General features: G+C 37.5%; 5 protein-coding genes and 2 pseudogenes across 5 annotated transcripts; all 7 read right to left on the bottom strand.

Annotated features, from left to right (window-relative positions):
- Window positions 1-14,261: 14,261 nt before the first annotated feature.
- On the bottom strand, window positions 14,262-16,360 carry LOC130242450 (C3a anaphylatoxin chemotactic receptor-like). The gene is made up of 3 exons (XM_056474565.1): window positions 16,287-16,360; window positions 15,689-15,960; window positions 14,262-15,326 (listed from the first exon to the last, which is right to left on the bottom strand). Exons 2-3 carry the CDS (start codon window positions 15,690-15,692, stop codon window positions 14,371-14,373), a joined length of 960 nt encoding a protein of 319 aa, XP_056330540.1. The 5' UTR covers window positions 15,693-15,960; window positions 16,287-16,360; the 3' UTR covers window positions 14,262-14,370.
- Window positions 16,361-24,823: 8,463 nt separating this feature from the next.
- On the bottom strand, window positions 24,824-27,879 carry LOC130242452 (chemerin-like receptor 1). Its single transcript, XM_056474568.1, has 2 exons — window positions 26,826-27,879; window positions 24,824-25,841 (listed from the first exon to the last, which is right to left on the bottom strand). The coding sequence occupies exons 1-2, from the start codon at window positions 26,827-26,829 to the stop codon at window positions 25,504-25,506; spliced, it is 342 nt and encodes a 113-aa protein (XP_056330543.1). The 5' UTR covers window positions 26,830-27,879; the 3' UTR covers window positions 24,824-25,503.
- A 1,777-nt stretch (window positions 27,880-29,656) lies between these two features.
- On the bottom strand, window positions 29,657-32,124 carry LOC130242451 (C3a anaphylatoxin chemotactic receptor-like). Its single transcript, XM_056474567.1, has 3 exons — window positions 31,997-32,124; window positions 31,284-31,563; window positions 29,657-30,928 (listed from the first exon to the last, which is right to left on the bottom strand). Exons 2-3 carry the CDS (start codon window positions 31,285-31,287, stop codon window positions 29,973-29,975), a joined length of 960 nt encoding a protein of 319 aa, XP_056330542.1. The 5' UTR covers window positions 31,288-31,563; window positions 31,997-32,124; the 3' UTR covers window positions 29,657-29,972.
- A 6,485-nt stretch (window positions 32,125-38,609) lies between these two features.
- Window positions 38,610-42,623, bottom strand: LOC130242073 (C3a anaphylatoxin chemotactic receptor-like; annotated as a pseudogene).
- Window positions 42,624-42,945: 322 nt separating this feature from the next.
- On the bottom strand, window positions 42,946-48,857 carry LOC130241701 (chemerin-like receptor 1). The gene is made up of 3 exons (XM_056473616.1): window positions 48,726-48,857; window positions 48,012-48,291; window positions 42,946-44,220 (listed from the first exon to the last, which is right to left on the bottom strand). The coding sequence occupies exons 2-3, from the start codon at window positions 48,013-48,015 to the stop codon at window positions 43,262-43,264; spliced, it is 963 nt and encodes a 320-aa protein (XP_056329591.1). The 5' UTR covers window positions 48,016-48,291; window positions 48,726-48,857; the 3' UTR covers window positions 42,946-43,261.
- A 13,499-nt stretch (window positions 48,858-62,356) lies between these two features.
- LOC130242072 (prostaglandin D2 receptor 2-like) lies at window positions 62,357-65,999 on the bottom strand (annotated as a pseudogene).
- Window positions 66,000-66,959: 960 nt separating this feature from the next.
- LOC130242107 (chemerin-like receptor 1) lies at window positions 66,960-68,472 on the bottom strand. Its single transcript, XM_056474119.1, has 2 exons — window positions 68,263-68,472; window positions 66,960-67,906 (listed from the first exon to the last, which is right to left on the bottom strand). Exons 1-2 carry the CDS (start codon window positions 68,264-68,266, stop codon window positions 67,008-67,010), a joined length of 903 nt encoding a protein of 300 aa, XP_056330094.1. The 5' UTR covers window positions 68,267-68,472; the 3' UTR covers window positions 66,960-67,007.
- Between the last annotated feature and the right edge of the window lie 3,617 nt (window positions 68,473-72,089).

The raw sequence follows: 72,089 nt of genomic DNA, 5'->3' as shown, positions 1-72,089 counted from the left end.
GGCCATGAAGTCATTCGAAAGACTGGTGCTAGCATATCTGAAGGACATCACTGGACCCCTGCTGGACCCCCTGCAGTTCGCCTATAGAGCAAACCGGTCTGTGGATGATGCAGTCAACATGGGACTGCATTATACCCTACAACATCTGGACAAACCAGGGAACTACGCAAGGATTCTGTTTGTGGACTTCAGTTCTGCCTTTAACACCATCGTCCCATCACTGCTTGAGTACAAACTGGCCCAGCTCTCTGTTCCTAGCTCTGTCTGTCAATGGATCACCAGCTTTCTGACAGATAGACAGCAGCTAGTCAGAATGGGCAAAATCACATCCGACAGCCGCACCATCAGCACTGGTGCCCCCCAGGGATGTGTTCTTTCTCCACTGCTCTTCTCCCTGTACACCAACGACTGCACTGCAAAAGACCCCTCCATCAAACTCATTAAGTTTGCAGACGACACTACTGTTATCGGCCTCATCCAGAACGGTGACGAGTCTGCATACAGACAGGAGGTGGAGCGGCTGGCGTTATGGTGCAGATACAACAACCTGGAGCTGAACACGCTCAAAACAGTGGAGATGATAGTGGACTTCAGGAGAAACCCCCCTGCACTCCCCCCACTCACCATCATGAACAGCACTGTGGCTGCAGTAGAGTCATTCAGGTTCCTGGGCACCACCATCTCTCAGGATCTGAAGTGGGACACTCATATAGACTCTATTGTGAAGAAAGCCCAGCAGAGACTGTACTTCCTTCGTCAGCTGAGGAAGTTCAACCTGCCACAGGAGCTGCTCGTACAGTTCTACTCAGCTGTCATCCAATCCATCCTCTGCACTTCAATCACCGTCTGGTTCGGCTCAGCTGCCAAAACTGACCTCCGTAGACTACAGCGAATAGTCCGGACTGCTGAACGAATCACTGGCACTACCCTTCCTACACTTCAAGAACTGTACTCTTCCAGAGTGAGTAAAAGGGCTCGCAAAATCACTCTGGACGCCTCACACCCAGCACACTACCTGTTCGAACTGTTACCGTCTGGTCGGCGCTTCAGAGCACCGAGCACAAAAACAGCCAGACACAGGAAAAGTTTCTTTCCTCAGGCTGTCTACCTTATGAACAGTTAAATATTGCCCTACTGTGCAATAAATATGTGCAATACTTTCTCATACGCACTTGTACACAGCACCTTATATCAATATACAATGCAAAACTTTCTACATCCGCACTTGTACACAGCACCTTATAACCTGTATATTTATAACATTCTGTACATACAACTCAACATCCAGGTTTCTTCACTAACCGCATCTGTTTAATGTTCATCATTTTTTATCATTTTTTATTATTATTATCTTATTTTTTCAGATTTATTTTGTGTTGTCACTTGTCACTTTATGTACACTGGAAGCTTCTGTAGCCAAAACAAATTCCTTGTGTGTGTGAAGCACACTTGGCAATAAAACCGATTCTGATTCTGATTCTGATTCTGATTCTATAGAGAATGAGAGAGCTCTCAGATTTCACCTGAAGTATCTTCATTTGTACTTCGAAGACAAATCAATGTTTGGTAGGACATAAATAATTAAAAGTTTTCATTTCTGGTTAAACAAACCCTTTAAGTGCACATGAACCCATAAAGTCCATCCAATCCATATGTGACACTCAGTAGGTTCTGCAGAACTTCTAAACCAACATATGTAGGTCTGTCCCCAGGACCAGCATCCTCAGCCCAAATGATAAAGATCTCCAATGTTGTGTGTGCATTTTGAGATTCAGCCACTGCACTTTCAGTCCTGGAGAAGAAGGATGAAAAATACTGAGACGTGTTCTAAACTCTGTTCAAACAGTCATGTGATTGTGAGTTTTACAAATACATTTATGAAAGGAGATGGGCTGACACACTTCACACATACTCTTTTACAAGTCTTCATTGAGGTAGGTCTTCAGTACACAATCACGCTTGATGGTTACGTACTAAAACTAGGGGAAAAAAACATAACATTAGCCACAGGTTTACAGCTTATGGCTGATTAATCATTTTAATTCAATTATTTATTCACTTTTAACTATTTTAGTATCAATGTGCTATATTTAATGTTTGCTTATGTCAACCGGAGTTATATGGATAAATAATGTTTAAAATTGTCATTCTGTGTGTTTGATGTGACTCGAAAGCTTCATCCAGCTTGTGAATTTTCATGGGCAATCTGCAACTGGACAGGCATACCAGCAAATGTGGTCATAGTGTAAATGTTTTAATCTAAAATGCTTAAGCAATTCATACCTGCTAGACTGCTCATTTCACATAGCCACACTCAAATATCTGTGGAGAAAAACAAATAGTTACAAATATTAGAGGAGCATAATAATAATAACAATAATAAAAACTATCAGCTTACTTTATATTTTATTTTTCTGTGACAAGTCAAAATACAGTTACTCATATTACTAAATGATAGTAAAGTTTATCAAATCTAAATCAATAATCTTGTAGCAGCATACGCTGTAGAGGAGGCTGTCTTGTCAAATTATGCTTAAATTAGTTTTCTGTGAGAGACAAATTGCTCTAACTAAAAACAGAATTAACTTGGTGTTTGTTTTTTTTAAAAAAAGTAGTTTCTTTTGTTATAAAATCACAAGCAAGCAATTATTTAAAAGCTAGAACTGCAGACGTTTCATCTCATGGCTGACTTTTTATTGACTTCATGAGGCAATTTAATGAAGATGACTCACAGTGTACAGAATAAATGCTCTTAATCACCGAACTTTGCATAAGTGTTTAATTTTGCATGTTTAAAAAGTTGTAACACTCCATCAGACCGTTTTAATTTCCGTCTAAGATTTACGGAATGAAGGCTGTCTGTGCATTGATATTAGCGTTATACTATATTAAAACATGCTCATATAATAAAAAAACATTGCCAAATAACATGATATTAAAGCAGATTACACTTACCTTGCAGAGCACTCGCGCTCGCAATCCATAGCGCTAACTTCGAAATTTCGGTTTCGGCAACAGCTTTCTTCCTCTTGATTTGCTGGTCTATTTCAGCTGACTCGACAAATGTGCAATACCGCCATCTATCGTGTGGAGTACGGAGCTGCATCAATTTTGCTTAACTGATTAGATCTGGCTTGTTCTACCGTAATATATAAAATATTATAAATAAGATATATTATACCAGGTGGGTAAAGCCCATCTAATTCAAAGCTAAATTATGGCTACAAATAGAACATGTCACGAAATTACACCTTAACACTTGTGGATGTAGTACTGACAATGCGGACGTGATGCACGCGCTACACGGTCAAATACTACAGTGAATCAGTTTAGGCTATCAGTGGGCTATAAATAGCCGGCCGGATGACGATCTAATTCAAGGCTACGCTCAGGCTATGAAAATGACATATATTTTTAAGGAGCCAAATACCTTATAAATGTTATTGACTTTCCTTACTTGAAGGAATATCATACATATCACAAGGTATTTTGCCCAAAATACAGGTAAGCAAATTTAAGGTTTTTTGGGCTAGAGATGGGTTACACATAGCCAGACTAGATTGGGTCTATACTTCACCTAGCTTGAGAAATGACGGCTCTTGCTTGTTGGGTACATTTACCGATTGCGGATCAATAAGTGATGGCCCCGACATTTATGGAGCTGTGAGGCTGGTGTCTAGCTGATGAAAGAAAATCCATTTGATGGCGAGAAGGACGATTTCCTTTCTTCCTGTTTTACGGTGTTCGACAAAGTTTTTGGTGCGTTACTGCCACCTCTGGTTGGCGACGTCACCAACCGAAACTTGTTTGATGGAAAGATGAGAGGAGTTATTTCTGAAGCAGGATTCCTCATGACCCTACCTCGGGAAGTACATGTTAAGATGCAATAACTTAATTTCTCAAAAATTACTTTAGTATATATATATAGCTGCGTGCTACTAGCCCGACAGTGGAAACGCGACATGATTTCGCCCTCACTGCTCAACCTCCCGGGCAATTGATATCGAGGACGCATGGATGCAGACTTGAGCACCGATCTCGCTCTAGAAGTCCCAGAAGTCATTGCGACTGGAGGTGGGAAGCGCAGCATTTTATATAGGTTTATTATTAAAGTTCAGAGATATAACTTATTTATCTCAGGAGTTTCCCTAAATGAAACGGTAAAAGTAAACATTACCATGCATCTTAATAAAGGAATAAACACATTAAGGGTGCTTATTTGCTGAAATTAGTATTAAAACCTCTTTTATTTATATTGTGCAACATATATTTATAATGTTTTTATGTATGTAGTTTGAAAAGGGGTGTAAGACTTGAGATAGCACAAATATTTTGATGTCTTTGACAATTCAAATATGAGCTGAAAACACAGAGACAATCGACTGAACAACCCAGCAGGTGGGAATGCGGGAAAACCAGCCCTTCTCCTTTCCTTTTTCTAAGCTTTTCACTCATCACAGCACACGTGTAGCTGATGATGTGACAATAAAACTGATTTGATTTGATTTCCTTTATTTACATTTGAAGCATGCCTGCAACCCCCGTTCACACACCCTCTCTACATACTATACTCACACAGAATGGTAATTTCAAAGTCTGAATGTTCTAAATCAACCCAAGTGACTTTATCTATCATGTTTGATATCATTTGAAATGTCTCAGTGCAACTGGTACAATGGTCTCATTCCCTCAGAAGTAGACATAATCAAAACAATAGATATGTAACTTCAGGTATCTTTTGAAACACTGCGAAGGGTGTGCCTTTCTGCCTGTTGGCAGAAACTCTTCCACTATATGCAAATGCCTTTCGTTATCCGACACACCCCTTTCCTCGAGGGGATTCTTGAAAGTACTACTTAAAGGGAAGTTTCTAAATGTTCGGCGTGATCCTATAACTAGATCAGCCCATAGCGTGGAGCTCTAATGCTCCATTCTATGTATATTTTGAAGTCAGGTATGCATCTTTTAATCTCGGATTTATCTTTGAGAATTTGATGTCGTGTATTGATTGTTTATCAATTGACTGAATGAATTGGCATAATACACATTTACCTGACTAATAAATTATGTTTTGAATTATTCAAACAGAGTTTGTGTTATTTTCTCTAGCAGATTACATTAAGTCCATAACATCACAAGCGACTGTACAGGTTAGTAATGGACTAAAACACGATAGACGGAGCAGCGTGGCACGCTATACAATGTTCTTAGAGCTCCGACTAACACACTGGCATTAATTCAAGTATACTTAGACTGTAAAAGGCCAATAATGGGTTTTCTATTTAGAACAACAAAGTAATGTTGAGACCAACCTAAATGTGGGTAGACCTTCATCTCTAAACTTATAATACTGTTTAAATCATATGGGGATTATTCAAAGTTACTAATAGTTAAACTAAATTGGTCTGTTTGATTCTATTGTAATGATTATGGTATGATTAAACAGTTTTGCTTTGATTTAGTACAATAGCAGATCTATGGGGACCACACAACAAATATTCTAAACTGAGTAAGTAGAGTTCTGCCTTTTTAGAACTGACATGCGTGTGCTTAAGAGATTGTATACTCGGCCGGTACAAGACTCAGGATGTTATAGGAATCCAAATAAATGTGAATAATATAAAATAACGAATCGAAGAGAATATTCAATCATGATCTAAAGTAAGATTAAAAGAAACAAAATAATCTTATCAATGTTTTATAAATGGAGTCAGATAAAACGAGGAAAAAATATTAATATTCTAAACCACCACATACTAAAATTGGAGTCAGATATGAATTCAATTTAAAGTAAATCAACATTGTGCACTGGAAAGACTAAACATGCAGAGAACCTTCGTCCACCAGCAGACACCGTCATTGGACTAACTGGCTGCACCTTACAGGGGAAAACAATAAATCGTTATATGACTGCTGTAATGTTTAAATAGTTTTCCATTAAAAATGCATGAAAGTCATGTGAACATCAGGAAAAACGCAGCATCTCATTTCTCACAGGACGCGTTCACTGTTCTCTCGTGGTCTCCCGAGGACACCTGGCAAGACTCTTTGCGTACTTGGAATTGAGAAACAGCCATGGTCTCAAATACGCATCTTCCAGAAGTTACATCCTATATTCATAATATGAGCCCTTTACAGAGCACTCAGTAAATCGTGTTACAGCCATACTATAAAGAATTCAGACCATTGCTATCATGAGTGGGCATCAAACCCACCGCAGAACATTTCTTGCCACACTAGACGTCTCTTTTGCTCAAAGATAAAGCAAAGAACTTTAAATAAAGCATTCAGGAGTTTTAAGAAAGAATCAAGCGTATACTGTGACAGTGGAGGAAGTTCCTGATGTTCATAAAAGAAATTACTGTGACATCTCTCTGTTATGTACTAATTTCAACATCTTCAATTTCTGCAAACTGCAAATTATGTAGCCAGAGGTACGTATGGCTGCATTTCATTTTTTAAACGAATGCTATGGGGTGGTATGACCCAGCCGTTTCTTTTCACGCTTACCAGTTGACTGCTTACCTCCGTGTGAACGGCTTTCCCACTGCAACCAGTTTGTCCAGTTAGCTCGTCATGCACGTCTGAAAATCTGAAAACAGGGTAAAAAATCAGACGAGGGCTTTTCTTTTCTGGATTGCTTTTGAACATTGGGTATAGTTGGGTATAGGGAAGTGGGTGGGTCAATCGATAAAACTGGTTGGGTTTAGGAAAGGAGGAGGGTGGGTTAGTCGGTTGGTCAGCCAGTTATTCAGTTAGTTAACAACGGCCTCTGGTGGATTTTTGTGAGAACAGCAGGTGTGAATGGCACTCGCGACAGAAATTTGAGATCTCAAAAAGCATGCACAGCGACCTCTGGTGGATTTGCCTGAACAAAAACTGCAAAAAAACGTACCTCCTAGGACATATTTGGCGCTCTCCAGAAATGTATTTAGAGGTATGTTTTCAGAATGAGCCTGGGTTGACTAATTTGATTATATACTGAAGACAAGCTTGCTCTCTGCAGCTCTAACATGTTCGCCCACTGAAGGCAGCGTCTGGTTAGTACCTGGATGGGAAACCACAATGGAAAACTAGATTAAACTAGGAAAAGTAGTTAGTGAGGCAGCAGGTGGTGCTCAATCCATAGGTTCCATGTGACATCACACTGTAGTATGGCCGTCATATTTGTGACCAATCTGTACTATGCTGTCAACCTGCTGTGATGCTAAAATAGCTGAATTATGTTATGTTTCTTCAGTAGCGCCAGTAAACTGAACTATTTTTTATTACATAAATGTGTCCTGAAGTAATTGAGCATAATGTGCTTTAACAATTGGTCCGGTTACCGGGGAGTCTTATTGCCGATGGACAGGTGTCGATGTGTGACTGCAGACGACTACATTACATTAGGCTGCAGTTCTTTTTCTTTTGTCCCGCCGCATACGCATCACTTTGATTTCTTTTCTGCTCACTGCGTGCTAACCATAACCACCAACCAACGAGAGTGATTGTAAACGCGAGAAAGATGATTGGTTAAAAATATTGTTCAGGACCAATTGTTAAACGTGAATTTTGCTTTAACTAGTGCATGACCTCCGTCACGTGTGGGTGCACACATACAATTCACACAGCATTCACTGCACTCATTCATTCTCTCTCTCTCTCTTTCTCTCTCTCTCTCTCTCTCACACACATGCAGGTATTCAATGCGCACAAGTTTATGCCGAATCAATTAAAATAAATACCAGAAAGAAAAATAAAAATATATGACATTCCCCGAAACAGGATCTGGCAAGACGTAGATATCTTAATATTTTGTTTCTCAATCGTTGTAGGATTAACAAATTAAAATCAGCCATCAGCAATTTAATATTAATAACATTAATATTGTCTATCACTCACAAGTACTTTTTGAGAAATATATGTTCTACAATAATAATTATTAATAAGCATATTTTCTGTAGTGTGTGTTTTTCATCACAGTGAATGTAAATGTCTTAATATCTTGCTGTCCAATCATTGTAGGATCAAGAAATTAACATCAGACATCAGTCATAATATTATCTATCACTCACAAGTAAGTTTAGACATATATATGTTTACAATAAACGATGGTAATATTTTTAGCATAATTTGTTTGGTATGTTTTTTATATTGTAAATGTAAATGTCAATTTTTTTATGTTTATTATTGTAAGGTATTTGTAAATCACACATCTGACACAATATTGTGTATCACACACAAGTAATTGTTCTTAAATATTTGCTTTACATTAATTAATATTATATATTTATGCACATAATTTCTTTAGTGTGTGCTTTTCATTGTGAATGTAAATATCTTAATATCTTGTTTCACAATTGTTGTAGGATTAACAAATTAAAATCAGCCATCAGCAACAATATTGTCTATAACTCACAAGTACATTTTGAGAAATGCATGGTTTACATTAATTTATATTCATATTTATGTGCATAATTTCTGTAGTGTGTGTTTTTCATTGTGAGTGTAAATATCTTAATTTCCTAACGTCCAATTGTTGTAGGAGCAACAAATTAAAATCCAACATCAGTAATAATATTATCCACCACTCACAAGGACCTTTTAATAAATATAAGCTGTACATTTATTAATATGATATATTTATGCACATCATTTCTGTAGTGTGTTTTTCATTGTGAATGTAAACATCTTAATATCTTGTTTCACAATCATTGTAGGGTCAACAAATAAACATCAGACATCAGTAATAATATTGTCTATCACTCACAAGCACCATTTAATAAATATATGTTAGATATGAATTAATATTAATATTTGTGAACATAATTTCTGTAGTGTTTTTCATGAATGTAAATATCTTAATATCTTGTTGTGAAATGAATGTAGGATAAAGAAATTAAATCCAGCCAACAGCAATAACATTATCTATTACTCACAAGTAGCTTTTCATAAATATATATTGTAAATAAATTTATATGGATAATTCTAACCATATTTTCCACAGTATGTTTTTCATGGTAAATGCAGATATCTTAATATCTTGTTGTCCAATCATTGTAGGATCAATAAATTAACATCAGACATCAGTAATAATATTATTAAAAATGATATAATTCACAGTCAAATTACATTGGATACCCAGTTACAAGCAACAGCAGTTCAACTTACTCTACATAGATCAATTACATTATGCTCTATCTATCTTCCTTCCCATGAAGCTATGATACCTCAAGAACTGGATAAACTTGATTTACAGTTACCAACTCTATATATACTCATGGGTGATTTTAACAGCCACAATCCTTTATGGGGTGAAGATCGATGTGATGCCAAGGGAAGAAGAATTGAAGTTTTTATAGAAAATAATTATGTCTGTTGAATGATGGAACAAAAACACATCTTCATCCAGGCCATGGTACCTATACCGCAATTGATTTGACAACATGCAGTGCTGATCTTTTCCTTGATTGTTCATGGAGGGTCTGGGATGACCTGTGTGGGAGTGACAACTTTCCAATTATCCTCTCATTTCCACAAATGGATGTACAACTTAGACCTTCAAGGTGGCAACTCAAGAAAGCAAACTGGCTCACTTTTCAAACTATGTGTTGCGAAAAATGTATTTCAGCAGCCCAAGATAATCAGATCTCTATAGAATCCTTCACTCTGCAGTTAATTGCTATAGCAGATGAAACCATTAGACATCAACAAAACCGCAACGAAAGACTAATCCATGGTTTAATGAGCAATGTAAAAAAGCTATTGAAACACGGAAAAAGGCTGAACGTGTTTTTAATAAGCATCCATCAACTTCAAATATTATTTGTTTTAAATTATTATTTGTCCTGCTTCCTGCTTTGCTACTGTTCGGACGTCTTTGCCTACTGCTCCGCTCTCTGCTCACTTGCTTTTATATCTTAAACCCTAATTTTAACTTGAGCCTATCAGCACAGTGCTCAAACGACACAGCTTGATGATCAGCATCGATTCTACAAACTTTCTGGAATATAGCTTTACTAACAAGAGGGGAATTATCATCCAAACAATCCTCCCGCTACCAGCTATCAGCTGCTCACATTCCTGAGACGGGAAAACACGGCTGTGAAAATGCCTCTGGATCGGATTAATTCAGATTCTCACTGCTGTACAAACTGCCACAAACTTCTACAAAAGATTGCAGTTCTTGAAACAAAGTTACTTGCGATCCGACCAGAACTGCAGCGTCATTGTGGACGCTCACAGCAAATAGCCGGTGAGTCCCATAAATCTATTCCTGCCACTGTTTCGAGCACTGAAAAACAGATTAAAACTGTTGAAAATGAGTATTGGCATAAACAAGGTGCGAGACCAAAGGGTACTCGTGGGGTCAGATCATATGCTGCCGCATTAGCGTCCTCTACCCCAAATACAGCTCGGACTCAAATACAGCTTGAGAACAGATATGAAGTATTGAGTAATATGGGTGAAGAACCCCCAAATGCAGTCAGACAGAGATCGCATGACTCAGCAGCTAACTCTGCATGGAACAGAGGCTCAAGGCCGACTAGACAGCGGCATTCTGCTCCGATCGCACCTGAGATAAGAACACTAGTTGTAGGAGATTCAATAATCAGGAGTTTTAGGAGCAAATCTACAATGACATACTGCTATGAATCATAAACGAAGCAAAGAAACAAAGTTGGAAAAAATTTGTATCAAGTTTAACTTGCTATACTCCCATGAAGAGGATCTGGAACATGATTGGTAAAATGAAGGGAATGGAAAATGCATCTTGTATACAACATATTATAAAGCAAGGAATGTTTCAGACAAAGGAAATTAATATAGCAAATACACTAGCTGAATCCTTTGAAAAGAACTCCTAAATAGAGAACTGGCTCACTGAATTTCAACAAATACGAGCTCAGCAGGAATGTAAAGAACTGAATTTTTATTCTGACAACAAGGAAGTATACAACCAACTTTTTAAGATGGAAGAATTAATGAACTCTTTAAAATATTCACGATACAGCTATTGGTCCAGATAAAATTCATTACCAGTTCTTAAAGCACTTGCCTTATAGTTCAACATGTCTTCTATTGGATAATTTCAACTTTGTCTGGTCTTCTGGTAAAATACCAGCTTCCTGGAAAGAAGCAACAGTAATAGCTATACCTAAACCAGGTAAAGACCACTCTGATCCAAATACCTACATACCAATTACTCTAACCAGTTGCTTATGTAAAACTATGGAGAGAATGATTAACAACTGTCTTGTCTGGATTCTGGAACCAAATTAAAAATTACCTGAATACCAGTGTGGATTTAGATGTGGAAAGAGCACGTTGGATCAGTTAATTCGATTGGAAACCTATATCAGAGATGGGTTCATCAGGAAAGAACATGTAGTTGCTGTCTTTTTTGATTTGGAAAAAGCGTGTGATACAACATGGAGATATGGAATTTTGAAAGATCTTCACCGAATGGGATTTAGAGGAAGGCTTCCCGTCTTTATTTCAAACTTTCTCACTAGAAGAAATTTTAGAGTCCAAGTGGAAAATTCTCTATCAAATACACACAAACAAGAACTCGGAGTTCCTCAAGGAAGTATACTGTCTGTCACACTCTTCAGCATCAAGATAAATAGCATTGTGGAAATCATTGGACCAAACATGTTCTGCAGGCTTTATGTGGATGATCTTTGCATCTGTTATAGAGGGAAGAATATGAGCACAATTGAAAGGCAGCTACAGCTATGTATTCACAAAATTAACCAGTGGTCTGTTGAAAATGGTTTTAAGTCCTCTAGAACAAAAACTGTTTGTACACATTTTTGCATCCAGCGATTTCTTCATCATGATCCAGATTTTTTTATCAACGGAGATGCGATCAAAGTTGTTAAATACCAGCTTCCTGGAAATAAATCAAGTTTTTAGGTCTTAGTGCCTGAAAGCTATAAACATAATCAAAGTGTTGGCAAAAACTAAATGGGGAGCAGATTTAACTGTACTTTTGCGACTTTATAGAGTTCTCATTCGATCCCGTTTGGATTATGGGAGTATAATTTATGATTCTGCCAGGAACTCTTATAAACAGATCCTCAATCCAGTACACCATCAAGGATTACGGCTTCCTTTTGAAGCATTCAGAACATCACCCGTACAGAGTTTGTCTACTGAATGAACCTTCACTCCAAAACAGACGGCTAAAACTTTCATTACAATATGCTATTAAATTAAAAGCAAATTAGAACAACCCAGCTTATTCTGCAGTTTTTAACCCGCAGTTTGTGCAGTTGAATGAGAGTAAGCCAAAAACCATCAGACCATTTGGTTTGCGTATTAATTCACATTTACAAAGCTTAAACCTAAACCTGGACATTTTTAATCAAACACACTTCAGCTCCCTGCCTCATCGGAGTTTAAAGAAGCCCATTATCAACATGGATTTAGGACATCAGAAGAAATGAGTAACTCATCCCAATATATATAGACAACAATATCTGGATATTAGAAGCCAATATTCTCAGCACTCACCAATTTTTACAGACGGTTAAATGGGGGAAATGGCGTAGCAGCAGGAATGGTGACTGGGACAAACAAAGTTATGGAATCAGTCTGCCTAAAGAATGCTCTATATTCACAGCAGAAGCCCGTGCTTTACTTTCAGAATTGGAGTATATAGAAAATGGCCAACAAAAGAAATCAATTATTTTTACAGACTCCAAATCATGCCTCCAAGTGATGGAATCTACAAAAAAATGATCATCCTTTGATTGATAATATTTTAAGTTCACCATCTACAAAATCAGTTTCATCACATCATTTTTTGCTGGATTCCAGGACATGTCGGGCTTTCAGGAAATGAGCGAGCTGATGCAGCTGCTAAAGATGCTTTGAAGCAAGTTGTGAACAAATGCCAAATTCCTCCATCAGAGATGAGACCTTTTATCAACATTTACATTTTAAACAAGTGGCAAGAGGAGCGGAATGCATTGGAAAATAATAAATTGCATGAAATCCAACCTGAAATCTAAAACAGAATTTTAAGACATTTTAAGATCTAGATTTGATCAAGTTATTTTTACCAGATGTCGCATTGGGCATACAAGATTAACCCATGTTTTTTTGCTCAAAGGTGAAGACCTCACTTAATGTTTGTGCTGCAAAACTCATCTTACTGTAAAACACATTTTACTGGACTGTCCTGCTTTTAAAGATTCTAGAAGGCCTTTTTATGAAATTCACTCTCTTAAGGACATTTTTACCAAAGTGACACCAGAAAAGATTTTAGAATTCTTATCATATATTAACACTAAACATCTTATTTAACTTCTGTATTCATTTGTTTGTTGTTCTTAATTGTTTATTTAATATTGAAATGTTCTTGCCATGAAAATAGCCTTGGTTGCTGACATGGCTATAAATAAAAAATACATTACATTACAACAACATGTCATAAACAGAAAAACACAGAAATGACAGTGTTACAATATTAAGTTGAGACAATTATAAAATAGCTGATGTGTTACATTGATATACTTCAAAACACAAAAACAGAGGTAAGGAAAACAGCAAGACACAGGTTGCATGTTATGCAGGGTCCACAGATGTTGGTGAACTGACAACTTGTAACACGGTACCCTTGTTGTTTTTCACACGACATTGAATATTCGGTCTGATATTACTTGCATGTAAGTAACAATTTAAACAACATTGGCACTATTTCTTCGACCATGAACGATGTTGTAGTTTGATATTAGCAGTCTGCTACTATGATTTCGCTATTTGGAATTTGCAAGCGATAGTTTTCTAATATTTTATTGGGGGAGCCAAAATCCGAATGTGCGAATATAAAACCAACTTTATCTCTATCTAGGATCAGTCTGATTGGATTATTACTGATTACAGATGAGCGGCCAGTCGTGCTCAATCATATCACGTGCTCCTCTCGAAATTAGTTCATAAAACTTCACTTAAGGATTTAGCTGATATCATAAAAAATCCTTAACTGGTCAGTAATGGTCATCTGACAAATAAATAAGTGTTATTGCTGATTAAAGAGAATAAAAATAAATTTTGTACACAGCAATGCTTTTAATCTAATAAAATAGATGAAGAGGTCAACAACACAAACATCAATGAAGACAGACTGAGACTTAAATACACACACCAAACTAAACAATTAAATCAAGTGAATCAAGCCCTAAGTGAATATACAGACACTGAAAACAAGGACACATAACTAAACCAAGCACAAAACCTGGATTTATGAAACTATAACTCACAAGATATGTCTTAGACAGAAGATTATGCTGAATACAGATGACAGTTACTGTTTAACTGTATTAAATATATGCATTATTAACAGTGATTGCAAAACTTTTTTTTCCCCAAACAAGTTTTCTACATTTCTAGAAATTCAAGTGTGGTTTTCTTCTCTTGCTCATCCTTTTGTGTCTGTCTCATTTCTTTAATGTCCAGATGATCTTCAGCAAACGCCGTCTCCAGCACCAGCACCAGAGACTGTTTCAGCTTCTTCTTATAATCATCACACATGAACACATAGAGAAATGGGTTCAGACTGCTGTTGAGATTAACCAGGTAGAGAGTAAAAGTAAGTATGTTCACAAATTGATCAGTTATTATTAAGTAATTATTATTTTTTGTGCTTACTATCCAAAACCAGCAAACATGTTGTGGAAATGAACAGATGAAGAAAGTCAGGATTACAGTTATAATGAGTCTGTATGACCTGAGCTGTTTCCTCTTTTTGAGGCGTTTGATTTTTACTCCAATAGCGATGTATGAAGATGCAACGATCAGGAAGGGGAGGAGAAAGGTCACTATAAATCCATATGCGACATTTGTACCTTTAACCTCAAAAACGTTGACGTAAGGTAAAATGTAGCCGATGGATGAAACCCAGATGATGATGCAGATGATTTTGGCGCTCCTCAGAGTTCTGTTATTTTGAGCCCAAACAGGCAACCATGTGCACAGGCATCGATCCAGACTGATAACTACAAGAAACCAAATGCTAGCAAAGACATTTTGTGCTGCTGGGATGAAGAGAAAGTGGTCTATAAAGACAGTCTGCTGCTTGCTCAAGATTAAGCAAAAATTTGTGACTGAAAATAAAAGGAAGATGAAGTCTGCAATCGCCAAATTGAGAAACCAAATGGAGTTGACAGTCGTCTTCATTCTGCAGCCCGCCAGAAATATGACCAGCCCATTTCCAATTAGACCCACTATGACAGTGGAAAAGAAAACGCAGGCAGAAAAAATCTCAAATCCCTTCTCCACAGTGCTCTTGTGTGTTGAGTTTCCAGTCACATTTTTAAGCCCAAAACTGCTGTTTTCTAAACAAAGAAGCACAGAAAGGACTGTCAGTGTGTCATTGTGCTGCAAAATTCTGAACTATTAGCTATTAGAGTTTATCTGATCATGCTCCTCCCAAACATTTTAATGAAACCTCTTTAGAATAAAACCAATAATTAGTCTTTTATATTGAATAACTTTGCATTTGCAGTGTGTGGACTCATTAGAAGGACATCTTTGTATGAAGGGTCATTTGTTTGAGAAAATAAATGTGTATCCTGTGATTAATTATATGGATTTTATATTATCTATGTGCATTGTCTGTGTTATAAACAATCTTGTATTTATATTCTGAAAGGTTTTCATAAACATATAATATGCATAATAGATATTAATTTCTTACCCATGTTTTGAGATGTCAATGCAGTGGAAAGAGTCGAGTCTTGATCTTGTTCCTTCTTCTTCTTTGTGTGACCGATAGTTGGTTTTATACCAGAGCAAACCCTGGAACATCCTGATTAGACTAAATATGGTCATCAGCAAATATCTGCTGTTGGGTATTGGCCAATTAAGAATGCCAGTTCTTTAATGTTGCTGACCACTTCAGCACTCTGATTAAGGAGTAGGAGTCAGGAGATATTTTCCACCTTTTATTGTGAGCAAGGAGGTAGTTTTCTGTAATGAACAATAAGTATTAGTAAATAATAAAAATATCAAACACGCAAAATATTTATGTACTGACACAATAAATATGCTGGGTGTAAACAGACATAAATGACTAAAGCTGCATTATATAAAGTACGTGTGACATCATAAGGCATAACAAATGTGGAATATTGTACACTGAATCATAATCAAACACAAACGATGACATCGGGATTAGCTGCGACGCCGATGTTAGAAGAACTTTCACTCTTGTTTCACATGGAATGCTCAATATCAAACATTAATATCAAACATACAAGGGTAATTACAAACACGCCGTCAAGGAACAAACTTACTTGCCAATAACTTTACCCCACACTGCACAATGCCTCATGGATGGAAACCGCGTCTCACTCAGATGACTCAATACCACTTCTCATATATGGGCTGTTTCTCAATATGCCTTCTTCAGTGGTCTTGCGTCCTCATGTTCCCGTGTAATGTCATCATCAGCTGCCAAAGTTCAGTTCCAGTCAGGCCCGGCCCTGTACATTTGGGGGCCCTAAGCTGAATAATTTTGGGCCCCTACCTTGCTCTAAATAGTGGAGTTTTGCCATTGAAATCCGGCCCACAATGATTTTGTTGCTTATTAAATGCAATCAATGAAACAGAAAAGTAACGCTTGATTTCTGCTACTTAATAACTCTCTGAATGACTTAGACATTTTAAAACAGCACTGCTTTTGTCAACTAGCAGCTTAAAAAATGAAGAATTAAACCATCTTTAATAAAGGGAACAGTGATTCCTACTTTGCGATTTCCAGAAATGTAAATAGGGCTACATTTTTAGAATGAGCCTAAGTTGGATTAAAAATCCGAAACAATATTTCAGATATTGTTAGCTTAAGGATCCTCTCTATTCCTTAGTAAAAGCTTGTCTCAGCAAAAAAACTTTTACTGCTTTTTAAGAGAACTCTTAGTGGTAAAATAATAAAAGATGAAAAGATAAAGTGTTTTGTGAATACGGGCCCTGTATGCTAAACTAACACTGCATTCATAATTAATGCTAGATATATAGCATTAGTTTTCAATATCAGTTAAGGCTACCCCGATAGCAAGAACATTTGGGCCAAATGTGGGTGATAGCTGGCACATGTTGCTGAGGTATGGCATAGCTGAACAGATATGGGCCAGATTATTATCATATATGTTTTGCCATACATTCAGAAAAGGCGGAAATGTTCTTCTGGTTCACAGCTCATTTTGCAGTTTGTGGGCCATTTAACAAAAAACACATAAGAGCCTAGTAAGGCTCAGCTATGGCTGACATCGGTGAACATCGACTTTTGGCTGACTTTAGGATTGCATCTGGAAAACAAGCGAAACTGAACACAGGTGTATTGTTAGCAGACATCTGCCAGACCACACTTCAGTTGCCAAGTCTACCCTGCAAGCTTAACATTCTTCCCGCCTGTCATTTGTTTCAGGTAAGTGATAATTTGCCATTCAAAGTGTATTACTTAAATATTCATCATTATATGTAAAAGTTAGGACTCATTGAGTGATTAGTTATTCATTTAATTAAGAAATGCGTGGAGTTGAAAAGTATTTTCCTCTTTGAAAGTGGTGTTAATGTAACGTTAGCGCTCCAACAGTTGGATGTTTAAATTAACGTTAGCATTAAAGTTATTGCCAATTTCCAATGACCACAAAATACAGTTTATTTATTATAGATAAATAGCAATTTGTGAAAATGTTCAGTCACGTTTCAGTGTGGTTTAGCAAGGTTTAAAATAAAAGCGGTCCTATTAGGCCTAACATGATAGTGGAAGCCAATAGAAAAAGCCAAAACTCAACATTTATAAATTATCAAATTTTTGTTGTCTAATGGTCATTTGATATCATTAAATGTAATGTAACTGACTTCAATAACATGGTTTGACCAGCGTAGCGCTGTAACGGAGACGATTTTAGCTCTTCTGGGTTCAGTTCAAAAGAAGAAGAGGATCTTTACTCTTATGAATAACACACTGGACAACAAAAATGACAGCACTTAATCATAGCGGTGTGATAATGGCACGAGGTAATCTTTGCAATCATCACTTCAACCACAGTAATTCATTTATATTAAAGAGCCCCTATTATACATTAAATAGGGTCATATTTTGATTGTGAGGGTCTCCAACAACAGTCTAATATGCATGCAAGTCTTATAATCTGCATTTATTTTACCTAATTTTCCCAGCGACTCCCATATGAATCGTTCAGCGATTAATTTGTTCCCAAACCCCTCCTCAGCCCGAAGCTAATCTGTGCTGATTGGACCAATGACAGCCTGTTGCGATTGGTCGAAACTTACAGGCTTCAGTGTGAGACAGAGTGAAATGCCCAGCAGCTAATCAACAATATAAAAGTAGTCACAGTGCACACATGCTTCATTGTTTAAGGCGTGGATTTTGGCTGCCAGTGGGTGAATCTAAATACAGACGATGGACTGGAAAATACCGATGACCAACTATTTTATTGAGCAAAAACTCCCAGAACTGGCGAGGAGATCTCCTAGCCTGTCACAGTCTACCTGCTCTTTTCACACAGACACAGACACACACACACACACACACACACACACACGCACACACACACGCACACACACACGCACACACACACACACAGACACACACACACATTACCCTCTTCCTCAGAGGGCACAACACACACACACACATAACCTCCACAACTCCTCAGAAGACACAACACACACACACAGGGCCGGAGCAAGCTGAACTGCCGCTCTAGTCAAAGGACGATCACGCCGCCCTCAACCCGAAAGTGAAAACGAAAGTGACCCGTACGCGGATGGTGAGGAAGGTGTCACGGACGCCACCCTCTCTATTCTGCCGCCCTAGGCTCGGATATAACTGCTGAGGATGCGAGTGGTGAGGGAGGTGTCGCGGATGCCGCCGTCTCTATTCTGCCACCCTAGGCGGCTGCCTAGGTTGCCTCTATGGACGCGCCGGCCCTGCACACACATTACCCTCACCGTTCACCTAGAGCATCAGTTCAGTTTGCTGGGTGCAATTTAGACACCTCACCTTGAACCTGAGCTGAAATATTTTGAAACTTGACTGTGGCATGTGTGTAGGAACAGCTGACGATCCATAAACAAAACGGCACGCGTCGCGTTTTTTAACGTGGCTTTACATGCGATATGATAATATAAAGAGTTAACCTGATACAGTACACGCGGTTACAAGTAACAAAACACAACTAAATACATCATTTGCAAGCTAGAGTAAACGAGGCAACAATTTTAATCGCACGTACTTACACTTGTTAAATGGGGGAAGAAACTGATTCATGATGCGCTGATCCATGTTCTGACAGTCTTTACCGATCCTTCCTTTAACAAACGGCCGATGAAATCTTTTTTAAGCATGTAGTTTCCAGAAGCACTCGAACTGCTCAAGACTGGGCTATATTGCTGAGGTTTTATCTTTGGATAGACTGTCAATAATATCCATCTGCACAGCGTGACTTCATTCGACCGGTGTCTGTGTGTGTGTGTGTGTGTGTGTGTGTGTGTGTGTGTGTGGCTATTTTTCTGTGTTAGCGGGTTTGTGCGCGCAACTACTTGTGTTTTGTAGTCGCATCATCACGAAACACCTAATGACTGGTTATCAAGACGACTCGTTTGAAGTTTGAAGTCGACTCTTTTATAGATGAATCAATAGTTTTAAACACTGTACACTTACAGATTTAAGCCTTAGCTAAATATTTCACTTCACTTAGAGCTGTGTTACACACTACATGGAAGGGCATTTTTAAAAACCCATAATATGGGCTCTTTAAATTTATACAATAGATTTAAAGCAAACATAATTACAGTATTAATCCTAAAGAAATAAGAGTGAAAAGTTTAGAATTTATTAAGCTGCTTAAATATATATGTAAAAATACTATCATTGCATGTGTAAGTAGTTTGGTTTTAAAGATTAACCTATGTTAGCTGTGTTTTGATCGTTTTAACAGTTAAAAGGATAGTTCACACAAAAATGTAGTTGTCATCAATTACTCTTCCTTCATTTGTTTAATTTATTTCTTCTGTTGAACACAAAATAATATATTTTAAAGAAACCTGGAAACAACCTGTAACAACTGACTTCAGTAGTATTTGTTTTTCCTACTATGTAAGTCAATAGTTACAGGTTTACAGCTTTCTTCAAAATACCATCTTTTTTGTTTAGCTGTGGAAAGAAACTCATAAAGGTTTGGAGCTATGTGAACTTTATTACATATTCGGCTATAACAGTACTAATGCAAAACACAAAGCCAATGCCACATAAGTGTTTAGGAGTCAAGTGCAAGCCAGAAGATAATGACCTAGTAACTAGTGCTGGGGTTAATGTTCACCAAACTGGAACAATTTAGATTTGCAGAAAATTTTAAACTGATTTTAAACTTAACTGGGAGAATCATTAACAACTGCTTGCAATTGATTGAATAAGATATATATATATATATGATAGAAAATGTATAACATTTGAATGAATATTTAAAAATGTATTAGATTACATGTATTTAGTTTCACCACACTGTTTAGCATTTTGATTTGTATTGTAATTTTGCAGATGTATCTCCAGGTTGTATTGCTGATCATATTATTTCAATTCTTCTTCACTGCAGGTGCAGGTCAGACAGAATCCCATCACTCCCCTCATTGAGCGTAAAACAAATATTTCTGTGAAATTCACTCTACAGTATGTCCAGTCTGTAAAGAACTTTCCACTGCTTTTAACTCGACCAGCAACTTGTTCAAGCACTTGAACAGAAAGCAAAGGACAATATGCCTTTTTCACACTTCCTGGTTCCGGTAAGCGAAACAGCGTATTACAACATCCGGTTCCAATGCAACGGAGTATAATAGAATGGCAGAGATGTCTCGTCGCTGTTATTGCAGCGTTCCCGGCTGCTCCAGCTTAAATAAAACGACATCCTTACCTCAATTTCCACGAAAAGACAAAGGACAGAGGAAATCATGGGTGAAATTAATTAGACGGAATGAATGTTTTTCGTTTCAAGTTATATGCCATAGTACGCTCATGTGCAGGATGCACTTCAAAGCGGAGATCATTATGTTTTATCAATTATTGGTGGTCTTAGTTTTATTATGATATGAAATTATATCTGCCTTCCACAAACAAGTGCTCCTATCAAGATCATTAATATATAAGCATAATTTTCTCACACATTGGAATAATAGACAACTAATACAAATGCAATTTTTTTTATAACAAAATTAATTTGGTTAGTCAGTTTTATAATAAAGATGGAATACTTTTCTTACAATGAATTCCTTTCTCATCACAGTATCTCAATAACCCTGTAAGTTTTCAACTGTTATTGGTTCAATTCCTTCAGAGACCCATATGTTATTTAATGGTATTAATCAAGACCATCGTCTTTTGATTTTACTAAATCTTATGTTGGCAAAACTTGTTTTACAGTAAACACCAAGAGTAATAATAGAGCTTTTCGAACTCTTTTCCAAAAAGAAATCACTACTGTTCCTTATATAAAGTTTTATTGGATGTCTTTATTAAAGGGTGACTTGATTTGCTGAAAAAAAGTGTGGCTGTGACCACAGAAATATCAGGTTAAAACAAAATTAAAGAAATATCCTATAAACTTCTCCACAGATTTTATCCAGCAAAACATTATTTACAAGAATGTAAAAGTGGAATTGATGTAAATTGTATTTTTGTAATGAATACGAGGAGACGCTTTTACACTTTTGGTATTGTACATACTCAGTCAAAAGGAAGAGGTGCAAAAGATTATTAACAATTTTTAGTGTTTAAAACCTCTTTCATCATTGTGGGAAAATGAACATTTTAGCTTTACTGTCTAATTTACTAATAAGCAACAAAATTTTAAGGTATTGATCACTGAACTATGCTTGCATATTACCAGCATCAGAGACTCTTTAAACAAGGAAGCCTACCCACTTTAAAGAATTGTGAACTCTATAATGTATTAATTATTACATATGTACATTTTGTATATTTGTGTTTTATTTATAATTACCCCCTGGTATATGTATATTTGTATAAATGTATATTTCTTTGTGTTGTAAAATGTTATTTGCTGTTCTTTAAATAAATAATAAAAACATTCAAAGCAGATGAACAAAATGAACTGGAACATGAACTAACTTGAACCTGAAGATTCAGAAACACACCCTATACGCTACAGACGGACTGTTTTGAACATATTTGCTTTAAAATTTAGTAATTAGTGTTAAACTGAAGTGCTTTAATAGAATCGTATTCAAACACTGAACACAACAACAATCATCTTTATATTTTCCGGCGAGTTGAAGCTAAATTATGTTTCCAGACTTGAGTAAACCTTACGAGCATTAAGCAACCTGTCATTATGGGGCTCCTCGTTCTTTCACATTGACCGATAGCAACTCGCCCGTATCTGACCCTGAATACAAAGGAAGGAGGTGGTTAGCACAGCTTACGGACAACTACTAACGTAAAACTAATCCAGCTGGATGTTAAATAGTTATTTTTGCTAACGAATGGCTTGAGTTAGCAGATCTTATGCTGTTGGCTGCGCACCTTACTGTAACCTAACATTGCACACGCTTCGTGTAAGACACATTTTCTGCACAAATTCCTTTTAAATGCTGATTTATTTAGGCTACGTCAGTTTTACACATTAACCAAGCGAACAACGTGTTCTTGTCCAAATTATGGCAAAGTTGACAGTGAAAGGGTCATCCAATGTCCTGAGGCTGTCATGTTTCTGCGACTGTTAGCGAAACCGGAAAAAGCGAAAAATTGCTTCGGAAGGCGCTTCCTATATTCAATTCCACTGCAAAAAAGGTCTATACTCACCACGGAGGACACTGGCACCCAGAAACACAGCGGCCCAACTAAAAAAAGCAGGCTAAATTGGACTTTTGTGCAGGATCGGGAGTGAAGGTGTCTTCTGAATATGAAGAGAAGTGTAGCTGCTTATGGGTCCATTCACATATCTTTTGTGCGCGGGATCGCATTGGGATTGCATATTGTGCGCGCTCACATTTCCCAAGTTCACCCAGTTGAAAACCACGAGTTACACGGCAAGAACTGACGGATCAGCTTCAGGCTTTGTATGGAATATACATTTCTGTAGTCTAATTACCTCAGACAAACTCAGAACACCCAAACACTGAAGTGCTTTTTCATACTATGGATGTCAGTGGTTACAGGTATTCAGTTTTCTTCTAAATGTCTTCTTTTGTGTAAAAAAAAAAGACTAACAGGTTTGGAAGAAGTGAATGATGAGAGAATTTTGTTTGGAAAGTTTTGGGTGAACTCTTTATGTCTTGAATATGTCAAGCTGCTGTGATCAACCCACTGTAATGTTTTTCAGTGAATATTAATATAATATTCAGTGAACATTACTAAAAGAGCTGCAGTTTATTTTGTATTTTTATAGATATATTTTATATGTTTTAGTAGTAACTTCAAAGTAAAGTAATTAGTAATCTGATTTCTTTTCACATGAAGTTATCTATTACTAATCCATTTACTTTTTACTACTGTAATCTATTACTTTTTTAAAGTAACTTAACCAACACTGTATATATACACTACCGGTCAAATGTTTGGGGTCAGTTTTTTCCATGTTTTTTTAAGAAAATGATTCTGTTCATCAAGTCGGCATTAAAATTATTATTTTTTTTAAATCTTAAATTGTTCAATATTTATTACAATTGTAAATAACTGCTTTCATATTGTATGTAGTTTCAAATGAATTGATTACTCCAGTCATTACTGCTTTTATTACATTTATAATAAAAATTGCTATACATTTATAATAATAATAATAATAATAATAATAATAATAATAATAATAATAATTAATAGAGTGATTTCTGAAGGATCATGTGACTCTGAAGACTGGAGTAATAAAGGTGAAAATTCATCATTAAAATCACTGGAATAAATGATTAAATTAAATGATAAACTACTTTTGAACAGTTATTTTACATTGCAATAACATTAAAATTTTTTACAACGTGTTCTGTATTTTTGATGAAATAAATGCAGCCTCAGTGAGCAGGAGAAGCTTATTTTAAAACATATAAGAATCAGACTGACCCCAAACTTTGACCAGTAGTGTGTGTGTGTGTGTTTATATATATATATATATATATATATATATATATATATATATATATATATATATATATATATATATATATATATATATATATATATATTAACATTTACATTTACATGTATTTATGTGTGTATTATATAATCTTTGCATCAAATATATGATATTTATATTTATCTAACAATTATTTCTATTTTGTATTATTCTGTTTGTATGTTGTAAAATTTTTCTAACTCCTTTTTTGTCCACATTTTGTTCAATAATTGTTTTATCGAATGTTATTTGCATTGATTAAAGTAAATTTGATTGTAATCTTTGTTGTGTGATGTACTCAGTTAATATATGTGGTATGCCACATGTGGGCCACATAAGGATGTAACAGAACTCAGCCTTACTAATCTTGAATACAAGGCCCATATCTGGGCCACATAAAAATGTATTACTTGGCTCAAGCTTGGTGGAGTTGTGGCACTACTTTGGTTCAGTTCTGGCTAAAAGGATGTGGGCCAGTTCTGGGCCGGGGAACACTAAATGATCTGGGCCACATCTTAGCTGTTGATTTGGGCCAGATCAGGGCCAAAGGAAATTTGTTGACTGGGTTGTTGTCAACTTTTTTTTTATTTCTAAACACAATTTTGACTGATAAATTGAACATGAAAATGGTCATGGTGAGGGGATAGAGGAAATGAAGCGGGGACCCAATTGCAGAAACGAAGTACTTTATTTAACAAAAACTAAACAAAATAACTGAAACATTCCCGTGGGGGAAAAACAGCATTAATACACACTCATACTAGGCTTGACAGGATTTGGCATGACAGACATGAAAGAGATTAAAACATACGAGACATGACAGGACTAGTATCTGGAATCTGCCACCAAAACAAGAATTAACAAGACCGGAGTGGAAGAATCCTGAGAAAAAAAGCTTTAAAATGACTTTAACGATTTAACCGATATCAGAAAAAAATCCTTAACTGGTCAGTAAGGGTCATCTTATAAATAAATAAAGTGTTAGTGCTGATTAAAGAGAATAAAAATGAATTATGTACACAACAATGCTTTTAATCAATAAAAATAGATGAACAGGTCAACAACACAAACATCAATGAAGACAGACTGAGACTTAAATACACACACAGAACTAAACAATGAAATCAGCCCTAAGTGAATATACAGACACTGAAAACAAGAACACATAACTAAACCAATCACAAAACCTGGATTTATAAATCTATAATTTACAAGATATGTCTTAGACAGAAAAGTATGCTTAATACAGATGACAGTTACTGTTTAACTGTGATAATTACAGTATTAACAATGATTGCAAAACTTTTTTTTTCCCCAAAAAAGTTTTCAACATTTCTAGAAATTTAAGTGTTTTTTGTTCTGCCTGTTAATCATTTCGTGTCTGTCTCATTTCTATAATGTTCAGATGATCTTCAGCAAATGCCGTCTCCAGCACCAGCACCAGAGACTGTTTCAGCTTCTGCACTGTGATTGGAGCTAAAAGGTAGATGAAGTCTGCAATCGCCAAATTCAGAAACCAAATGGAGTTGACAGTCGTCTTCATTCTGCAGCCGGTCAAAAATATGACCAGCCCATTTCCAATGAGACCCACTATGATGGTGGCAAAGAAAATGCAGAGAAGACAGATCATAAATGCCTTGTTCTGCACAGTGCTCTCATCTGTTGAGTTTCCAGTCACAGTTTCAAGTCCAGAACTTGTGTTTTCTACACAAAGAAGAAAAAGATAGACAGAAGACAGAAGCACATTAAGGATGCTTTAAAATTAGTTTGATTGTTGTTCAAATTCATTTTTCATTTCCTTGAATGTAAAGTTTACCATAAGCAAATAAATGTCAAAAAGACGTCTTTGTTGTATGTTCAGAAAATGTCCACTGAGGAGCCAGAATGAAACTTTTAGACGTCTTTTTAGAGTTGAGTATCAACTTCCAAGTGACATTAAAAGTGAACATTTAAAAGAGTTAAATTAAGATAAATAAATGTTTAAGATTAAGAGTGAGGAAATAGCGGTGAGGAAGCTGGAAAACTTCTGGACTGAGGACACACACATTTACAGTTATTTAGGTGTTATTTAGTTATTTAAGTTAGGTGACTTCCTATAGACGTAATGCCATTTCTGCTGTACCAATTGTATATTCTGTCCCTTTACTCTAACTCTACCCCTAAACCATCATAGAAAACAGTCTACATTTTTACATTATCTAAATACCATGGATTCAAAATGCCATTTTCCTCATGAAGACCAAAAAATATTCCCAAAGGTCTAAATGTTCTGGTATTGCTATAATTTTGAGGTCATGCAGTATGGTGCTCACAAGGTCAGGAATACAACACACACCACACACACGCACACGCACACACACACCAAGTTATTTAGAAGGATTAGATTTTCCTAATTCCTAGATATTTGATTGAGCTTTTCCCCATTCTTGATAAAATATCAGTAGAATAAGACAAAAATGTCATTTAAATGTAATAACCTTGCATTTGCAGTGTATAAATTCATTTTGAAAGAAGTACATCCATGTAAGGGTCACTTGTTTTACAGAAAAACGTATATCTAACTTTTGTTCTTATTTATATTATTGATTTTCTCTTATATTTCTGTATTGACTTTCATCTTAAACAGTTTAGAGTTTTTATTCTGAGAGTTTTCTGTAAACATAAGCATAATAAATATAAATTTCTCACCCATGTTTTTGAGGTGTCAATGCAGTGGAAAGAGTCATCTGAGAAGGAGCCATCTTCACTCCGCTGGGCTCTTATTCTGGCTGCTCTGTTCTGTCACGGTATGGGGGTTGGAGGAGATGAGGCGAGAACCCAATTGCAGAAATGAAGGACTTTATTTGACAAAAACTAAACAAAATAACTTAAACATCCCTGTGAGGGAAAAACATAGCATTAATACACACTTATACTATAGGCTTGACAGGATTTGGCACAACAGACATGAAAGAGATCGATGACAAACTCAACTACATCCTTAACGACAAGGAATTCAAAGACATCCGTATCAACGTCGTCCTCAATTAACGACAATGGGCCAGCACAGGACAGAACACACGAGCGCTCACATATGCGACATGTATGTCAAAAAACCCCACATACACCATGACAAGAGCGTGCATCAAGACCACGTCTGGACCTCACACAGGCCCGCATTAAAGCCTTGCTTATACTTCTGCGTCGAGTGATCGGCGTGACTAATGGCACCTGCCTTTGCGCATTGCCGTGCATTTATACTTCTGCGTGCTGTTTGTGTTGCTCTGAAATAACACAGAAACGCTAGCTGGCAGTAGGTTTTATGTTCCTCTGTGTCGAGTTTCTTCACTGGTGTTGTTTTTTCTGAACGCTACCTTAATGTAGAAGTACTGTAGCTCAAACTCGCTCATTCAGAGGCGGGAACCAGCGGACGTGCAACAACTTTAATCGTAAGGTAAACAAAACAAAACTTTTCATCTGGAACTCTTTCATGGGACTCGACACTTGTGAACAGTCACTCCAACAGGTTTACGTACCTCTCGGTCTCGTCAGCATTACACCAAGCCGACCAATCACAGTGCTTGCGCTACGCGTCGTTGCAACGTGTAGTTACATTTTTTGAGAGGTGCGTGTCAGTATCGGCGACGGCTACATCGAGGGCTACGAGTCCACGCGCAGGCTGTGCCGGAACATACTCTGGCACTTGACGCAGAAGCATAAATCGGCCTTAAGCGGGAACATGCGGTCATGACAGCGCAAGGGCGTAGGTTTGCACCTGACATTGGTGGGGGCGGAAGGCCGAAACCTGTATGTAAATATATATATATAAACCCGGGGTTCGGGTGGTTTGAAAGACCAAGAGTTAGGATTATTAATATTTTATTATTATTCAAATGGCCAAATTCTGACTGAGGAAATTTAATGTGAAAGTTTAATGTGCTGGCCAGTTTTTTATTTACCTTTAGGCGTCAGTTTTTAATTTAAAACAAGTTTTAACAGATTTCATTTTTTGAGAGGTGCGTGTCAGTATCGGCGTCGGCCACGTCGAGGGCTACGTGTCCGCTTGCAGACTGTGCCGGAACATACACCGGCACTTGACGCAGAAGCATAAATCGGCCTTAAGCGGGAGCGTGCGGTCATGACAGCGCAAGGGCGTAGGTTTGCACCTGACATTGGTGGGGACGGGAAAATGAAACCTGTATATATATCGGGTGGTTTGAAAGACCAAAAGTTAGGATTATTAATATTTTTTATTTTATTATTAATCAAATGGCCAAATTCTGACTGAGGAAAGTTTAATGTGCTGGCCAGTTTTTTATTTACCTTTAGGCATCAGTTTTTAATTTAAAACAAGTTTCTAAAAAAAAATAAAAATGTAATGATAGATGATAATAAATGTATTTTAAAAATAAGTATCTCTTCATAATTCTTTATGCAAAATTTCCATTAGTTGTAAAACTGTAATATAAAACTTAGTTTAAATGCACATTTGTAAATAAACATAGTTAACTACCAATTTGACAAAATGGTAGAAAATATTTTAAGTGTGGTTATGATAACCATCCGACAAGCTAATTTAGCAAAAATTAGATCTTCAAATGTCACTAAAATGCAATATTTATACCTCATAATTAAATAGAAAATCAGGCAAATAATTGCAAAAAGGTTCAGTTTTTCAAAAAGAAATAACCATCCCTTTCAATAAGCTGGCTACAGGCCTGATAGTGTAATGTTAGAATGATGTTTATTAACTGATAAAGAGAGAGTTTAATAATCACTTTTATTTTAGCCATAGTGCAAACGAAACATGTCTCATATATCAGTATTACGCCTATCCACAGGCTTTTTTTTTCTGACAAACTGTTTTAACCGAAATTCCACATGCTGCTCTGAGAGATTAAAGAACTGGCGCGGATCACATACTTTTACATTTAGCTGTTTATACTGCAGTTAGTTTTCAGGGCATATTATTTAGAGACTATATCAGCCTGTATAATGATACACCGCGTTTAAGCTGAGAATAAACACATTAGCATTACCGGCATTATCATGATGGACTCATTCAGTAGCGAACTTGCATTTATGTGACTTTTCATTGAAAAAACCTAATGACTACCTTTTTTTTTGCTGCCGCCATCCTCACTTGTGTGTGTCACCCAACACACCTTATTCTTGCATGAAAATGTTGTTAATGTTAATGTTGACAGCGGATTTTTTTTTTAAGCGGATTAAATTATTGGTGGGGACATATCAATGGTCGGTGGATATTGGTGGGGACGCGTCCCCTCCGTCCACCCTAAATCTACACTCCTGCGACAGCGCTCATACAGAGACACACAATGACAGAAAATGAGTGCTAGACCCAAGAAAACTTGAGCCGAGCACAACATATGAGACGTGACAGGACTAGTGTCTGGACTCTGCCACCATTAGAAGAATTAAAGCTTTAGCTGATATCATAAAAATCCTTAACTGGTCAGTAATGATCATCTGATAAATAAATAATGTGTTAGTGTTGATAACAGACAATCAAAAATGAATTATGTACACAGCAATGCTTTTAATCAAATAAAATACATGAAGAGGTCAACGACACAAAAATTAATGAAGACAGACTGAGACTTAAATACACACACCAAACTAAACAATGAAACCAGCCCTAAGTGAATATACAGACACTGAAAACAAGGACACATAACTAAACCAAGCACAAAACCTGGATTTATAAATCTATAATTTACAAGATATGTCTTAGACAGAAAATTATGCTCAATAAAGATGTCAGTTACTGTTTAACTGTAATAATTACAGTATTAACAATGATTGCAAAACTTTTTTTTTCTCCAAAAAAGTTTTCTACATCTCTAGCAATTCAAGTGTGGTTTTCGTCTCTTGCTCATCATTTTGTGTCTGTCTCATTTCTTTAATGTCCAGATGATCTTCTGCAAACGCCGTCTCCAGCACCAGCACCAGAGACTGTTTCAGCTTCTTCTTATAATCATCACACATGAACACATAGAGAAATGGGTTCAGACTGCTGTTGAGATTAACCAGGTAGAGAGTAAAATGAAAGAGCTTCTGAAATTGATCAGTGTGAGTCCAATTATTATTTTCTGGCCTTACCATACAAAAATAGCAAATATATTGTGGAAATGAACAGATGAAGAAAGTCAGGATTACAGTTATAATGAGTCTGTATGACCTGAGCTGCTTCCTCTTTTTGAGGCGTTTGATTTTTACTCCAATAGCGATGTATGAAGATGCAATGATCAGGAAGGGGATGAGAAAGTCCACTATAAATCCATATGTGACAATAATTGTACCTGCAATCTTAAAAACTTTGGAGTAAGGTAAAATGTAGACGATGGATGAAACCCAGATGATGATGCAGATGATTCTGGCTTTACGCAGAGTTCTGTTATTTTGAGCCCAAACAGCCATCCATGTGCACAGGCATCGATCCAGACTGATAACTACAAGAAACCAAACGCTAACAAACATATTTTGACATGTTGCGATTAAGATAAAGGTGTCTGTGAAGAAACTGTGCTGATTACTCCAGAGTAGGGAAACATTTGTGATTGAAAGTAAAAAAAAGATGAAGTCTGCAATCGCCAAATTCAGAAACCAAATGGAGTTGACAGTCGTCTTCATTCTGCAGCCCGCCAGAAATATGACCAGCCCATTTCCAATGAGACCCACTATGATGGTGGCAAAGAAAACGCAGACAGAAAAAATCTCATATCCCTTCTCCACAGTGCTCTTGTCTGTTGAGCCTCCAGTCACATTTTTAAGCCCAAAACTGCTGTTTTCTAAACAAAGAAGCACAGAAAGGACTGTCAGTGTGTCATTGTGCTGCAAAATTCTGAACTATTGGAGTATATCTGATCATGCTCCTCTCAAACATTTTAATAAAACCTCATTAGAATAAAACCAATAATTAGTCTTTTATATTGAATAACTTTGCATTTGCAGTGTGTGGATTCATTAGAAGGACATCTTTATATGAAAGGTCATTTGTTTGATAAAGTAAATGTGTATCTTGTGCTTAATTATATGGATTTTATATTATCTCTGTGCATTGTCTGTGTTTTAAACAATCTTGTATTTATATTCTGAAAGGATTTTTTAAACATATAATAAACATAATAGATATTAGTTTCTTACCCATGTTTTAAAACATCAATGCAGTGGAAAGAGTCGAGTCTTGATCTTGTTCCGTCTTCTTGTTTGTGCTGACTGATAGTTGGTTTTCTACCAGAGCAAACCCTGGTACATCCCTATTGACTGATAAGACTAAATATGGTCATCAGCAAATATCTGCTGTTGGGTATTGCCCAATTAAGAATGCCAGTTCTTTAATGCTGCTGACCACTTCAGCACTCTGATTAAGGAGTAGGAGTCAGGAGATATTTCCACCTTTTATTGTGAACAAGGAGGTAGTTTTCTGTAATGAACAATACGTATTAGTAAATATTAAAAATATCAAACACAAAATATTTATGTACTGACACAATAATTATCCCGTTACAAACAGAACAGTATTTGCAGCTCTCTTAAAGTGCAGTCAGCAGACTAATGTGGGTGTAAAAAAAGAATATAAATGGACATACATTACTAAAGCTGCATTATATAAAGGACGTGTGACAGCATAAGGCATAATAAATGTGGAATATAGTACACTGAATCATAATCAAACACAAACAAGATGCCAACGATGACATCGGGATTAGCCGCGATGCCGATGCTAGAAGAACTTTGACTGTTGTTTTACATGGAAATTAAAGATCGCGGCCGATCGCGGGTCATTAACAACATCACAGACTTAATATCAAACATACAAGGGTAATTACAAACATGCCGTCAAGGAACAAACTTACTTGCCAATAACTTTACCCCGCACTTCACAATGCCTCGCGGATGGAAACCGCGTCTCACTCAGATGACTCAATATATACCACTTCTCATATATGGGCTGTTTCTAAATCACTGTTGACAACTCGTTTGAGGTGCGCTTCGCTTTGACTGCAATGTAGATGAGAGCAGGTATTAGAGGAGGGCTCAAAAAATACATCAGAAGTCAGACACATCCCGAATCTCGCGGTTTGGCCGCCAAAGATGCAGATCGCGTTCGTGTTTTTTTTTATTTTATTATTATTTTTTTTTTATCAAGGACGAATGATCTCATGAAAATATATTAATAGTAAATATTATAGTGCTTTTAAATATGTTTTTTTTCAGTGTTGGGTTATGTTTATAGTTGTTGTGATACCAGCGCAACTATAGAATTAAAATTTTTATAATAGGCATATGGTTCAAAAACACTATTATTCCTATAAATTACTACAGTATGTTTTAATGTGGGAGTGGATGCTATTGAAATATCACTGCTTTTACAAAAAGATGGCCAGAATCACAGAAGACCCAGCAAGCATTTTTTGGTTTAAAAGATTACAGGTTTTCAGCTTTCTTCAAAATATCTTATGTTCAACAGAAGAAACTCAAAGGCTGTTATTTTTGCTTCATATGCACTCAAAATTATTCTTGTTGCTTAAAAATATTCTGATTGAACAACTGAAAGCATGTGGTCTGTTTTGAGGATGTTTTGGGTATTTCTCTGGACTTTAAACAAGTTGGGACCATTGCTGTCTATAGAGAATGAGAGCTCTCAGATTTCACCCGAAGTATCTTCATTTGTACTTCGAAGACAAATCAATGTTTGGTAGGACATAAATAATTAAACGTTTTCATTTCTGGTTAAACAAACCCTTTAAGTGTACATGAGCCCAAATAGTCCATCCAATCTATATGTGACACTCAGCAGATTCTACAGAACTTCTACACCAACATCTGTAGGTCAGTCCCCAGGACCAGCATCCTCAGCCCAAATGATAAAGATCACTTTCAGTCCTGGAGCAAAAGGGAAAAAAACACTGAGATGTGTTCTAAACTCAGTCCTGTGACTCATGTGAGTTTTACAAATACATTTATGAAAGGAGGGTGGGTTGACACACTTACCACCTATTCTTTTACAAGTCTTTATTACAAGTCTACATTGAGGTAGATGCACAGACTCTTCAAATGAGGTAGGTCTTCAGGACACAATCATGCTTGATGGTTACGTATTAAAACTAGAAGAAAAAAAAAAAAACACCTATTAACATAAAAAATAATTAGCCACAGGTTTACAGCTTAAAGCTGATTACTTATTTACACATTTAAATACAATTATTTATTCACTTTAACTATTTTAGTATCAATGTGTTATATTCAATGTTTCTTAATGTCAACAGAAGTTATATGGATAATGCATAAATATTGTTTAATATTCATTCTGTGTGTTTGATGTGACTCGAAAGCTCATCCAGCTTGTGAATGTACATGGGCACTCTGCATATGGACAGCAAATGTGGTCATAGTGTAAATATTTTAGTCTAAAATGTTTAAGCAACTCATACCTGCTAGACTGCTCATTTTACATGGACACACTCAAATATCTGTGGAGAAAAACAAATAGTTACAAATATTAGAGAAGCATTATAATAATAATAATAATAATAATAATAGCAATAATAATAATAATAATAATAATAAAAACTATCAGCTTACTTTATACTAGATTTTACTGTGACAAGTCAAAATACAATTACTCATATTACTAAAAAATGACATTTTCCATAACATAGTAAAGTTTATTTATCAAATCTAAATCAATTTAAAAAACAGAAATTAACTTGAATTAATCCTCTAAAAACAGAATTAACTTGGTGTTTGTGTTTAAAAGTCTCTTGTTATAAAATCACAAGCAAACATGATTTTAAAAGCTAGAACTGCAGACGTTTCATCTCATGACTGACTTTTTTATTTGACATCATGAGGCAATTTAATGAAGACGACTCACAATGTACAAAACAAATGCTCTTAATCACAGAACTTTGCTTAAGTGTTTAATTTTGAGATGTTTAAAAAACTGTAACTCTCCCTCACACCTTTTTTATGTTTCTAAGATTTTTGGAATAAATCGTGCCTGTCCATTGATATTAGCGTATTACTATATTAAAACTCGCACATATAATAAAAAACATTGCCAAATAGCATGATATTAAAGCAGATTACACTTACCTTGCAGGGCAATAATTATAAAAGATGAATCATAACTGCATGTTCTCTGTTTGTACAGGTGTTTTTTTTGTGTTTGATGTTTAATGTGTTATATAAAATACTGGTAAATGTTATCTATCTATCTATCTATCTATCTATCTATCTATCTATCTATCTATCTATCTATCTATCTATCTATCTATCTATCTATCTATCTATCTATCTATCTATCTATCTATCTATCTATCTATCTATATATATATATATATATATATATATATATATATATATATATATATAAAGTGAAGTTTTTGTAACGCATTGTCTGGAAAGTTAAAATGATAGATTTACCAAACCAGGTCACTTAAAAACACCCTGCAACAAAGAAACTTTGCTTTTTGCATTAGCTGGCTTGCAGATGCTATTGCTTTCTGCAGCCCGTTCGCCTGCTCGGACACTGCGCCGCCACGCGATTGGGTCACCATGAACTAAATTTAATTTGTTTAAATCTATCAACACAGTCTGAATTGGCTTATTTTGTTTAATTATGTGAATTGGAATGGAAAATCTTTGCCTGACAAATAAATGTAATTTACTAATGCTAATGCTAATTTGATTATATACTAAAGATAAATTCTGAGAATGAGTAGGGCTGTGCCTGGTTAGTAGCTAGATGGGAAAACTAAGTTGCTTCCAGGGGCTACTCATGCCCCTATGTGGTTCCTAACGCCCCAGTATAGTGATGGAGACTTTATACCAATAGTCTCAAGCTCAATTCCTGGAGAGCCGCTGCTCTCCAGCCACCTTCAAATCACACCTGCTTAATAGTCAATAGTAGTCTTGAACACCTTTGAATAGCTGGATCAGCTGTGTTTGATTAGGGTTGGAGCAAAACTGTGCAGAGTTGCGGCCCTCCAGGAATCAAGTTTTAGACCTATGCTCTGGACTGTCAGTGAGCACTGTTCTTTAGATGAGACGTTATACCGAAGTCCTGACTTTCTTTAATCATTAAAAATCCCAGGATGTCCTTTGAAAAGAGTAGGGGTGTACCTCTGGTATTCTGGCTAAATTTCACATCTCTCCATCATGGCCTCCTAACCATCCCCATATTATAATTGGCTTCATCACTTCATCACGTCTGCTCCCCACCAATTAGCTGGTGTCTGACCTGGTGACATTGGTGATAAATGAAGAGATTCCCCCAACATCTTTTAAGTGCTTTGAGTACCCAAATGTGATATAATAAAGGAATTATTATTATTATCATGTCATTTCATAAGACACTTGATTTTGGAGTAAGCTTTGAAGATTTCAGAAAACCCACACACCTGTGAGGATGACTCTTGATCAGTACTTGATCATTTAATACACATTTAATAGACATAGACATGAGAGACATTTTCTTTTTGCTTTATGTTCTTTATGTTATGTTGGCTGATGCCGATGCGAATCTCTCAATAAATTTAACTACACGTTGTGATGATGGTCAGTGATTGGTCGATTTGGTAGCGGTGATGAGTGGGGGTGGGGTTGAGAGCCACAAGCCCAATGCAGCGAGTGTTTACAAGTGTGGAGTCCCGTGAAGGAGCTCCAGATGGAAACTTTTGTTTTGTTTTTACTTTATGATTAAAGCTGTTGCACCTCTGCCAGTTTCATCTTTATTTCTATAGCGCGTTTACAATGTAGATTGTGTCTAAGCAGCTTAAAGGGCAACTATGGTAAAAAATCTACTTTACAAGCTGTTTGGACAGAAATGTGTGTAAATATAGTGTATAAACTGTCATATTGGGGTGATATAAACACACCCAGTCCTTTTTTTTCCAAATTTAACAACATAAAAACGGTGGACCAATTGGAGTGGTTTTCAGGTCAACCGCATGTGTGTGTATGTGTATGTCTGCGCTATGTGTGTGTGTGTGTGTGTGTGTGTCTGCGCTATGTGTGTGTGTACTTTGTAATGACATTGTTTGTGCCTCATTGTTGCAACGCCACAAAATGCATCAAATACTAATTGTTAAAGTTCTTACTGTAGTATTTCTCACACACGTTACGTGAGATCTGCTTCCTAAGGCAGCCGAGGGTGGCGATTGCTAATAGGCACGTGGGAACGGTGGGCGGGGAGGACTAGCCTTAAAGGGCCAGTACAAAAAAACAGCAACAACTTTTTTTCCAGCTATAATATAGACTTCAAACAGCTGTAATAAATAATCTGATGGGTGTTTTGAGCTGAAACTTTACAGACACATTCTGGGGACACAAAAGACATATTAAATATGAAAAAGGGGTAACCTATGTGCCCTTTAACATAGAAGATTATAGTAAATTGAAACTGTCAGTCCCGTTTTCAGAGTTCAAGTTTAGTTTAGTTTAGTGTAGTTTAATTTTCACTGCTGGAAGTCCAAAAACTGAAGAGCAAATCCATCGATGCGCAGCTCCACAAGTCCCAAACCAAGCAAGCAAGTGGCGACAACGGTGAGGAACCAACTTCACCAATTGACGAAAATAACCTTGAGAGAAACAGCCTCTACCTTTTTTCTAAAAGAAGCTTGACAAGAATGAAGAAAAGAGAAATAAAATCCCTCACAATATTTCAGATATTGTTAGCTTAGCAAAAGTGTCTCAGCAAAAATGTTTACTCCTTTTTAGCAGTACGCTTAGTGGTAAGATAAAGTGTTTCGTGAACACAAGCCGTGTATGATAAATTATAAGGATTTGTTGTCTACTAATTAGTTTTATTTCTAAACACAATTTTGACTGATGGAACATAAAAATAGCTTTAAAATGACTTTAACAACTTAACCAATATCAATATAATGGCTCTGTAATGGTCATCTGAAAAACAAAATAAAGTGCTGATTACAGGCAATAAAAAGAGAGTATGTGCAGAGCAATGCTTTTGTGTTCTCGCTGCAACTTGTAGCACGATGACGTATTGGATCAGGTCCAATACGTAGTAGACAGGCATGCGATACATACAATAAATATTTCTATTCATTGTTAAATTACCCATTACATTGTGTGTTATTAACTTCTACATCTACCCCAACTTAATCCCAAGCATTACAGTAGCATGTGCTTTACCATAGTGGGAGATAAAATATTCACTACATATTGGACCTGATCCAGTATGTCATCCTGCTACAGCTAGGACATCTTGAATAAAATACAGGTCACACGCCTAACCAAATAATGAAATCAATCCTAAGTGAACATACAGACACTGAAAACAAGGACATAACTAACTAATAACTAAACCAAGCACAAAACCTCGATTTATAAAACTATAATTACAAGATACACAGGGCTTTACATCGCCAACCCGCCAAATGCGGGTAGATTTCAGCTCTGGCGGGTTAGACAGACACCTCCACTAGCCACTTTGGCTGGTTGAAAATCATTTTTAAAATTGTAGTTTTCGTAAAAGCAGTGTTCGACAATAAGCATGGCCCAATAATCGTGCAAAGGTGATATTGGAATCGAGAAGCATCACGACTGACAAAAATAACTGTGTTCGCGCGAGCAAAAGAATGTCGAATACAGAATGAGAGCATGATCACTCGCGCTAACAGCTGATGTGATGCGCGCGACTGTTAAAAAGCGCGCGCGCGCTCCCGGTTAATTGCGCAAAGCAAACGTGCCTAAAAGAAGCGCAACGGGTGCGATTGGTTTCCTTTGAAATAGACTGGACAAATGCAAAAATAATTTTTACAATAACAATAACATTGCTTTAATGGGAGATTACTCCCTGTTTATGTGCAGTTACTGCTGATCTGGGACTTTTAGCCAGGACAGATTACTGTGCATATTTTAGATCCATGACAATAATTCTTTTTTAAATGTAATGTTTTTTTAAAGAAATGTTTTGTTGAATTAAAAAGTGCACCTATACAGCTATATTTTCCTTGTTTTTACACATTTAAAAAATGTGGCTAAGAAATACTTATTTGGTGTGGTCAGAGATACATTTGGTAAATCCTTAATTTTGAGCCCTGAAAAGTCATGAAATAAAAACTGATTGCATTGCGACAACCCATTTGCTCATGCGCACTGAGCAAGCTAATACACAATATACACAAGAAGTTAAATAAATGAGAAGGCATGTGGAATAACACAACATCTAAATCAAATAATTTTAGCATGCCAAAGTCAAATTTAAGCAAAATATATTTTCCCAACAAGAAAATTGTGGCTAGTAAAAATGGCGAGTGGCTAGTAATGTTGGAAATCTACTAGCCACAGTGGCTGGTGATCAAAAAAGTTAATGTCAAGCCCTGAAGATATGTCTTAGACAGAAAATCATGCTGAATAAAGACTACTGACTGATTATAAACATATGCACTATTTACAATGTTCACAAACCTTTGAAGGTTTTCTACATTTCTAGCAATTCAAGTGTGGTTTGTTTTGCCTGTTTATCATTTCGTGTCTCTCATTTCTTTAATGTCCAGATGATCTTCAGCAAACGCCGTCTCCAGCACCAGCACCAGAGACTGTTTCAGCTTCTTCTTATAATCATCACACATGAACACATAGAGAAATGGGTTCAGACTGCTGTTGAGATAAATCAGGTAGATACTAAAATTCAGTAGCATCCCAATTGGATCACTGTCATTCAAAATATTATTATTTTCAGTTAATATAGTAAACCAGCAAACATGTTGTGGAAATGAACAGATGAAGAAAGTCAGGATTACAGTTATAATGAGTCTGTATGACTTGAGCTGCTTCCTCTTTTTGAGGCGTTTGACTTTTACTCCAATAGCGATGTATGAAGATGCAATGATCAAGAAGGGGATGAGAAAGGCCACTATAAATCCATATGTGACAAGAATTGTATCTGTAACCTCAAAAACGAAGAAAGGGAGAATACAGCCGATGGATGAAACCCAGACGATCATGCAGATAATTCGGGCTTTACGCAGAGTTCTGTTATTTTGAGCCCAAACAGGCATCCATGTGCGCAGGCATCGATCCAGACTAATAACTACAAGAAACAAAATGCTAGCAAACAGATTTAGAGATGTTGTGATGGAGAAAAAGTAATCCGTAAAAACATTGTGCCACTTATTCAAGCTAAGGAAGGCACCTGTGATTGGAGCTAAAAGGTAGATGAAGTCTGCAATCGCCAAATTCAGAAACCAAATGGAGTTGACAGTCGTCTTCATTCTGCAGCCGGTCAAAAATATGACCAGCCCATTTCCAATGAGACCCACTATGATGGTGGCAAATAAAATGCAGAGAAGACAGATCATAAATGCCTTGTTCTGCACAGTGCTCTCATCTGTTGAGTTTCCAGTCACAGTTTCAAGTCCAGAACTTGTGTTTTCTACACAAAGAAGAAAAAGATAGACAGAAGACAGAAGCACATTGAGGACTGCTTTAAAATTTGTTTGATCTTTGTGCAAATTCATTGTTCATTTCCTTGAATGTAAAGTTTCCCATAAGCAAATGCATGTCAAAAAGACGTCTTTGTTGTACGTTTAGAAAATGTCCACTGAGGAGCCAGAATGAAACTTTTAGATGTCTTTTTAGAGTTGAGTATCAACTTCCAAGTGACATTAAAAGTGAACATTTAAAAGAGTTAAGTAAAGATATAAGATAAATAAATGTTTAAGATTAAGAGTGTGGAAATAGCGGTGAGGAAGCTGGAAAACTTGTGGACAGAGGATACACACATTTACAGTTATTTAGGTGTTATTTAGTTATTTAAGTTAGGTGACTTCCTATAGACGTAATGATATTTCTGCTGTACAAATTGTATATTCTGTCCCTTTACTCTAAGTCTACCCCTAAACCATCATAGAAAACAGTCTACATTTTTACATTTTCTAAATACCATGGATTCAAAATGCCATTTTCCTCATGAAGACCAAAAAATATCCCCAAAGGTCTAAATGTTCTGGTATTGCTATAATTTTGAGGTCATGCAGTATGGTGCTCACAAGGTCAGGATTACAAGACACACACACACACACACACACACACACACACACACACACACACGCACACACACACACACACCAAGTTATTTAGAAGAATTATATTTTCCTAATTTCCTAATTATTTGATTGAGCTTTTCCCCATTCTTGATAAAATATCAGAAGAATAAGACAAAAATGTCATTTAAATGTAATAACCTTGCATTTGCAGTGTATAGATTCATTTTGAAAGAAGGACATCCATGTAAGGGTCACTTGTTTTACAGAAAAACGTATATCTAACTTTTGTTCTTATTTATATTATTGATTTTCTCTTATATTTCTGTATTGACTTTCATCTTAAACAGTTTAGAGTTTTTATTCTGAGAGTTTTCTATAAACATATGCATAATAAATATACATTTCTCACCCATGTTTTTGAGGTGTGAAAGAGTCGAGTCTTGATCTTGGTTTGTCTTCTTGCTCGTGCTAACCGATAGTTGGTTTTATACCAGACAGCAGCTCTGCTACTGCATCTCTATAGGCTGATAAGTCTAAATATGGCCATTAGCAAACTTGATGAAATGATTAGAGATGTACAGTATCATGAGTTTGAATCCACCGCAGAACATTTCCTGCCACACTAGACTTTTCTTTTGCTCAAACATGAAGCAAACAACTTTAAATAAAACATTCAGGTGTTTTTAAGAAAGAATAGGACATAAACTGGATATTTTCTACAAATATTCTTAGGCACACAGGGGCGGATCTTAGTGATGTTTATCAGAGAAATTACTGTGACATCTCCATTGAAATGGGGTGATTGCACTTTGAAGTAATTCCTGTCATTTTTCTGTTCATTTATGAGGCTTAAATACTGAATTTTAGTGACAATTTATCTGTTAAGCCTTTTTCATTGTAGATTGTGTCAAAGAAGCTTAACATAGATGAAAAGAATAAAACAACCCAGGCTCATTCTGAAAACTTACCACTATATACATTTCTGGAGGGCGCCAAATACATCCCAGGAGCTACTTTTTTGCAATTTTCGTGAATTGTTTTGTTTTCTCTGCCTTCACCAGAGGCCACTGTCGACTGACTAATTGACCTACTGAATGACTGACTGACCGATCGTCTGAGCCACCCTCCTCCTTCCCTAAACCCAACCAATACCCAGCAGATACACAACGTCATAAGACGTTGATATTAGGTTAGATTTAAATCGACTGAATCTAAGGACAATGTTATTTTGATGTCCAATAACGGTGTAAATTGACATTGATATTATGTTGATTTTAGGTTGTGTTGGAAAGTGACCAAAATCCAACGTCATATTGATGTCAAATACTGACATCTATTCATCAGGTATGGCAACCAAAATCCAATGTCTGATAGACGTTGTGGTGTTAACGTCTAGACAGCGTCAAGCTGTAACATCAATAGACGTTGATATTTTGTTGTTTTTAGGTTGAGTTGGAAAGTGACCAAAATGCAACGTTTGAGAAGGAGCCATCTTCACTCCGCTGGGCTCTTATTGGAGGAGGAGATGAGGCAAACAACCAATTGCAGAAATTAAGGACTTTATTTGACAAAAACTAAACAAAATAACTTAAACATCCCTGTGGGGAAAAAACATAGCATTAATACACACTTATACTATAGGCTTGACAGGATTTGGCACAACAGACATGAAAGAGATCGATGACAAACTCAACTACATCCTTAAAGACAAGGAATTCAAAGACATCTGTATCAACGTCGTCCTCAATGACGGCACATGAGCACTGAATTATTGACGATGGGCCAGCACAGGACAGAACACACGAGCTCTTATATGTAAAATGAATGTCAAAAAACGCCACATACACCATGACAAGAGCGTGCATCCAGACCACGTCTGGACCTCACACACACCCGCATTAAAGCCTTGCTTATACTTCTGCGTTGAGTGATTGGCGTGAGTAAAGGCACCTGCCTTTGCGCATTGCCGTGCATTTATACTTCTGCGTGCTGTTTGTGTCCCTCTGCAGTAACACAGAAACGCTAGCTGGCAGTCGGTTTTATGTTCTTCTGTGTCGAGTTTCTTCATTGGTGTTGTTTTTTCTGAACGGTACCTTAATGTAGAAGTACTGTAGCTCAAACTCGCTCATTCAGAGGCGGGAACCAGCGGACGTGCAACAACTTTAATCGTAAGGTAAACAAAACAATACTTTTCATCTGGAACTCTTTCATGGGACTCGACACTTGTGAACAGTCACTCCAACAGGTTTACGTACCTCTCGGTCTCGTCAGCACTACACCAAGCCGACCAATCGCAGAGCTTGGCTACGCGTCGTTGCAATATGTAGTTATATTTTTTGAGAGGTACGTGTCAGTATCGGCGACGGCCACGTCGAGGGCTACGTGTCCACGGGCAGGCTGTGCCAGAACATACACTGGCACTTGACGCAGAAGCATAGATCGGCCTTAAGCCGGAGCGTGCAGTCATGACAGCGCAAGGGCGTAGGTTTGCACCTGACATTGGTGGGGACAGGAAAATTAAACCTGTATATATATCGGGTGGTTTGAAAGACCAAAAGTTAGGATTATTAATATTTTTAATTTTATTATTAATCAAATAGGAAAGTTTAATGTGCTGGCCAGTTTTTAATTTACCTATAGGCGTCAGTTTTTAATTTAAAACAAGTTTCTAAAAAAATAAACATTTTAACAATTTAGCCAATATCATAAAAAAATCCTTAACTGGTCAGTAATGGTCATCTGATAAATAAATAATGTGTTAGTGTTGATAATAGACAATAAAAACTGAATTATGTACACAACAATGCTTTTAATCAAATAAAATACATGAAGAGGTCAACGACACAAACATCAATGAAGACAGACTGAGACTTAAATACACACACCAAACCAAACAATGAAATCAGCCCTAAGTGAATATACAGACACTGAAAACAAGGACACATAACTAAACCAAGCACAAAACCTGGATTTATAAAGCTATAATTTACAAGATATGTCTTAGACAGAAAATTATACTGAATACAGATGACAGTTACTGTTTAACTCTGATAATTACAGTATTAACAATGATTGCAAAACTTTATTTTTCCCCCAAAAAGTTTTCTACATTTCTAGCAATTCAAGTGTGGTTTGTTTTGCCTGTTTATCATTTTGTGTCTGTCTCATTTCTTTAATGTCCAGATGATCTTCAGCAAACGCCGTCTCCAGCACCAGCACCAGAGACTGTTTCAGCTTCTTCTTATAATCATCACACATGAACACATAGAGAAATGGGTTCAGACTGTTGTTGAGATTAATCAGGTAGAGAGTAAAACCAAATAGGTTCCAAAAGTGATTAGTAAGAGTCCAATTATTAGTTTCTGCCCTTACCATACAAAACCAGCAAACATGTTGTGGAAATGAACAGATGAAGAAAGTCAGGATTACAGTTAAAATTAGTCTGTATGACCTGAAATGCTTCCTCTTTTTGAGGCGTTTGATTTTTACTCCAATAGCGATGTATGAAGATGCAATGATCAGGAAGGGGATGAGAAAGACCACTATAAATTCATATGTGACAAGAATTGTACCTGTAATCTTAAAAACTTTGAAGAAAGGTAAAATGTAGAGGATGGATGAAACCAAGATGACGATGCAGATGATTTTGGCTTTACGCACAGTTCTGTTCTTTTGCGCCCAAACGGCCATCCATGTGCACAGGCATCGATCCAGACTGATAACTACACAAGACCAAACACTAGCAAACAGATTTTGTAATATTGAGATGAAGAGAAAGTCGCCTGTGAAGACACTGTGCTGATTGCTCACGATTAAGCAAAAATTTGTGATTGAAAGTACAAAAAAACTGAAGTCTGTAATCGCCAAATTCAGAAACCAAATGGAGTTGACAGTCGTCTTCATTCTGCAGCCGGCCAGAAATATGACCAGCCCATTTCCAATGAGACCCACTACAAAAGTTACAGAGTAAATGCAGAGAAGAAAAATCTCAAATCCCTTGTTCTCCTCAGTGCTCTTGTCTGTTGAGTTTCCGGTCACATTTTTAAGCTCAAAACTGCTGTTTTCTAAACAAAGAAGCACAGAAAGGACCGTCAGTGTGTCATTGTGCTGCAAAATTCTGATCTATTACACTCTAAAAAACGTTGGGTTATTTATTTAACCCAATGGTTGAGTTAAAAATATTTGGTGCTTTGTTAGATTATTTTAAACCTTTATTGGGTTATTTATTTAATAACTCAACCAGTTGGGTTACAATTTTTGAATTTCAACAGTCAACTGATTTAACTGACCAAGAACCGCTGTATTTATGCTGTATTAATATGCGTACGTGATGTTGTTTTTGCCTTATAAAGTTTATTTAATTATTATTAATTTAATTATTATTATTATTTGTTTAATAGCCGACCTACAGTATATGCGATTAAAAGCGCTTTCTCTACCTCCGTGTTCATCTCTACAGTTGTTTTGGAGGAAATGATACACGTATTTGAGATATTCCGCCATCATTCTCGCCTTTAGGACCCAGCGAAGACATTAAACCGGAGTCGCGTCCAGTCTTGTTGAAGGTATGTTGTCTTAAAAACCACTGTCCTTATGCTAGGAAACTATATTGTAATCACTAAATGCTTATATAGACACATATATGTGCTACATTTTATTCAGGAAGTTGCTAGTTTTCTCAAGAGGTACGGAATCCGAGCAATATATTATTATTGGTTATTATTCGCCGCTAGAGGGCGCAACATTTCTTTCTGTGTAGTCATGAGGAACGTATCCTGGACAAGAGCAGAGAAGAAGCTTGCTATATCATCTTTTATTAGAAGAGGATTTATTATCCATTTCAAGGTACTTGATCATTAACTATTGAAAGGTAAGTGTTGTTATTATTACTGTTTCTGTGTATTATATTGAAGGCCCTGAGAATTGCATTTTCCCTACATCTTATACTAACCTACAGGGATGAAACCACAACCCTGATAATGTTAGATGCTAATGTAAATGTTAAATCAGTTATATATGTCATACAGCAATTAAATATGAGCCTAAAAAATTATATATATAAGAATTGTAACATCTGCTAGCTTTGTATAATAATAGTAGTAATATATGCTAATAAACAATAATCCAAAGCCCTTAAACACACATTGTCCTTGCCCAGTTTTCAATTCAGGTGGGATTTTAGTGATGCTGTGACCACTCAACTGATAAATGTTGTCTGTCAGCTCATGTTAATTTGTGGTTTGTTTTATTTTTTGTTTGTTTGTTAATTGTAGGTTGCTCTGGACAGAGCGAGCTTTAATCCTCCTGGATAATCTTGTTGAGAAAGGTGAGAAAACAACAGCTCTGTATTTTGTATATGTACATGTAAAAATGCACCGATACACACACTTAAGCTGTATCGTATACTGTTAAGGTGTCTTTACATCAGCATATGTCTTAAAATCAAATTATACATTTGTAATTCTTCTGTAAATGTATTTATACATCTCTGAACAGCACCGGTAGTGTGTACAGACACAAATGTCTCTTTCAAGAGTGTTTCTGTGCCTTATTTGAGAGTGAATTTGGTATTAGACTCTGTATCAGGCATGAGGCCACAGGTAAGTACAGATGACTGATTTCTAAGCACAGTTCAGAATTTTCAGGACTCCACTCCTGGAACATTTGACCAAATAAATTGAGATATTACAGACATTAACCTGTTTATATTAATTATTGCATTATGACAATTTACTGACAGGTTCCAGTTATTTCAGTAGAAATCTGTGATCAGGAGTTTGACTCTTTTGCAAGTTTCTGAGCATGAGAATTAAGCACACTGAGGAACATCAGTGCACAATTGACCATGTAAAATGGACCTTATTTGCCCACCAAATTTGCAAATGTGATGCACCTTAAGAACTCACATTAAAGACTAATCCTGCAGCTAAAAGTGCACATTTTCATAGTTTTTTTTTCCTGTTTAAGGTACCGTTGAGTACTTGCAGCCTTACAGGTATCTTTTCTCCATTGCTAAACTGGGTAAATACATGATTTTTGTTGTTATTTGGTCCGGCATACATGTGCAAATTTTAAATTTCTGTTTTAAGGTTGGAGCAAACATCATTGGGTATTTCATGTTTAATATAAGTCTTTTGTGTCCCCAGAATGTGTCTGTAAAGTTTTAGCTCAAAACACCCATCAGATTATTTATTATAGCTGTTTGAAGTGTCTGAATTATAGCTGGGAAAAGGTTTTTTTTGCACTGGGCCTTTAAGGCTAGTCCTCCACGATCTCACGTAACGTTTGTGAGAAATACTACAGTAAGAACTTTAACAATCAGTATTTGATGCATTTTTTTTGTGGAGCTGCAACAATGAGTCACACACAATGTCATTACAAAGTTCACGCACACACACAGCGAGGACACACACACAGCGCAGACACACACACACAGCGAGGACACACACGCACATAGTGCAGACACAGACACACACATAGTGCAGACACACACACACATAGCGCAGACACACACACTCATAGCGCAGACACACACACAGACACACACACACACACAAGCATATGTGACATGATACTGGTAATATCCACTGCTGTATTTACCCGATTTAACGTCCACAAACCGGGATTGAAGCGTCTTCTTTTATAATTGTTCTGACACGCGGCTGTGCTGATTAAGTGATTCTGAAGTGAATCGCTGTAATTCATTACACACGTGCTCTGTTTTAAAACATTTTAAACTTGTAAAACTCACTCTTGATCATGTTTGATGATGATTAATGATCCTAGCGAACTGAACAGACCTTTTATTCCCGGTTGCTTTGCGCTCGTCCTGTCTTGTTGATATGATTATACACGTGACTACCAGGACATGTTAATGCATGCAGCTGTCAATCAATATTGGTGGGCGGGGGGACCGCACTCCTACGTCAAGTTGTGGTCGATCTGAAAACCGCTCCAATTGGTCCACCGTTTTTATGTTGTTAAATTAGAAAAAAAAGGACTGGGTGTGTTTATTTCAACCCAATATGACTGTTTATACACTATATCTACACACATGTCTGTGCAAACAGCTTGAAAAGTAGATTTTGTCACCATAGGTGCCCTTTAATTCATGTGTGTATACTTGTATTTTGTTCAGTACTTAGAGGAGGAGGAGGAGCAACAGAGACAGAAGGAACCCTCTTGACCTGCTGCTTGGGGATGAACTAAACTGCTCTCAGACGTTTGTTATTGTGGGAGGAGTGGCACTAAATTCATAAAATTAAATAAAGCTTTGCCAATGTATTAAAAGCTGTGTATTTTTATTTACATATAAAGATTACTACTACTATAATAATAATAATAATAATAATAATTTATTATTATATAGTGGTTAAGCCGTTTTATTTTTTTGCAAAATAACCCAACAAATTAGTTAATTTTGTAACCCAAATTGTTGGGTTAACCTTATCAACCCAACGAATTGGGTTAAAATAACCCAACAGAAGGTCGGTGCCAAATTGACCCATCTATAGGTTATCTGTTGGGTTATTATTAACCCAACTATTTTAAGTGATTAGCTATTAGAGTATTTCTGATCATGCTCCTCTCATACATTTTAATAAAACCTCATTAGAATAAAAGCAATAATTAGTCTTTTATATTGAATAACTTTGCATTTGCAGTGTGTGGATTCATTAAAAAGACATCTTTATATGAAGGGTCATTTGTTTGAGAAAGTAAATGTGTATCTTGTGCTTAATTATATGGATTGTATATTATCTCTGTGTATTGTCTGTGTTATAAACAATCTTGTATTTATATTCTGAAAGGTTTTTATAAACATATAATATGCATAATAGATATTAAATCTTACCCATGTTTTGAGATGTCAATGCAGTGGAAAGAGTCGAGTCTTGATCTTGTTCCTTCTTCTTGTTTGTGCGACCGATAGTTGGTTTTATACCAGAGCAAACCCTGGTACATCCCTATTGACTGATAAGACTAAATATGGTCATCAGCAAATATCTGCTGTTGGGTATTGCCCAATTAAGAATGCCAGTTCTTTAATGCTGCTGACCACTTCAGCACTCTGATTAAGGAGTAGGAGTCAGGAGATATTTTCCACCTTTTATTGTGAGCAAGGAGGTAGTTTTCTGTAATGAACAATAAGTATTAGTAAATAATAAAATATCAAACACGAAAAATATTTATGTACTGACACAATAATTATCCCGTTACAAACAATACAGTATTTGCAACTGTCTGAAAGTGCAGTCAGCAGACTAATGTATGGGTATAAACAGAATATAAATGGACATACATTACTAAAGCTGCATTATATAAAGGACGTGTGACAGCATAAGGCATAACAAATGTGGAATATAGTACACTGAATCCTAATCAAACACAAACAAGATGCCAACGATGACATCGGGATTAGCCGCGATGCCGATGCTAGAAGAACTTTGACTGTTGTTTCACACGGAAATTAAAGATCGCGGCCGATCGCGGGTCATTAACAACATCTCAGACTTAATATCAAACATACAAGGGTAATTACAAACATGCCGTCAAGGAACAAACTTACTTGCCAATAACTTTACCCCGCACTTCACAATGCCTCACGGAGGGAAACCGCGTCTCACTCAGATGACTCAATATATACCACTTCTCATATATGGGCTGTTTCTAAATCGCTGTTGACAACTGGTTTGAGGTGCGCCTCTCCTTGACTGCAATGTAGACGAGAGCAGGTGGCTATGGGGTTCAATTTGTGCCAAAATTCCCATGCCTGCTTTCTACGTCACATTTGTCTTTGTCTACTCTCACTGCCCGCATGTTCAGGAAAATCAGCATTGTTGACGTACATGTTGTCTGTTGATGTCGTCTTAATCTGTCGTCCGGTCTGTTTTTCTCTGTTTTGTACTGTCATATTCTATGGGGTATTCTGTCATCTGATCTGTTGTCCTTATTGTTGTCTATTCATCTTTACTGTCATCCTTACCCAGTGTTGGGCAGTAGCATCACTACAAGTTGTGCTGCTACAAGCTTAACTACATTTCTCAGTAGTGTGGCGGCAGTGTCGCTACTTTCTAAATCAAATAGCTTTTCAGTAGCGAAGCTATTTTATTAGTCAAGTAGCACAGTAGCGTCCACACAAGCTACATTTACCGATCGCGGATCAAGAAGTGATGGCACCGACAATCACGGAGCTGTGAGGCCGGTGTCTAGCCGATGAAAGTAAATCCATATGATGGCGAGAAGGACGATTTCCTTTCTTCCTGTTTTATGGTGTTCAACAAAGTTTTTGGTGCGTTACTGCCACCTCTGGTTGGCGACGTCGCCAACCGAAACTTGCTTGATGGAAAGATGAGAGGAGTTATTTCTGAAGCAGGATTCCACAAGACCATACCTCAAGAAGTACATGTTAAGATGCAATAACTTAATTTCTCAAAAAATACTTTAGTATATATATATATGTATATATATATATATATATATATATATATATATATATATATATATATATATATATATATATATATATATATAATGTTAATTCCAAAATATTTCCCTTTACTATAGATTAGTATAGAATTTTAAATGTGTAACACCTGTTTTAATTGGATTTTTTGTTTAGCTGTTATTTACTATAATCTCTTTCTGTTAAGTACAGCATATTATTCACAGTAAATAATTGAACTGAACAATTCTGCCTTATATGTTTCATTGACAGTTTTATTGATCACTAAGATATGATTGACTTGGATTTAAGTTGCTTTGATTTAAAAATGAAAATTGTAAAAATAGCTTAGATGTAGCTAAGCTACTTTTGCCATGTAGCTTTTAGCTTAGCTTGCTGCATTTCACAGAGGGTAGCTTTTAGTGTAGTTAAGCTACATTTTAAGTAGAGTAGCTAATAGTTTAGCTCACTACATTTTTAAGTAGCTTGCCCAACACTGTCCTTACAGTTGTATGCTGTCGTCCTTATGGTCATATGTTCTGTCATCCTTATTGCCGTTGTCTATGTTGTTGTGTATACTCTCATCCTTATGACAGCATACAACGGTGGGGATGACAGTAAAGATGAATAGACAACAATAAGGACAACAGATCAGATGACAGAATACCCTAAAGAATATGACAGTATAAAACAGAGAAAAACCGACAGGACGACAGATTAAGATGACATCAACAGACAACATGTACGTCAACAATGCTGATTTTCCTGAAAATGCGGGCAATGAGAGTAGACGAAGACAAATGTGAAGTACAAAGCACAAATCAGGCATGGGAATTTTGGCACAAATGGAACCCCATATTAGAGGAGGGCTCAAAAAATACATCAGAAGTCGGACACATCCCGAATCTGTTTTGACGCCTGGAACCGTCACCAGAGGTGGAGATCGCGTTTGCATTTTTTTTCGCGGACGAATGACCTCATGAGTAAATACTATGGTAATTTATAGTAAATATTATAGTGTTTTTAAATATGTTTTTTTCAGTGTTTGGTTATGTTTATAGTTGTTGTGATACCAGAGCAACTATAGAATTTAAATAGGCTATTTTTATAATAGGCATATGGTTCAAAAACACTAGTAGCTTATAAATTACTACAGTATGTTTTAATGTGTCAGTGGATGCTATTGAAATATCACTGCTTTTACAAAATGATGGTCAGAATCACATATGTACAGCTCATTACGTCAAAGGGTGTATTTAAAATATAAATCTGTTTATTCAACAGTGGTAAATGTTAAAAAAATTAACAAAATGAACAGCTTATACAGCAAGAAAGCTTTCAAGAAACCAAATTGGCTACATTATAAATAAAGTAGCTATAGCAAGCTGCTTTTGAGTGACAGGTCATGACAAATGTTTGTTTGTTTAATTGTTTGTTTTGCTAGGAATGTCCCTAGAATTTGGTATTTCATTGAACAAGTGGTCCATTTCTATAGTCATTTCAGACTTTCTATATAGGGCATTAGAAGGTAAAGGGTAAAACAACTAAAGACAAAAATATTAGCCCTCTTGTGAAGTTTAAAGAAAAAATGGTATTGCATCAAATATGTGAAAGTGTTGTTTAACAGATTTTGTTTTTAACAGTTTTATAAACTAATTTGTCTAGTCTTTGCCATGATGACAATCTTATATTTTTATGATTCAAGTGGATGCGAGTCAGATCAGGGTGGGTGCAGTTCTTTTGCAAACTGGGTTGGATGGTGTGGACCACTCAGTTTATTTCTCAAGGAAATTGAACTCTTATCAAGTAAACTACTCTGTAGATTACGTCATACGTCAATTTGCATATTACTGACATCATCACAATCTACCGTTTCTGTTTGTTTTACAGCCTATGGTTAATAAAGGAGGATTTATATTTGCACTACGCTTTATGTATGTTTTTGTATGTGAACTAAAGTTATTGCGGTTTGAATACAGTTTATCAATATAGATGTGTAGTGAATTTGCAGTAATCTCTCTGACTTAATAAACTCAGACAAGTTCCGAAACTGTCACTAAAATATCTGTGATAGTGAACAAGAAAAGAATAAAAGAATAAATTAAATTGTTTGAATAAAGGAGAAGCAGATCAGTTTGACTGTAAAAGAGAAATACCTTCACACTGCTGGTGCTAAACCATTTGCCGTAGATATGCAGAGGGGTGATCTGCTCTTAGGCTGCAGGTGGGAGAGACTACTGTACGAGGACTGACTGGGCTCCCTGTCAGGGCTCTGAGGTGGGGAAGGGTGGACGGCATCAGCCGCGTTTCCACTATTGCGTCTAAAGCTTGCGTGCCAAGGCCAGTTGCGTTTCCACTGTCAATTCTGGGGCCTGATCGGGCCAAAGCTGGGCTTTCTCGGGGCCAGCGGCCCGCCGAATACCTTGGGCCAAAGAGGGGCAGCTGGGGCCTCGGGGCGGAGTGAAAGAAGAGGCGAACTTTGCCTGAGTCTGGTAAAGACGGCATGCCGCCATTACACTAGTTTTCCGATGGCACACGAGTAAATGAGGCAAATAAATAAATAAATAAGGGAAAGAAAACATATAGCCTTATAGGCTGGGGTCTTTTTGCTCATGATCACCCTTATGTTTCCCTTTTAAATGTAAGGCTGTTGCATAAAATAGGCCTTATAAAGTTTTAATTTTAGTGACTTTTCTTTGCTGCGTCCTCCTTGATGTTTTAATTATGCATAATAATCTTTACACCATATTAAAGACACAGCAGCCAGTAAAGGTTGTCGAGAGTTTTTGTCAAGTTTAAAAGGTGGGTTAGATGTCTGTATGTGAATGTGAGACCGGACAAAAGAGCGTTCCCTTCACAGCACTGTTGATGCCGTGAGCGGCTTTTTTCTGTTTTTATTTATTTTGGAGATAATACACAATATAAATACAACAGAAAGATATAAAACTTTATGAATTACGTGTCCACTTTTGTAGACTCAAAACAATAGTGTCATATCTCGACAAAATAGCCTAAGCTATATTGAAATCATTTAAAGGATTACTAATATCATATATAAAAAATCACATTAAATAAATAAACCAATATAAAACAAACAAAAGCTAGAACAATGTAGGTATATGCAATACATAAATTAAACCGTTTTAAAACCAGGCTACCTATTTTTCTGTCATCCAGTCCTGCGCAGCGCAGCACACCATAGCGCCGCTTTACAAACACATCGGGGGAAAACTGCAAATACAAAATGTTCTCAAACAAGTGTTTATATTTTTATATGACATGGTAAAATATAAAAATGAAATTTTGTTACATGTAGAGCTTTATTAGTTAAAAACTGCTGAGCGCAAGGAAATAGCCTATATTTTATTGCTTGCTCTTATGTGCTGAATCACTTAACACTTTCCTTTACTTAAGATCACTGAATAATACGCTACATCCTTAAAAAAAGGGGGATTAATTGGAAGTTTCATATAGCCTTGGGAAAAAAAATTATGTTTTAGGTCTCTCCAGAGCATTTGGGCTGAATGTTTGAAGATGTCTATCAAAACGAGGATGTTGTAAAATACATTTCATACCAAGTTAATACCAGAGAATTTCTGTGGGTTTATAATATGGGTGCGCTCACTGCGCTGGGTCCCTCCGTTAGTTGCGAGACCACTCGATGCATGATGCCAACAGTCAGTCGGCAAGTAAATGAATATAATGAATAATGTACCACTGTACAGTAATGTGTCATTTGTTTATTTTGGTTGTCTTCATTTGAATCATTTTGTGATGATGTGCTGGTGTGCTTTATTTGCTTGATTCCCGCTGAAGTGGGCGGGTTGTGTGACGTTTGATTCGGGAGGCGTTCTGGGGGCGGAGTTTGCATGACGAGGTGTGCGCTACTAGCCCGACAGTGGAAACGTGACATGATTTCGGCCTCACTGCTCAACCTCCCGGGCGATTGGCCTGGCCCGGCCCCATAAAAGCCTTGGCTCGCACTGGCCCGACAGTGGAAATGCGACTATTGAGAAGTGTAGGGACCGTACAGTACGGACACACAAGAGTCTATAAAAATCTCCAGTAACACACAAAAAAGTCGCTAGATTTGTTGCTAATCGCTTTTTAAAAAATTTGTCGCTCGGGGGGTCTGAAAAGTTGCTAAATATAGCGACAAAGTTGCAAAGTTGGTAACACTGTTCTCAATATGCGTTCTTCAGCGGTCTTGCGTCCTTGTGTTCTCATGTAACGACGTCATCAGCTGCTAAAGTTCAGTTTCAATACTCAAGACTGCAAGAACAGAGGATGCGTGAAACTTCCCGGATGTGTTCTTGATATTGAGGATGCATGGATGCAGACTTGAGCACAGATCTTGCTCTAGAAGTCCCAGAAGTCATTGCGACTGGAGGTGGGAAGCGCAGCATTTTATATAGGTTTATTATTAAAGTTCAGAGATATAACTTATTTATCTCAGGAGTTTCCCTAAATGAAACGGTAAAAGTAAACATTACCATGCATCTTAATAAAGGAATAAACACATTAAGGGTGCTTATTTGCTGAAATTAGTATTAAAATCTCTTTTATTTATATTGTGCAACGTATATTTATAATGTTTTTATGTATGTAGTTTGAAAAGGGGTGTAAGACTTGAGATAGCACAAATATTTTGATGTCTTTGACAATTCAAATATGAGCTGAAAACACAGAGACAATCGGCTCCACAACCCAGCAGGTGGGAATGCGGGAAAACCAGCCCTTCTCCTTTCCTTCATTTACATTTGAAGCATGCCTGCAACCCCCGTTCACACACCCTCTCTACATACTATACTCACACAGAATGGTAATTTCAAAGTCTGAATGTTCTAAATCAACCCAAGTGACTTTATCTATCATGTTTGATATCATTTGAAATGTATCAGTGCGACTGGTACAATGGTCCCATTCCCTCAGAAGTAGACATAATCAAAACAATAGATATATAACTTCAGGTATCTTTTGAAACACTGCGAAGGGTGTGCCTTTCTGCCTATAGGCAGAAACTCTTCCACTATATGCAAATGCCTTTTTTTATTTGACACACCCCTTTCCTCGAGGGGATTCTTGAAAGTACTACTTAAAGGGAAGTTTCTAAAGTTTCGGCGTGATCCTATAACTAGATCAGCCCATAGCGTGGAGCTGTAATGCTCCATTCTATGTATATTTTGAAGTCAGGTATGCATCTTTTAATCTCGGATTTATCTTTGAGAATTTGGTGTCGTGTATTGATTGTTTATCAATTGACTGAATGAATTGGCATAATACACATTTACCTGCTTAATAAATGATGTTTTAAATTATTCAAACAGAGTTTGTGTTATTTTCTCTAGCAGATTACATTAAGTCCATAACACCACAAGCCACTGTACAGGTTAGTAATGGACTAAAACACGACAGACGGAGCAGCGTGGCACGCTATACGATGTTCTTAGAGCTCCGACTAACACACTGGCATTAATTCAAGTATACTTAGACTGTAAAAGGCCAATAATGGGTTTTCTATTTAGAACAACAAAGTAATGTTGAGACCAATCTAAATGTGGGTAGACCTTCATCTCTAAACTTATAATACTGTTTAAATCATATGGTGATTATTCAAAGTTACTAATAGTTAAACTAATTGCTCTGTTTGATTCTATTGTAATGATTATAGTATTATCAAACAGTTTTGCTTTGATTTAGTTTTGCTTTGATTGTATGCTCGGCCAGTACAAGACTCAGGATGTTATAGAATTCCAAATAAACAAGAATAATATAAAATAACGAATCGAAGAGAATATTCAATCATAATCTAAAGTAATATTAAAAGAAACAAAATAATCTTATCAATGTTTTATGAATGGAGTCAGATAAAACGAGGAAAAAATATTAATATTCTAAACCACCTCATACTAAAATTGGAGTCAGATATGAATTAAATTTAAAGGGCACCTATGGTAAAAAATCTACTTTTCAAGCTGTTTGGACAGACATATGTGCATGTATGGTGTATAGACCGTCATATTGGGGTGATATAAGCACACCCAGTGCTTTTTTTTCAATTTAACAACATAAAAAACAGTGGACCAATTGGAGCGGTTTTCAAACCGATCGCAACTTTACGTAGGAGAGCGGTCCCCCCGCCCACCAATATTGATTGACAGGCGCGTCATCATATCCTCCGTTTGTAGATTCACGTCCGCCTTTTTCAGCGTGAGTCGAATCGATATCACTAAAGGAACACGCTAGCTCTATTTTTAGATGCAAGGCTCATTGGGCTCAACACAAGATCAATATTCTCCACATTATCGCTCTAATCGGAATTATTGGTTGTATCTTTAGGTAGGTTTGCAAACATGTGTACTTCTCATTGAATCTACCTTATACTTCAGCCGTTTGCATTTCTCGCGATCCCAGAAGCTCCCTGTGATCTTAACTAGCATGCGTTTTAGAATTCTAAACATAGGTTTCTATCAGGGTACACTCAAGTCGACGGCTGGGTGCCGCGGACCGCTTTAGACTTGAAGCGCCGTTGTGTGTAACCTGATAGAAACCTATGTTTAGAATTCAAAATGCGTGGCGCGACGATTCGGGACACTTCATGTTTCTGCCGCGCCACACAGAGTGTCTGGTGTGCCGTGTCGCGGCTTCGAGCAGTGCATCCGGTGCCTCAGTCAAAGTTAATTCAGTGTGCGTGGTTATTAGTTTCTGTGTACGAGCTCGGCACAGTTGGCTTAAAACTGTAAAAAGACACAAATGATTTTGTACTCTCTGCTTGGTCTGTGTCCGAGTCGTACATGTACGACTGAATGCGGATCCTCTCACTCCTGCTCCTCAAACACAGAGCGGGTGAGCTCATGGCCCCGCCCCCTTGTTACGTTGAGCGGGAAGCCGAAACTAATTTACATGTGAAGCAACACACCAATAAATCAGCGAACTGTGGACACACCCCCAACATGACACTTTTTAACACATTATAATAAAAAAATCTGAATTGTGTTTTAAACTGAACTTAAACTGGCACACTCAGAAGAACCATAATATTAATATTAAATCATAAAAAAGAGGTAAACTATGTGCCCTTTAAAGTAAATCAACATTGTGCACTGGAAAGACCAAACATGCAGAGAACCTTCGTCCACCAGTAGACACCGTCATTGGACTAACTGGCTGCACCTTACAGGGGAAAACAATAAATCGTTATATGACTGCTGTAATGTTTAAATAGTTTTCCATTAAAAATGCATGAAAGTCATGTGAACATCAGGAAAAACGCAGCATCTCATTTCTCACAGGACGCGTTCTCTGTTCTCTCTCGTGGTCCCCCGAGGACACCTGGCAAGACTCTCTGCGTTCTTGGAATTGAGAATTAGTTCAAACATGAAGCAAAGAACTTTAAATAAAGCATTCAGGAGTTTTAAGAAAGAATCAAGCGTATACTGTGGCAGTGGAGGAAATTCCTGATGTTCATAAAAGAAATTACTGTGACATCTCTCTGTTGTGTACTAATTTCAACATCTTCAATTTCTGTATGCAAATTATGTAGCCAGAGGCACGTATGGCTGCATTTAATTTTTTAAACGAATGCTATGGGGTAGTATGACGCAGGCGTTCCTTTTCACGCTTACAAGCTGACTGCTTACCTCTGTGTGAACAGCTTTCCCGCTGTAACCAGTTTGTCCAGTTAGCTCGTCATGCATGTCTGAAAATCTGAAAACGGGGTAAAAAATCATATGAGGGCTTTTCTTTTTCTGCATTGCTTTTGAAAATTGTTGGTTGGGTATAGGGAAGTGGGTGGGCAGGTCAATCGATAAAATTTGTTGGGTTTAGGGAAGGAGGAGGGTGGGTCAGTCAATTGGTCGGTCAGTCATTCAGTTAGTCAACAGTGGCCTCTGGTAAATTTATGTGAGAACAGCAGGTGTAAATAGCACTCGCGACAGAAATTTGAGATCTCAAAAAGTGTACACAGCGGCCTCTGGTGTATAGAGATACGTTTTCAGAATGAGCCTGGGTTGACTAGTTTGATTACAAATTTAAATTTAATAAGAAAATAAATCGATCAGTAATAAATAGTAAAAATAATAATAATTAGATTTACGGTTATCCGCCGTTCTGTTGTTACAGGAAAAAGAAGCAACACTGTGTTGTTTTCATTTGTTTTGACTACTTTTACATCATATAGATATATATGTAATGTTTATTGAGTGAGGCGACCCACAAATAACGGTGTGACTTTATAATTGGTCAGGGTTACCGGGACTCTTATTGCCGATGGACAGGTGTCGAAGTGTGACTGCAGACGACTACATTACATTAGGCTGCATTGAGTTCCTTTTCTATTTTCCCGCCGCATACACATTTCACTTTGATTTCTTTTCTGCTCACTGCGCGCTAAACAATAACCACCAATCAATGAGAGTGATTGAAAATGCAAGAAAGTTGATTGGTTGAAAATACTGTTCAGGACCAATAGTTAAACGTGAATTTTACTTTCACTAGCGCATGACTACCGTCACGTGTGGGTGCGCACATACTATTCACACAGCATTCACTGCACTTGTTCCTTCTCTCTCCCCTCTCTCTCTCTCTCTCTCTCTCTCTCTCTCTCACACACACACACACACACATACACACACACAAACAGGTATTCACTGCGCACAGGTTAATGTTGAATCAATTAAAATAAATACCAGAAAAAAAATTACTAATATCTGACATTTCACGAAAAAAGATCTGGAAAGATTCGGCTCAAATGAAGCACTGATTTATATACATTTATATATTTATAATGTCCTGCTGGGCAGCAACTTAAAAAACTAATAGTAATGAGGCAGCCAGCAGGCACGGGGGAAAACACTCCATGTATTTTCACTCATTGGGAAGTGTTTCTCTGCCTGCGTCAAGCCCAGCTGATGTCCAGCCCAGAGAGCCATACACCCCACGGTGATTGGTGGGTTCTTACAGCTCCACACACAAAACTGCAAAGTGCCATACATATTAAATCGAGGGCCGCACTAACTTTAAACTTTCAAATTAAGTCGGGGGTCACAAACTATCGGGGGCCACGAGTTTGAGACCCCTGCCCTAAATAATGCAGACAAAGAATCCTTTAGAGGATTTGACTTTCAAAAGCATTTGTGTTTTATGTGTATGCTAATGCAAAGAGATGTGTCTTTAATACAGTTTTCAAATTGACAGAGTGTGTCTGCTTCCCGAACTGTGCCAGACATGAGAAAGCTCAATGCTGGATTGTAATCTCATTTGATTAACAGACCGTCACTCACCCGTACTGTAGATCACTGTGGTGAGCGATCTGTCCAGAAATACCCTGGGATCTGTTTTCTGTGCTTGTTGATGTACTTGTGTGTTGATCTTTAAGAGCATGATCTTCCTCATTTACGTTTGTGTATCAGAAACACACAAGTGCCATGTGCGATCTGCTGTTTTTATGACACAAATAAATATTGAGGATGTCATGTTAATTCATGAGATCTACATCACTTTCTATGATCAGGTAGACTTCATCTTCAAATACATTTTGAATGAAAACACGTCCCGATGTGTAGTAGTGATAGGCCCTGTTTACACTGTCAGGTCTTGATGCCCAATTCCTATTTGTTGCCTACATCTGATTTGTTTGCCTGTCTGTTTATACATTCTTTTAATTGTGACCCATATCTGATTCATGTGTTTACACTTGCCATATAATTTACAACTTTATAATGATTTTGAGGCTGAGGAGGAGGGAAAGGGCCGTCATCGCAGCTTGCGCCTATGGTTTATATATGGTGTCCTCAGTTGACTCATCTCCCCACAGGGCAAGAAGGCAGGTAACGTCAACCACTGACCACTTTCCTCCTCCATGTTTCCTCTGTTGTTGTTGTTTACTGCATCAGCGTCACCACACATGCTGTTCCTTATCTGTCATTAAACCACAGAGAAGTTCCACATTGTCGCAAGTTTAATGACGTCCAAAACGTAATGCCTCAATAAGCCTGATCTGCCTTTTTACATGACAGTTGCATTGTCACATATCCGATTTATAGCTGATTTATTTCAACATAGGAAGGAGGCCTGAAACCGATCTCTGAATATCTTAATGCATACGCTTTTAACATGTTTACACGGTCATAGAACAGATCCGATCTGTCACAAATCTGAGCAAAAAATCAGAATTGGGTCACATTTACTGGCAGTGTAAAAGTGGCCTTAATCTTCACAGTAAATGCCCTGAGAGCTTCACTGCTGTTTCGAGTGCATTGTGAACAACTTAGATATACACTTTACCAGTGTTGGAGCTTATCACTAGACTCAATGGTTCAGCAGATCACCAGAATGTATTTTCTTTAAATACTGTTTTTGGGTGAGTTTTCTGATCATCACCAGTAATAGGCTGTATTTCCTAATGTTTGTGGCCACAACAAACAGTGGTGAAGCCATGAATAAATGAACAGAAAAGGAAGTTGAGACAGACACGTCACAGATTTGAAGAAACAACAGTTTGAGGGATTATCAGAAGCATCATAACCAGTATTTGTTTATTCTTTAGCAAAATGTTGAATTTATATAGTCACATTTATAAGCGCTGTGGTGTGAGTGTGATCATACTGGACGCAAATATGGCGGCGAGCGTTGCAGAAGTGACGTTTTTGGTACCCATGAATACTGTCAGTGAGCAACATCTTTCAGATGAGACATTAAACCGAGGTCCTGATTCACTTTGGTGAGGATGTCCTTCAAAAAGAGTAGGGCAATACTGTACTCCACTAACTGTAATACTGTACACAACAGGCCTGTAGCCAGACTGGTGATGTGGTGGATGTATTTCAAAGTTATTCCTGTCTTTCCTACTCTTTTGTGCTTATTTATGAGGCTTAAATACTGCGTTATAGTGGCAATTTATCTGCTAATTTATCTGCTAAGCTTGTTCTATTTGTAGATGGTGTCAAAGAACCCTAACATAGATGAATTACATACAAAACAAACAGAAGCGGTGTCCCAAATGGCACACTATACACTACTAATGTTTTTTTACCAAGCGGAAATTCATACCGGTTACCCGATGACAGTTGCCAAATTAGTAAAATAAATGACTAAATTACCAAATAATACCTACAATGAGTATAACCGCATTCACCATCAGGAGGCGTGTAATCATTCTGGTAGAAGAATTTGCTTTCACAATCCAAAATAAATAAAGTTATCCAACATGTGCGACGCGGTGGCGCAGTGGGTAGCGTTCTCGCCTCACAGCAAGAAGGTCGCTGGTTTGGGCCTCGGCTGGGTCAGTTGGCGTTTCTGTGTGAAGTTTGCATGTTCTCCCCGTGTTGACGTGGGTTTCCTCCGGGTGCTCTGGTTTCCCCCACAAGTCCAAAGACATGCGGTACAGGTGAATTGAGTAAGCTAAATTGTCCGTTGTGTATGTGTGTGAATGAGAGTGTATGGGTGTTTCCCAGTGATGGGTTGCAGCTGGAAGGGTATCCGTGATGTTGGATAAGTTGCCGGTTCATTTCGCTGTGGCGACCCCAGATTAATAAAGAGACTGAGCTGAAATGAAAATGAATGAATGTTCATGTGCGCCCGATAGCTCCGCCCCTTCCGCTACGTGAGCAAAGCTGCAGTCGTTGTGTCAAACATTGCGTGGTGTCAAACATTACACACTTTATATTACATGTTGAATAAGTGCATCATCTGGGTAATTGCACTTATTATTTTTAGAGTTTTCAGCTTGAACGCACTACTTACAGTATTTATACTGAAAACTCATACCAAAATGGAGTAGAATAGTGCATAAGTATGTGACTTGGGATGCACCTACAGACACCAGGACAAGAGCGCACATCCAGACGGTAAAGTCTAGATAGGATACGCAGCTGGCTGGAAGTGTGATAGGTACATCAATATAGCAGCATTTTTTTATGACACTGTATAATAATAATTCATATTTTTACAGTACTGTGACGGTTGGGTTTAGCGTCGGGGTGAGGGTAGATGTTAATAAAATAAAATAAATCGGAAATTTGATTAATAATATAAATAATTCTCGTTAACTTCTGGCTGCAACCGTATCCAATCTAGCAACAACCTCACGGGCGCCCATATTAATGCCCCATTCACATGGGGCTTCAGCGTCAATGCTTGACAGAGGGCGTGTCTGAAGTTGGGGCTGATGCGATCGTCATAGCAGCATCAGCCAATGAAATTAGTCAGCAATCGGCTACTGTCTGAGTGGGTGTATTTGCATACCGCCATCTGATACGCTGACGCTTCTGTTTGCGCTTGAAAAGTTGAGAAAGTCCCAACTTCTGCAGCGAGCAACGCCACTAAAGTGACGCCGACGGATCCACAATGCAGTTCGGCAATGCCTCACGTCACCCATTCAAAGTGAATGGGAAGCGTTGATGCTGACGCCCCATGTGAATGGGCCCTATGCGGGAGCGTGGACACCCTGTGTGCGGTCACGACAGAACTCATACAGAGACACACAATGACAGAAAATGAGTGCTCGACCCAATAAAACTTGAGCCGAGCACAACATATGAGACATGACAGGACTAGTGTCTGGACTCTGCCACCAAAACAAGAATTAACAAGACCGGAGTGACAGAATCCTGACAAAAAAAGCTTTAAAATGACTTTAACGATTTAGCTGATATAAAAAAAATCCTTAACTGGTCAGTAATGGTCATCTGATAAATAAATAAAGTGTTAGTGCTGATTAAAGAGAATATAAAGTAATTATGTACACAGCAATGCTTTTAATCTAATAAAATAGATGAACAGGTTTTCTTCTCTTGCTCATTCTTTTGTGTCGGTCTCATTTCTTTAATGTCCAGATGATCTTCAGCAAACGCCGTCTCCAGCACCAGCGACTGTTTCAGCTTCTTCTTATAATCATCACACATGAACACATAGAGAAATGGGTTCAGACTGCTGTTGAGATCAATCAGGTAGAAAGTAAAATCAAATAGCATAAAAAATTTATCTGTGAGAGTCCAATTATTATGTTTTGCCCTTACTCTCCACATCCAGCAAACATGGTATGGAAATGAACAGATGAAGAAAGCCAGGATTACAGTTATAATGAGTCTGTATGACCTGAGCTGCTTCCCCATTTTGAGGCGTTTGATTTTTACTCCAATAGCGATGTATGAAGATGCAATGATCAGGAAGGTGATGAGAAAGACCACTATAAATTCATATGTGACAATAATTGTACCTGTAATCTTAAAAACTTTGAAGAAAGGTCAAATGTAGCCAATAGATGAAACCCAGACGATCATGCAGATGATTCTGGCTTTACGCAGAGTTCTGTTATTTTGAGCCCAAACGGTCATCCATGTGCAAACTAGACAAACATGGACAAACTAAAGACATTTTGCAAACGTTTAACCATGGCAGAACCCCAAAAATTAGAAAAAAAGAAGAAAAAGGCAGGCAGAGTGATAGCTAAAAAGAATAAATAGAAATATTAATTTAGAATCACGGATGACTTTTTTAAGTGCAATAGCCTAAATAAATGTAATAAAATAATAATATTAATAATCATAACAATAATAATAATTTAAATAATGAAAATATATAGCCTATCCCAATCCTGACATAGCTGCGTTTAAACAGCGCAAACACTTCATTGTCTAATAACCCCTTATGCTTATGCCATATATTAGACAGTTCTGTATGAATAACTGAAGATGCTCCTTTAATGCAATAGCTCGTTATGTTAAATTATTTTAAATTACATGTCCCATCCATGCCCAACCTTAAATCATACCTGAACATTCTGTCTAACAGTTCCAAGTAAAATGTTTTGTGTAACATTCTCATAAAATCTCTCTGGTTTTGCATATCTTCGTTCTTAATTGTTCTTTACCCTGGAAATTAATTATGTTTATCTATTTTGTATTATATTTCCTCTCCTGTTTCTCTTACGTTTATATTCTTTAGCTGTCAATTTAATACTTTACATCTATGGAAGAAAGAGTTAATAAAAATAGAGAATGTGTAACATCATATTCATCAAAAGACGATTTATGTGAATGTAATGCCACAGGTCCGAGCAAGGCGTGAGCCGGCGATACCGGCATGGGAGACAAATACTCTGAGGAGGCTAAAGATTGCAGAACAGTGTCTGTCGCTGGATCCGATGTGTGAGGTTTACGCGATCACCAGCTAGCTTCCGTTACATAAGGGCAAATACAGATGACTAAAACATCATTTACTCAATTTACTCATACTCCGTTTATTACTTATAATATCCAAGGAATTGATATTAATATTAAATGCTACCTTTGTGCCTTTCTTAGCTTGTTTCTCGCCTATTTACTGGGCTAAAAATATTAAATTATTCCATCTCCACCTGCTGGTGAAAGAGCAGCTGGCCATCTTCAATCTGCAATCTATTGCTTTTCCTGCAGTTCCCGGATGTAATGTTGAATTTTAACAGTCGAATTTGAACCACTGAATTTATGGAAGCAAATATTTGAACGTGTTTGAAATATTTTTCGTTGAAATGAATCGCAGTTTAAATAAACAGATATGTTAAATTTCAGGACCTAAAAATACAAACCCTGGAATTCAAGTCAATAAAATGCAAGAACTTGTTAATTCTGTGTATTATTTTTTTCAGTTTGTGCTATTCAACAAGCTTTTTAATTCAATACTTTTGGCATTAATTTTGTTCCATATTTGACACATTATTTAAAATACTGTGTGTGGCAAAAAAATAGCTATTCACTTTTTTTTGGTGGGGCCAGTGAAAATTTTGGCAGGCCAAGTAAAAATCTGAACCCCTGGCCAGTAGAAAAATTCTTAGCGTTGAACCCTGCATAGACTCGGAGGATAACGAACGACGTGAAGAGGCTCAGGGGGAAATAGTGAAATCCAGCAGAGATGTACTGATTGTGACGGGGTATTTTTTTTTATATGGGACTTTTATTTTGACGGGGCACCAGGTTTTCCTGTGTGTTCGCGGGCAACACAGAGGTGTATGAGAAGGAGATGAGAGAGCACGAGAGAGACGTGAGACGCAATTGTTCAGTTTTTAAGTATGTTCTGAAGCGCAGTGATACACAGACTTTTGAAAAGAGATTTTTGCATCAGGAGAGCACTAATACTACCGTGAGAGACTGAAGACGGCGGATAGCGGATGTTCGGCTGATAGTGCTATCGGATGGAGAACGGTGTGTGTGAGCTGAGATCACGAGGGTTTCTGAGCCGTGGGTTTTGTTCTGAACACCATTGTTTTGTGTCATCTGAACTGTGTGCATTTTTTTGAGTCCTGCTGCCTTCCAGAGCTGCTGATAAAACATAGTTTGTAGCCAAAGACATTATTTTCTCTCCCCACGTTGGTTAAGTGCACTCGTTCGTGGGCGAGGGCATTTGTATGAACTGTATGTGAACGTCACACACCGTTCCTGATTTATTTTTGGATTTTTCAATTTTTGGATGTTTTTTGAAGTGACTGACATGCGTTTCTGCTTGAGTTTTGCCCTTGGAAGCATTTCTTTTTAAGACCTGGGCTGTGCTTGATGTGAAAAAGCTACGCCATTTTTCTTTTTACACCACCAGTGTTTTCTAAAAAGTATAATTACCCTGCCAACCCGACGACATCTTCTTGCAGTCCTGCCTGAGTTGTTTATTGAAGTCCTCACAAGTCCTCACAAGTCCTCACAAGTCATCTCAAGTCATCACATCATATTCATCGTTGCTTCGGGCTGGTACCAACTTCTTTGCTTACACACACACACACACACACACACACACACACACACACACACACACACACACACACACACACACACACAAAAACTTTTACTGTTTCACTGATATATATACACTGCATTGAACTGAGTTGTATTGCTTTGAGGACTGAATCACATGAGTTGTTCATAAGATACTTTTGTGAATCAATTGAGTGAATCGTTTGGGATTTAAAGAGTTTATCTGAACTGAGTCAGGTTATTTCAAGGTTTAGTTAAACTGAGTCAAAGGTTCTATTAGAGCTCATTCAGAGTGAATCATTTGAGTTGAACATAAAGAGTCATTCATATAGTACAGAGGTTTAGATCATTCAGAGTGATTTGTGAAATTAACTTGTGTGTTTTGGTATTGAAACTAATTAATTTAGGAAGATTGTCTGGTGAGTTAAACCGGGATTTAACAATACATCTGTCATCTGTTTTTTCTGTATTGCATTCTTTATTTAAATATACATTATCCTTTTAGAAAATTCCTAACAAAGTAAAGAATAAATTAATAGTTAATTGATTTTATGGTCATCATTCATTTGTTCTACTTACCTTGGAGTAGGGGCGTCTCACCCACACTGTTAGGTTTAGGGGAGTGGGAATGTGAATTACTTCTTTCACCTCGCTTAAAATACTTTGGGTTGGCCACCATACTGACACTTACTTGCCTGAAGCCCACTTTTCTAATTCCTCTAGTTTTCAACATAACTGTGTGGGCCAAATAAATACACAAATATAGTGCACATTGAGACTAAAAGCACCGGAAGTGGGGACTGAGATCCTTTCACTTCTAGGTCTTCCAGGGTCACACACAGTAATTCTCCCCTACAGGGCGGGACTTATAGCCCGTTACATGATGAAGAAAATTCGGCCTACGCTAAAGAGTGAGAAAATGTCAAGTAAGAAACGCAAATATAATGACAGTTACATTGGTTTCGAGTTTACATGCATTTAACATGCAGAAAATCCAAATCTGCAGTGTGTAGTCTGTGGTGAGGTTTTAGCTAATAGCAGTCTTAAGTCCTCATATATGGTCTGGGCACTTACAAACGAGACACAGCCACTTTGGTTTCCTGGGTACACTGCAGCATCCACCAAGAAGCTCTAGCGATGAATGCATGCCAGATGAACTTCTCATCCATTAAATTAACATATTGTATTATTTTTATTGTAATAAGAATATATGTGTATTTAGTTATTGTAGTTAATGTAAAGTTTAATCGGAGAAAAAGGGGTGCTTGACAGGTTTTATTTATTAGAAAGGGGTGCACACAGCAAAAAGTTTAGGAACCACTGAAATAGATGAACAGGTCAACGACACAAATATTAATAAAGACAGACTGAGACTTAAATACACACACCAAACTAAACAATGAAATCAGCCCTAAGTGAATATACAGACACTGAAAACAAGAACACATAACTAAACCAAACACAAAACCTGGATTTATAAATCTATAATTTACAAGATATGTCTTAGACAGAAAATTATGCTCAATACAGATGACAGTTACTGTTTAACTGTGATAATCATATGCAATATTAACAATAATTGCACCCCAGCCCCCCACCCCCCCACCCCACACACACACACATTTCTACATTTCTAGCAATTCAAGTGTGGTTTGTTTTGCCTGTTTAGCATTTTGTGTGTGTCCCACTATACTTTAATGTCCAGATGATCTTCAGCAAACGCCGTCTCCAGCACCAGCACCAGAGACTGTTTCAGCTTCTTCTTATAATCATCACACATGAACACATAGAGAAATGGGTTCAGACTGCTGTTGAGATTAATCAGGTAAAAAGTAAAATCAAATAGCATCCAAAATTGATCAGTGAGAGTCCAATTATTATTTTTTGCCCTTACTCTCCACATCCAGCAAACATGGTGTGGAAATGAACAGATGAAGAAAGCCAGGATTACAGTTATAATCAGTCTGTATGACTTGAACTGCTTCCCCATTTTGAGGCGTTTGATTTTTACTCCAATAGCGATGTATGAAGATGCAATGATCAGGAAGGTGATGAGAAAGACCACTATAAATTCATATGTGACAATAATTGTATCTGTAACCTTGAAATTTTTGAAGTAAGGTAAAATGTAGCCGATGGATGAAACCCAGATGATGATGCAGATGATTCTGGCTTTACGCAGAGTTCTGTTATTTTGAGCCCAAACAGGAATCCATGTGCGCAGGCATCGATCCAGACTGATAACTACAAGAGACCAAACGCTAACAAACAGATTTAGAGATGTTGTGATGATGAAAAAGTACTCTGTGAAGACACTGTGCTGCTTGCTCAACTTTAAGGAAACATTTGTGATTGAAACTAATATGAAGATGAAGTCTGCAGTCGCCAAATTCAGAAACCAAATGGAGTTGACAGTCGTCTTCATTCTGCAGCCGGTCAGAAATATGACCAGCCCATTTCCAATGAGACCCACTACAAAGGTTACAGAGAAAATGCAGGCAAGAAAAATCTTAAATCCCTCGTTCTCCACAGTGCTCTTGTCTGTTGAGTTTCCAGTCATATTTTCAAGCTCAAAACTGCTGTTTTCTAAACAAAGAAGCAAAGAAAGGACTGTCAGTGTGTCATTGTGCTGCAAAACTCTGAACTATTAGCTATTAGAGTATATCTGATCATGCTCCTTTCAAACATTTTAATAAAACCTCACTAGAGTAAAACCAATAATTAGTCTTTTATATTGAATAACTTTGCATTTGCAGTGTGTGGATTCATTAGAAGGACATCTTTGTATGAAGGGTCATTTGTTTGAGAAAGTAAATGTGTATCTTGTGCTTAATTATATAGATTTCTCTCTGTGCATTGTTTGTGATATAAACAATATTGTATTTATATTCTGAAAGGTTTTTATAAACATATCATATGCATAATAGATATTAATTTCTTACCCATGTTTTGAGATGTCAATGCAGTGGAAAGAGTCAAGTCCTGATCTTGTTCCGTCTTCTTGTTTGTGCTGACCGATAGTTGGTTTTATATTAAAGCAAACCCTGGTGCATCCCTATTGACTGATAAGACTAAATATGGTCATCAGCAAATATCTGCTAGGAGTGGGCATCAAACCCACCGCAGAACATTTCCTGCCATACTAGACTTCTCTTTTGTTCAAACACGAAGCAAAGAACTTTAAAAAAAACATTCAGGAGTTTTAAGAAAGAATCGAGTGTGTACTGTGACAGTGGAGAAAATTACTGAGAAATTACTGTGACATCTCCATTAAAATTCAAAAGCAAGTTCCCCTTCGGGAGGGGAACTTCAATGCTATGTGGAAACTTCCACTATGGAGGATTTCGTCAGAATCCAATCATCTGAAAGAGTATATAATCAGGCCAATGAAATGCCAATGAGTTGGCAACGTCAGCATGCACAGCTGGCGCTACTTACAATTAATCTTGTATAGAAGCACAGCATGTGCTAAGCTGAGGCATCCTTTTGGCTTCAGATCCTTTCACAAATCTTCTGAGAAACTCGATGAGGGTTTCTCTAGCAGTTTCTACAGAGAGAGAGAACGAGAAAGCGGGCTGCTTCTCCCGGTCCAGAGTGTGTGATACGTGGTGGCAGACGGTCGAGCTGGGTTTGTCCCTTTCCTGGCGTTCTTTGGGTCCGGTCCTTCAGAGTGGTTTGTATTGTTGCTACGTTCCCTAAAAGAGCAACACGGTTGTGCAGCACATCTTTTTCAGGATGTCGCTCTGACCGTGCATTTCTGGATGTGGTGGTTTCCTGTCTCCAGATGATGGGCACAAGCACTGCGTTGCATGTTTGGGAGTCCAGCATGTTAATACGATGGTCGTGGGCAGTGCATGCCGCCACTGTGATGGCATGTCTCTTGCGCAGTTAAGTTCACGGCACGCTCTTGTAAAAGGGCGACTCACCGCACTGCGGCTGGCACTTGGGTAGGTCTGAGGGTTCCAGTGGGAGTAAATCTGCCACCCCCAGGCTCGCGGACCTCTCGATCCTAAAAGTGCTTTATCCAAGCTTTGAGTGAGAGAAGCGATCCGTCTAACCAGATTGTCGCCCTTTCGCTTGATGACACCGAGGACCAGATGTCCACTGCTGCATTGAAGTGTGGGCTATCATTGTCCAATGAGGACCTGAACCCACTCCCCCTCTCCGGGGCAGTGAGCGGATCCCAAAGCAGACATGTTGGCTGTGCTTTCCCAGGCTGCTTTGGGCGTGGGTCTGGAGATGGTTCATCCTCCAGCACCGCGGTCAGACCGACTAGATGGCTGCTACGTGGAGGATACTAAGAAGGCCAGACCTTCTAAGCCTCCCGTCCCCTTCTTCCCGGAACTCTGCCCTCAGGAGTTCACCCAGGAATTCACGGCGGTGAAGGAGCAGTCGGACACAATGGGTAAAGTCATCTATTGACAGGAACATTAGACCCACGCAGAACCATCCACATCCACTGCTCCTCGCCCCACCGATAGTGCGTCAGCAAATGTGCCGATATATAATCTGCGAGTAGAGCGGTTTCCTCAAGGGTGTTAGGAAACCTTGGTGATTGAGGAAAAATTCAGTTACTGTGTTGTAACACGCTTGCTGCACCTTTCTCTCAAACACAGAGATACGTGCGCTTTCTCGCTGTCAGTTGAGTTCCCCACTTGGTTTCTCCAAGGCCCTGCATCTGACTCAGCGGAGGAGTCAGGTAATGGCCTGTTAAGTTGTTGGCATGCCCACTGGTCAGCCCGCGTTCTGGGTATAGGTGCCTGCTATGTGCGATCCCATATGCTCACTCAGCCACGATGTAGTCCCCCCTCCTAGGCTGGCTCGTGTCTTCCCTCCCCACTAACCATCTTTTTTCATATGAGTACTCCCCCCTCCTCAGGACCAGTCCATATGTCTTCTCGCCACTAGGTTTCCCCACTTGGGCAGCAGGTGGCATCTGCAGCATCTTCCCTATCGGGACTGCACGCTTTCCCAACGTACTGTCGTATTTAAATTTCCTAGAGTTTAACTAGATGCATTTTACGATTTCCAAAAAATATGTCTAAATCTGTAAAACTTCTTTACAAGTGGGATAAGTAAGGGTCAGGGAACACATTGGAAGACTGCGCCTCTGTTGATGCAGGTGCGCTCCCGCTCTTGGCTTGGCATAACCTCTCATCAGGGGCAAAGTAAGGTTTAATCATTGTGGTGCGTTCAATAGATTCCTTCATAGTGGAATTTTCCACATAGCATTGAAGTTCCCCTCTCAAAGGAGAACGCTCCGGTTACTGAAGTAACCCTCATTTCCCGAGGGGGGGAACGGAAATGCTATGTTCCCTTCCCACAATGATTGCCCTTAGCTGTTAGCCGTGAAAGGCTCTTAAGTTAGAAAAGGATGCCTCAGCTTGGCACGTGCAGCACTTCTATACAAGATTAATTGTAAGTAGCGCCAGCTGTGCATGCTGACGCTGCCAACTCATTGGTATTTCCTTTGCCCGATTGTACACTCTTTCAGATGATTGGATTCTGACAAAATCCCCTATAGTGGAAGTTTCTATATAGCATTTCCGTTTCCCCCCTCAGGGAATGAGGGTTACTTCGATAACTAGAGTGTTTCTATCTTATGCACTAATTTGATTATATACCGAAGACAAGCTCTAACATGGTCGCCCACTAAAGGCTGCATCTGGTTAGTACCTGGATGGGAAACCACATGGGAAAATAGGATTTCTGCTGGACAATTTGTTAGTGAGGCAGCAGGTGGTGTACAGAGAACTTCCACATTGTCGCAAGTTTAATGACGTCCAAAAAGGAATGCCTCAATAAATCCGATCTGCCTGTTTACCTGATCATCACATTGTCACATATCTGATTTATTTCCACATGTGAAGGAGGCCTGAAAAACGATCTCTGAATATCCAAATGCATAAGTTTTTTTTTGTGTGTTCTCAGGCTCATAGAACAGGTCTGATATGTGTTACATATGAGCAAATGGGTCACATTTAACTGGCAGTGTAAACGGGGCCTTAGTCTTCCCAGTAAATGCCCTGAGAGCTTCACTGCTGTTTCGAGTGCATTGTGAACAACTTAGATTTACACTTTACCAGTGTTGGAGCTTATTACTAGACTCAATGGTTCAGCAGATCACCGGAATGTATTTTCTTTAAATTCTGTTTTTGGGTGAGTTTTCTGATCATCACCAGTAATAGGCTGTATTTCCTAATGTTTGTGGCCACAACAAACAGTGGTGAAGCCGTGAATAAGCGAACAGAAAAGGAAGTTGAGACAGACACGTCACAGATTTGAAGAAACAAAACAGTTTGAGGGATCACCAGAAGCATCATAACTAGTATTTGTTTATTCTTTAGCAAAATGTTGATTTTATTTAGTCACATTTATAAGCGCTGTGGTGTGAGTGTGATCATACTGGACGCAAATATGGCGGCGAGCATTGCAGAAGTGACGTTTTTGGTCCCCATGAATACTGTCAGTGATCAACATCTTTCAGATGAGACATTAAACCGAGGTCTTGATTCTCTTTGGTGAGGATGTCCTTCAAAAAGAGTAGGGCAATACTGTACTCCACTAACTGTAATACTGTACACAACAGGCCTGTAGCCAGACTGGTGATGGGGGTGGTTACATTTAGAAGTTATTCCTGTCATTTTGTGCTTATTTATCAGGCTTATATAATGCATTTTGGTGACAATTTATCTGCTAATTTATTTGCTAAGCTTGTTTTCTTTGTAGATGGTGTCAAAGAAGCTTAATATAAATGAACAAAAGATAA

This window comes from Danio aesculapii, chromosome 15 (assembly GCF_903798145.1).
Source record: "Danio aesculapii chromosome 15, fDanAes4.1, whole genome shotgun sequence".
Taxonomy (NCBI): Eukaryota; Metazoa; Chordata; class Actinopteri; order Cypriniformes; family Danionidae; genus Danio; species Danio aesculapii.
Note: the sequence above shows the minus strand (reverse complement) of the source record. Positions and strands in the feature narration are given on the sequence as shown.